The sequence below is a fragment of the Acanthopagrus latus genome, chromosome 1 (genome assembly GCF_904848185.1).
Source record: "Acanthopagrus latus isolate v.2019 chromosome 1, fAcaLat1.1, whole genome shotgun sequence".
Classification (NCBI taxonomy): Eukaryota; Metazoa; Chordata; class Actinopteri; order Spariformes; family Sparidae; genus Acanthopagrus; species Acanthopagrus latus.
The window spans coordinates 6,793,497-6,858,496 of NC_051039.1; the positions used below are offsets into that span (position 1 = coordinate 6,793,497).

At 44.1% G+C, this 65,000-nt stretch overlaps 6 protein-coding genes across 9 annotated transcripts in view; 3 read left to right on the top strand and 3 right to left on the bottom strand.

Annotated features, from left to right (window-relative positions):
• Positions 1-31,593: 31,593 nt before the first annotated feature.
• zgc:77849 (UPF0472 protein C16orf72 homolog) lies at positions 31,594-36,001 on the bottom strand. Its single transcript, XM_037104181.1, has 4 exons — positions 35,590-36,001; positions 33,898-33,978; positions 33,462-33,737; positions 31,594-33,358 (listed from the first exon to the last, which is right to left on the bottom strand). Exons 1-4 carry the CDS (start codon positions 35,783-35,785, stop codon positions 33,120-33,122), a joined length of 792 nt encoding a protein of 263 aa, XP_036960076.1. The 5' UTR covers positions 35,786-36,001; the 3' UTR covers positions 31,594-33,119.
• Positions 36,002-36,027: 26 nt separating this feature from the next.
• On the top strand, positions 36,028-45,023 carry abcg2b (ATP-binding cassette, sub-family G (WHITE), member 2b). 3 transcript variants are annotated; one of them, XM_037104157.1, is made up of 16 exons: positions 36,028-36,162; positions 37,064-37,215; positions 38,287-38,346; positions 38,440-38,557; positions 38,642-38,797; positions 39,068-39,225; positions 39,510-39,661; positions 39,935-40,027; positions 40,667-40,818; positions 41,101-41,252; positions 41,709-41,798; positions 42,370-42,494; positions 43,017-43,171; positions 43,291-43,380; positions 43,505-43,557; positions 43,697-45,023. In XM_037104157.1, the coding sequence occupies exons 2-16, from the start codon at positions 37,064-37,066 to the stop codon at positions 43,842-43,844; spliced, it is 1,854 nt and encodes a 617-aa protein (XP_036960052.1). In that variant the 5' UTR covers positions 36,028-36,162; the 3' UTR covers positions 43,845-45,023. The 3 variants fall into 3 exon arrangements, with proteins under 3 accessions (XP_036960052.1, XP_036960043.1, XP_036960062.1); XM_037104148.1 differs by lacking the exon at positions 36,028-36,162 and adding an exon at positions 36,234-36,441; XM_037104167.1 differs by lacking the exon at positions 36,028-36,162 and having other exon boundaries at positions 36,882-37,215; positions 40,670-40,818.
• Positions 45,024-45,801: 778 nt separating this feature from the next.
• Positions 45,802-46,865, bottom strand: LOC119025929. Its single transcript, XM_037109994.1, has one exon. It carries the CDS (start codon positions 46,863-46,865, stop codon positions 46,023-46,025), a length of 843 nt encoding a protein of 280 aa, XP_036965889.1. The 3' UTR covers positions 45,802-46,022.
• Positions 46,866-48,773: 1,908 nt separating this feature from the next.
• LOC119025236 (lipopolysaccharide-induced tumor necrosis factor-alpha factor homolog) lies at positions 48,774-50,098 on the bottom strand. The gene is made up of 4 exons (XM_037108622.1): positions 49,896-50,098; positions 49,553-49,684; positions 49,209-49,383; positions 48,774-49,127 (listed from the first exon to the last, which is right to left on the bottom strand). The coding sequence occupies exons 1-4, from the start codon at positions 49,954-49,956 to the stop codon at positions 49,010-49,012; spliced, it is 486 nt and encodes a 161-aa protein (XP_036964517.1). The 5' UTR covers positions 49,957-50,098; the 3' UTR covers positions 48,774-49,009.
• A 1,130-nt stretch (positions 50,099-51,228) lies between these two features.
• On the top strand, positions 51,229-58,966 carry arpc1a (actin related protein 2/3 complex, subunit 1A). 2 transcript variants are annotated; one of them, XM_037108602.1, is made up of 11 exons: positions 51,229-51,602; positions 52,309-52,402; positions 52,692-52,796; positions 53,703-53,925; positions 54,500-54,607; positions 54,766-54,869; positions 54,974-55,082; positions 56,286-56,361; positions 56,457-56,650; positions 57,921-58,011; positions 58,107-58,966. In XM_037108602.1, exons 2-11 carry the CDS (start codon positions 52,339-52,341, stop codon positions 58,143-58,145), a joined length of 1,113 nt encoding a protein of 370 aa, XP_036964497.1. In that variant the 5' UTR covers positions 51,229-51,602; positions 52,309-52,338; the 3' UTR covers positions 58,146-58,966. The 2 variants fall into 2 exon arrangements, with proteins under 2 accessions (XP_036964497.1, XP_036964505.1); XM_037108610.1 differs by lacking the exon at positions 51,229-51,602 and adding an exon at positions 51,881-52,012.
• Positions 58,967-60,432: 1,466 nt separating this feature from the next.
• The window catches only part of arpc1b (actin related protein 2/3 complex, subunit 1B), a 5,426-nt gene continuing 858 nt past the window's right edge, over positions 60,433-65,000 (top strand). The window contains exons 1-8 of the mRNA XM_037112199.1: positions 60,433-60,749; positions 61,355-61,497; positions 62,331-62,435; positions 62,950-63,172; positions 63,278-63,385; positions 64,075-64,308; positions 64,396-64,471; positions 64,854-65,000. The exon at positions 64,854-65,000 is cut by the window's right edge and continues 53 nt beyond it. Of these exons, the coding sequence (XP_036968094.1) occupies positions 61,434-61,497; positions 62,331-62,435; positions 62,950-63,172; positions 63,278-63,385; positions 64,075-64,308; positions 64,396-64,471; positions 64,854-65,000 (957 nt within the window). The 5' untranslated portion in view covers positions 60,433-60,749; positions 61,355-61,433. The remainder of the gene's footprint in view (positions 60,750-61,354; positions 61,498-62,330; positions 62,436-62,949; positions 63,173-63,277; positions 63,386-64,074; positions 64,309-64,395; positions 64,472-64,853) is intronic.

The following is a 65,000-nucleotide window of genomic DNA, read 5'->3' on the forward strand; positions in this document are numbered from 1 at the left end:
TTTCGTGTGTTTTTTGTTGCTTTCAGGACTGATATAAAGCCAAAAGAAGACGTTTTGTTCTGGGCGCCTGTAATCGAGGCGAAGCGGCTCCTTTCACAGCTCCGTTGGTGGACTTTGTGCCTTTTTTTTTTGTTTTTTTTTTTAGTAAATTTTGACAGATGATGTTTGATTGACGGCAGAGCCTCACACACAGTCTCTCTGTTTATCTGTGCCTCGGGAAAGAAGTTAGCATTTTTCACGTCCATCCTTCCCTCATCTCAAAAGGCTGTGAAGTTTTTTTGACCAGGTGTTTCAGGTTAAATACCTGAAATAAGAACTGTGGTTGCTAAAAGCTGAAGATCTTTAAACATTTTGTCCTAAGACATTAAATAAAATACCTCATGAATTTCAAAGTGTCTTTGGTAACAAGTGGCTAAATGAGCCCACAGAGGAGACATTAAAGTCATCACGCCGAGCACAGAGACTCGTCTACTCACCGGTCCGTCTTCACAGGTGGACTTAAATTGTGAATTATTCAAATTTAAACTTTACAACGTGTAGATTTAGCAATTATTAGTGTACAGTGTGAAGTTTTTGCAGTACAACGAAGTTCGTTTGTAGCCCAACATTCACTTTTTTTCTTCTGCAAACTGCTATTTTGCTTCAAAACTGATCAAAGTGGTCTTCATTTGTGAGGATTATCTAATTAAACTTACCACAGAGTTGATTTTCTTCAATAATCCACAGGCTAATAATCCCACAGGCTATTTGACGAGCAAACTGGGGCAATGCCTACAAAAGTATGTCATCCCTGCCGCCTTCTATCGTCAGAAGCACAATGTAAGTATTTTATGAAGTAGAACTGAATTAAGGGACAATATTAATTTCGTGTCATATCCTGGTGCCTACATTACCCACAATGCAACCACCTGACCACCGACAGATGGAGATTCATGTTCGTTATGCTAATAGCAGCTAATGTAGCCTTTAGCTGCTAGCAGGCTAAAGGTCTCATAAGATTGCGTCTCTCTACCAAACCAACAAAACAAAATAATCTGTCAGACTTGAGGAAAGTTTAGACAACTTCTTATCATACACAGTATATGATTGATAACTGTATGTTATGGTCAATAAATATTAATACAGGGTTTGAGACCAACTGAATCGTCCCTTGAAAGTCAGCTGAATCCATCAAAGATCAACAAAATACATTTGCTCCAAGGTAAGACGCTAACTACCATTAGCATTTCTTTTCCTCGTTTAATAAATGGCAAAAGCAGAAAAAAAAAGTTGTTTTGTCTAAGATAAATATTGGATAATGAAGGCTTAAGGGAGTCATGGCTAAATGTTAGCTGTAAATAAAACAATATATTGACTTTCACTGATGTGCAAGAATCTTTTTGATCCTGTATTTTTGTCCTGCACGCACATTGTTAAGATGTTCGTTGCCTGTCGATTTCATTGGGACCGCAGAGCTTCTCCTTCTTGCCAGTTGTACTCCTACAATCTGATTGGCCACCCCAGACGCCACACCAACATTTCTGCCACGTCATTGGCTTCCACCTCGTTCTGGGGCGGGTGTTGGCGTACGTCTGGTCTGTCCTGCGTTGCCTTCCAGGGTCGAGCTGTTTTCCTCGCACCAAAACAAAGTATGCCTTCCACAGATGATGTCAGATTCAGGTTCAACTCCTTCTTTCCTTCCTGCCCTGAAGTTGTAATGAGACAGTCATGTAAAGAGCGATTCTTCAGTCCCTCTGGTCCATTAAACTCTGTCCTGATGTAGCCACATAATGCATCAGTTACTATTTTCATATACTAAAAGTTCAATTCTCCCCTAAAGACACGAGAGATTAGGCCTGCCCTCATTTCCTGGTCTGTTTTGTATCACTACAGCTGGACTCTCTCGCCCTCTTCCCCCATTAATTATTATTTATTCAATATTATTTCTTTCTGCCGCCCTCCTCTCACAGTCGGCGAATTCAGGATTATGATTATTCAAGGTGCCACCTGTTTAATCCGGTTAAGAGATACATGAACACCTACACAGATTTAGAAGCAGGTCAGAGATTAGTTTCTATAATAAAGCTCAGGATCCTGATGGTACTAATACACATTTCTTTTTTTTTTGCTTTGTCCAAAAATCACATCCACACAAACTGCATAATGACTAATGTTACTTATTAGTCACTTTATTCTACTCTCCTCAGATTAAAAAAAGCCTGTAGATTGGTGTTTACTGGCTGTAAACATGGTCAGAAGCTGTTTTTTATTATTTATCCAAAATACAAACAGGTTAATTGTCATACTATGTGAGTATGTGGTATAATGTACGGTATACTGTTCAAGGTAGATTAGTTCTTCTGAATGTGTTTGTAGGATAACAGCACCCACAGTTTGCATAATGCATTTCTGTTTGGTGGTCTGATTGTTGACTTTTAATAATCTCAACCTTTGTAAACGAGCTGAGAAGTAAATCCTATTTATTCGACCCAATCTCCAGAATAAATGTCTCTGGTGCACTTTTCTGCGAACCACAGATATGTTGCAACTTTTTCATTTCTTTCTGTTCAGTTTTCAATGTATTGTTGTGACAGTGCTGTTCTTATGATATGTTTAGGTTAAGGTACAAAAACAAAAGGTTAAGGTTTGGAGATAATCTTGTTAAAAATACTCAGTTTCATCCCAACGTCTTGATAATAACATCCAAACGTTGATTTCCAGCAGTGATCTCTGGCTTGGCAGGACTTCCAGGATTTCCGCCTACTTCCAGTTAGAAAATCCTGAATCCGCTGCTCCTTCTTGAGACATGAGAGGTGCAGAGTTAGACGTTCCTGGAGGACTAAACACCCAAAGTCACACCAGATTCTGCTCTGACTGGCTGCTGTTTACTGACAGGAGGAGAACTCGGATCACTTTTAAACGTTCAAGATTAAAGAACTGGATTCAACCTCACTCCTGTTTTGCAGCAGTGATCCTTCCATTGTCGGGTGTTTACGTAACGTAACACTGACTGCTGACAGGAAATGTACTTCACTTCATGAACGAAACCTTACAGAGAGGACAGGAACCGGAGTCTCTGGTGAGTGCTGAGCTGACACGACATCTCAGTGGATGCACACAATCAGGATGTCGAGGAAACAGCATGTCTGGACCGTCACTCCTCTTACAGTCAGTACTTGGAGTCAGACTATCTCAACCTCCACCTCGCTCAGATTTAAACATCCCGTTGTTAATCTTTGCCTCGCGAGGGCTCAACCCATAATTCTCCGGAGCGAACCCTTTTCAGCCGGGCTAAACGGCTCCCATCACGGCTCTGATGGTGGACTTTCCGGCGGGCTGCAGTTAAACGCTGACGGGTGACGTTTGATTGACACGGCAGCCTCTGTCAGTCAGCTCAGTTTGAGCAACAAAGCCAACATGGCCTCCCTGGTAGAAAGCTATAAATCTCAAATAAGTACACAGTGGAGAGATGTCATGCATGACTGATGACAACGAGTCCCATCCTCACCTCCTGTCTCTCTCTTTCACACACACACACACACACACACATAAACACTCACATAAATTGTGCTGCCTGGCTATGTTTATGCTAATAGCCGCACGCTAATCAGGGTACTTCCAGGTGCAGAAATAGACGCAGAACATTTAGAGTAAATTTAGCTTTAATAACCTGGCTAATCACACCATTAATGTTACATCCGGGCCGATGCACACATACACAGTGCGTAGCGTCGCTGTTATTCTAACAGAGGGTTTCCACCTGACTGCGGCTCGCTGAGGGATGCTGGGAGGCAGGAACAAGGACTTGGACAAACTCTGTGCATCTCCAGCTCCCCGCTCCATGTATGAGAGTGTGTGAATGCGAGAGCCGCAGCCCTTCAGACTTCACGCCGTTTTGTTGTGTTTGTTTTATTTTGTCTCTTCTATAAATGATGAAGCTCCAGGCGGGTGAGAGAGAGAGAGGCACTCAGGCCTCCCCAGGGGGGAAGAGAGCTCGCCGCTGGGCATTGTCCCCCTCTGCATCACCCACCTCCCCCCTCCAACCGCACCGCCACATGACGGATAAACGAGGACAGCCTGCGAACATGTGTGGCTGGAATAAATGATATATGTGACGGCGTGTTGATCCAGAGGCTTCGTTGCTTTGTCTTTGTTTTTGGTGCATTTTTCTTTTTTGTATTCAGAGTATAGAGTTCGGCACCCATTAAAAGGTAATATATTAGTCATTACTCAGTGTACACGCTGGCATCAATTTTAAATCTTGTTGCTTTACTCATTAGGTCCTGGAAACAGTAATTCGTCAGGGCCCTGCCTCTAAATTACCAGCACCTGAATCTCCTCAAAGACTCCTGTTCCCAGCATTACCGACCCCGTGAGTGATCGCCGTGACCGTCAACAATAATGTTTCATGTTCTTGTCATCTGCCGGCAGAGTAAGAAAAAAAATCAGACGATGTGAGAACAATTTGCAGCCCGGTGAAGGTAAATCTCTCTGTCACTTCTCATCTGAGTCTGCCCGACGAGAGAAGATGAGGGCGAAAAGATTTAGTTTGGTTTATTTTACATTAAATTACCCTGGAGAACAGAAATGTCAGTCAAGTGCCGGACGTGTTTCCTTTGCAGTCCCTCGACGCAAAGATGAAGATGCCGGAGTCCTAATGACCCGGTGACGTGCTGCCAGCTGACCAACACAACAAATAACTTTCTCAGCATCGTTATGGAGAAAATGACTCCGGTGAGAAATCAGTAATAATTCAAATTAATAGAAATAAAGAAAACACACAGTATAGCTTAGTTGATGAGCTCATGCTTCAAAGTCTACATCACTGTTTTGACTCTGAAAACTGTTAATTTATCGATTACAAGTAAATAATGTATTCTTAATTATTTTGAAAAGATTGTACTGTAGTGACCTAACAAAATAATATAAACAGTCTGTTAGTAGCAGATGGAGTTACATTTTTCACACCAACATGAAAAACAAGAACTTAAAGTGCAGAAAAATGGGAAAATTAAACATCTGTAATGACGTGACAGCTGAGCAAAAATCCATCTGCTGATGTTTTGTCAGTGATCATGTGGTAATTTGTATGATTGGCAATTTAAACAATAAATATTCAACCTACAGGTGAATAAGGTCAATATTTTGATAAGTCGACGTCACCATGACACTTCCCAAGTCTATTAGTGAAGCGAGACAATTTGTTTTGCATCACAAGTTTTCTGAATTTTGATGTTTAAATGAGCAAATGAGCAACATGAACCACTTTGCATCCGTTTCTTAAAGTAGAAATCTGAACGTTGGATGAATCTTCAAACTGTGTTTGTCAGTCTGTTGACATGTTAGAGTCAAAGGTTTTTTACATTTTTTATCATTTATTAAATTACATCAACAGTTATTGTAAAAAAGAGATTTTCGCTATGTTAATAAACTAGGATATGAATGATATATAAACAAACCCCTCTGTGAAAACTGTTACAGTATAAACAGAAATAAAACTGTAAACTTTGTTGTACTGTTGTAGTGTTACTGACAGAGAGTTTGAGAGAAAAACTGAATTGTATAAAGAAACTTAATTAATGTCATGGTTTTGTTTTTTGATTCAGTGTCCCTGTTTTATTTTGTAAGGTTCGTCCTCGTGTGTCATGTTGTGTTACTTCCTGTCTCTCTCCTGTTTGGCCTGGTTAGTTTCACCCGTCCCTCATCAGCCTCCCGTGTATTTAAGTCGGCACCTTCCTCTCGTCTCTTTGTCAGGTGCTTTGTTTTGTTCCTGGTGTCTCTGGACGTGTTCCCTGAGCTTCTGGTTTGTACCTCTTTAGTTTTCTTGGTATTTTTTTTTTTTTTTTGGTTCTGTTGAGATTTGCCCCGGTCTGTTTTTGTCTGTTTTGTGATTTTGGACGACAGCTTCATAATTGAAGCTCTCTTTTTGTGTTCAACCTGCCTGCTGCCTTTTGTGCTTCTTGCAGTTGGCTCTTCACGTTTTGAGTCAAATGAGTCATTGTCTAATTTGCGTAAATGTCACTGACAGAAATCTGGTGGTGGAGTTCCAGGCGAGAAGTGACAGCTGTTGCAGACTGTGTTTCAACACTTGTATGCGTGACACCGCTGGATGTTTGTAAGGAGACCTCGATGCAGTCCGGCTGTGTACATGGCAACAAAACAGGTATTTTAAGCCAAAAACATGATGTTTTCCCAAACCTACCATGACCGGAAGTAAAGCTTTGTCACAAAACAAAACTGAACCAAAGTTGTGTCTTAAAAAATGTTAAAGTTTCAACAAACCAACATTCATTCTGCCGACTGGGTCGGCAGGACACGGAAATCAAAGACCTTCTCAGCATTAAGCAGCGTATGTAAAAGTTGTACGTCTAATTTTGATGGACTTGCAGTGAAACCCACGCGGCTCCTCACTGCACGTTTCCTTTAAGTTAAAATAATAAAACTGAGTTGGCAATTTGTTAAAGTACTCGTCAGTGTCGAACATGTTTTCCAGTTGAGTAAACCAACTCCTCAGCACTGTTGCCTGAGGCCATAATTCGTCTAGTTGTAACCACACAGATGTTTAAAAATTGAGTCATCTATGCAGTCGAGGTGAACCCCGCTGCTTTGACTTACTTTTCTCCGAGCGTGACATGAACAGGAAAAAGCCCGTAAGTCCACGATATAAGAAGAATCCTTGTACACACTTGTACTGAATTATGTTCACATCAGGGGTAAAAGCCAAACCGGAGACTCAACAGGAGGCGCAGAGCATGAAGTATTTCTCTATTCTTAAAAGGAGGCTTATCTCTGGGCCTGATGCATGTTCCCTACTGGCTCCATACGCTGGATATGAGTTCACGCTTCAATTCTTCCGACTGTGAAAACAATATGCACCCTTTGACATTTTCACCCAGTCTTTGTCATGCAGATATAAAAAGTACAACCTGACAGTTTAATGTTTTAGAGGTAAAGTCAACAGATTAAAGTTAATCTAAAGTCAACAGATTGTTTGATTTAATGTCACAGGCTGTATCAGAGGCTGCATCCTTCGCAGGACCCAGACTTTGCAGCCTTCGAAGGCCGTGTCAACCGTTGTCAAATGGGACATCTAGCCTTTCGAGCATTTCCTGGTTACTTCTCCAGATGTTTTTCCATTATGTCACCATTTCTGCCACCCAGGCCCGTGAAAGTGAAGATCTATGCAACACAAATTCGCGATTTTCTTTCTTTCTTTCTTCTTTTTCGGATGTGCAAAGAATCTTGGTATATGTGAGGCTGCGAAGGATTGTAGCCGTGCATCCTCCAAAAGGAGAGAAAAGAAGGAGCATTTGTGGGCTGCATTTGGAGGAGCCAATGAATTGGGACAGCCTTCACTTGGCGTAATTGGCCTTCAAATGCGGCCTTCCAAGGATGCAGCCTCTGAATTGGGACACAGCCTCTGTGTAGAGGACGGCACAGAGGTTGTGATGTGTCTCTGTCCGAGGTGCTGACTGAGGACGCGTCAGTAGCACGGGAGCTGTCCAAGGTGTTTGAAGAGCTTCATGCTGACTGTAATGTCTGCTGCCAGTGGGAAGTGCTCAGCTCGTGTCAGATCGCTCTTACTTCATCGCCGAGACGTCACTTGTGTCTGTGTGCTGGGATACGCAAACTGTGGGAGCCTTTACTCCTCGCTGAGACTTAGACCGCGGATGAAACATGATCCCGTTACGTGCGCGCTGATCTGTGCTGCTCCTGTGACATCTTTCTTTTGTCACAGTGTCGTTTTAGTCTAAGTTGTGCGCTGCCTGGTTTAGTTTATTATCTTCTTGGCAACAAATGAAAAAAAGGCTTGTAAAACTTCCTGACCCCTATCAATCCTCTCTCCGTCCTCCAGCCCTCGCCAGGGAGGCTGTTCATCAGGCGGTGGAGCAGGTTTGGCCGTTAATCACAGGGTTGGTGATTAAAGCGCAGGATCCTCCTGTCCACATGTCAGAGAAACTTCGACAAAGACTGAAACTCAAGTTGCTCTCTATGTGTGGGTGTAGGAAACAAGGTACAGCAGAGGGAACACACACGGTGTTGTTTTTTTACACTACAAGTAGTTTTGTGTTTTCATCTCTGCCAACTGGAGCTGGAGCAGATAAATACCTGTGACTACTGGACAAAAACCCACTAACACCTGCTAACAGTTGTATTTTGTCTTCAGTGAAAGAAGTTTGGCATTTATTCCCTGGTCTGATGACTCTCAAGATTCAAGATTCAAAAACTCTCTGCAGCAGTCGAGGGTGTTTTATCGTCTCTAGCTCCGATCGGCAGTGATGAAAACCCAAATCAATGACCGCACGAACCTCGTTTCTTTATTTTATTACGCTGCCATCGATGTATTTAAAGAGAAACGCTGCCAGAGCCGAAGGTTCTCAGGACCGGACCTCACGATACCTGTACAAAACCGCAACTTTATCAACTGATCTGGGTGAAACTGGGTCATATTTCATGGGGAAAATATTTACTGGGTTTACTTTTTGCTAAAGTAGCTGCTGACAAACATACTGACAACCAGCCACTTCTCAACGAACACGACGACGCAGGCCAGCCGGAGTACAGAGGTGATTAACGGAGCTCTCTGGTCGACAGATACTGTTAGCTTTGTTGCTAAAGTAAGCACTTACTGCTGCTGAATTAACTGGCTATCTCAGTGAGGTACCGTCATTGACTCAGCCCTGCAGGACCAGTCAATAAATCTTCCTCTGTACTGTATGTCCGGTCATCAAACCTCAGTCTTCTCAGAGGCTGTGTTATGTTCCACTCCGGCTGATGGGAATGTCATGAATTTTGTAGGTATTTTGTCATGAGCCCAGTATTAAAAAAAAAATACATCCTTGCCCTCGATGATCCATGAATCATCCTGTGGGTACCATGACTCTGTGTACAACATTTCCCAGCAATCCATCCATCCAACAGTTGTGGAGATATTTCACTATAAAAAAAACATGAGTAGCTACCTCATAGTTGCACTAAAAGAAAAGCCATCTAGTCTCCTACTCAGTCTCCTTTCCAGCCACTAACGCCTCCCTCACAAGTTCGTTGACTCAAGAGTTACAGACCACCCTCGTAATCCACATGAGATTCAAAGAAAGCGCGCGCGGCTCTCACGGGTCAGGTGCAACGTGACCGAGCTTTCAAGGCTCAGCGAGTCAAATCCTCTACAAGAAACGCAGAGTTTTGTTTGCTCATCTGCTGTCTAGGAACACAAATGCAGTGATTCGCTTGCAGGAGTGCTGTGTGACTTCATGCTGTACCAACAAAAAGAGGAACAAAGGAGCTATCTGAATAACTGCACCGCGGCGGTCCAGAGCACAGCGACGTTTCTTCGATCGTTGAATACATTTGCCCGGCGGTTGGCTAAAAGCGTAAAGAATCTGGTGACATGTGAGTTATGAGAGACCACATGGAGGAGTTGATTATGTTTGCCATTTGAGTTGACACCTGGCTCAGTGGGACACCTGTAGCTGTGAGGAAAATGAGGAACCCCCGGCAGCAGAGAGGCCGATGCAAATCAGGGACCTTTGAGCAGTCGAGGGGAGGCTGTGAAATGTCTGACCACATCAACTTCATCAAATGTGAGAGCGCTATTGACATCCTACATCTGACCTGTCATTAAAATGCCTGGCATTTACTTCCATTGACCGCAGCCAGTGGAGGCATTTACATAAACAGGGCCTTTGTCATTATCATTTTCAAGAGACGGCTGTAAAATGATGTTTAAAAGCTGCTTTGCGTGTTTTACAGATGCCTTAAAGTGTTTTTTATTATCACTGGGGAAGAAATACAGATTTAACAAAGACATTTCAAGCGATCCCTGTGTGGCCCCATCGCTCTGTGTTCAAATAAATGAAATAAAAACGCTTATTTTGTGGAATTTGTTCATTTTTATTAGAGCCAAAGTTAACTAAATTCAGCAGGCTTCATTTAACAGGTGTCATGAATGTCTGGGCTGTAACTCCTCTAATGTACCTAATCCAGTTTCCCACATCGTGAGTCTCTTTAGTCCTTGGCTTTAAACATTTCTATGCTCAGTAATAAGGTACAAGGCCAAGTCAATGTATCCTCTAACAATGACTTCTTTTCATACCGTCCTGGAACATGGTTTTGAGGACCTGCGCCCACTGGATGACTCAGGATTCACTGATCAGCAGGTCATTACGGTGCTTTGCCGCTCTTGCACTCTCTCTGTTCCTTCAGTGTGAGCGATCAAACAAAGCAGAACTGTCACTCGGGCCAAGATCAGGACACAAACTTGCTGCGTAATGTGAGATGTCCAGACTGTGCCTAACGGGCCTAACGGACGCCTGACAGCCAATCAGAGACACCTTCGCTAGGAAATAATTTACAGCACAATTTTGACACATCGTCTCGTCCTTGAATAAAACCGGCAGAAGATGTAACGCAACGCTTTGTTTACAGTATGCACATTTTCTTCACATCTGTGCTCTTTGTCACTCGCACGCACATGTTCGCCTCTTCTCACTCTCTTTATCGCTCTTCGTGGCCTTGGTGTGCAACAATACCCACAATGCAGTGCCCCACAAAGGCTCAGTGCCCACGGCAATGGGCAGAGCCAGCTGGACTCTGGAAGCATCATTTGTGTGTGCGTGTGTGTGTGTGTTCGTGTGTGTTCGTGCACGTCAGAGAGAGTGAGAGGATCCACTGCTGTCTACTGCTGATCTATTGGTCTTATCAAGAGTTGTTCAACCTCTCTCTCTCTCTCACACACACACACACACACACACACACACACAAAGAGCGACGTACAGCACACGCAGACAGCCATGCATGAAACATAGTTTGCATTAAATACTTGATGAGGTGTGTGAGGCTGTCAGGCGCCGCTCTGCAGCGCGGTGAGAGCAGTTGTCGCATCCAATGAACAATTTTGTCTCGTCTAACATCTCCTGAGCCTCGATTCCAGAATCCAGGTTCCAGCTCTGAGCGGCGAAGTCCCAACAACCCGCTTCTATACTGTACCGTGCACACACACACACACAGTACGGCCCACCGCGGCGCCAAATGTTCCATACTGTTTAAAACATGAATACATAGAATACAACGTAACCCCCTGACACTTGCTTCTTCTTCTATGGCTTTAATGTTACTCATCCCCCCTGTCTTACAGGATCTTACTGTACCTAAACAACTGACTGAGTCACAAACAAGAATAAACACAGCGCGTCATCGTTCCCAGACCAGCATGATCTTTGCAGCACACCAGCGTCAGGTATGCAACCTTCATCACACACCTGCTGTTTGGTCAGGTTTAGGAGGACATCTTGGTTCGGGTAAAAGATTCACATCACTAGATTTTCAGTTTCAGATGTTCCGATGTTACACAGCTTTAGGTTACATCATGTACGTGACGTAACTTAGGTAAGTTGATGAAGGTTCTCAGTCATCCAGGTCAAGGTATCTCTGAGTGCTGTATCGTAGACAACTGGACGTGTCTCAGGTTCTTGAAGACGTTTCACTTCTCATCCAAGAGGCTTCTTCAGTTCTAACTAAGTGAACGGGAGCTGACATCCTTACAGAGTCATTAGGGCCACTAGTGGGTTGTTGACCCAGCCGGCCTTCATGTGGGTTCTAGGGCCAGGTGAGCCCAGGTGTGAATGGTCGTTAAGTTGTCTGGGGAGGAAACTCAGTACTGCATCGCAGCTGGGTGATAAATAATGTCTCAGGTCTCTGTTCAAAGACAGCCGGGCCAGTTTGACATAGATGGATTATTTTACTCCTCTTTCAAACCATCCGTCTTCTCTGGCCAAGATGTTTACACACTGTTGTCTTCAGTGGAATGATTTTTCTCCTCCAGATGTAAGTGGACTGCAGAGTGTTGACCTGTGGAGTGTGTGCCATTCTATCCTGCGTTGTGTCGTTCGTTTAAGGAGGGTTTGTTTTGTCTCTCCGGTGTACAAACCTGTGCTGTCCTGGCTGCATTGAACTGCATCAACTACATCACTCTGTTTATGCTGGAATGTTTTGGAGAGCTTTCTGCCTCAGTGTGTTGGTAGGTTTAAAGTGAACCAGGATACGTACTGCCTATATTAGTAAGTTAAAATAACCTGTAGGTTAAGACAACTGGCTGTAAGTCCTGTGCTTGTCTGACGCGACCATCCATCCCACACCTCCTCCCAGGTTGACTGTCTCTGCCTTTATATTGTACTGATGACGGGCTGACTGTACTGCGCCTCTGTCTTAACACATTCCTTAGCTGGAAAAAGGTTAAAATTCAGTTTTTATTCACACACGGCTCCACATTACGATGTTTAATGTGTGAGAATGTGGGATGCCTTCAGAAATGGTTGAACACAGCTCCTCATGATCCAGCGCTGGGAGACTGTGTGGAAGGTGTTGTGGTTTCCAAAGTCAGCTTCTGTCTGATGTAAACAGTGGATAAGGCTGTGTGAAACACCTCACCATCGACCAGACATCAGCTCCATCACCAAAGGTCACATTATATTGATGCCGATATCTTAATGGACACATCACATGGGCTAAATGGGACCGGTGCCACCATGTTTGTCATTGTCAAGCTTATCTGACAGTAACTGAGGGGGGGCGGGACTCATGATGGGTCAAAACTTAACCAAATACCTTATTTACCCTTCTGCTCCAACTTCCTAACACAGCTGGGCTCTGCAGCTTTTAGCTAATGTTACCCAGGCAGGAGTAAATACTGTGTTGGCTTGATACTAATTTCACTGGCGGACGAATACACGATTGTCGACTCTCGGATTTAAGAGAGGCGACAGAGCTGATGTTCACGGCGATCAAGCAAATATCATGTGTCACCCAGAGGAACGCTTTGGCTCATTTTGGATGACGACGTCGTGTTGCAGAGGAACGGGCTGTGAGCAGGATTTCGCTGCACATGCAGTACTTGTGAGGCGAACAAAACGTCTTTGTGGGTCGGGGTAGCCTCATCGTTCGGATAATACACTGCTGCTCCGACTGTGTAAGCATCACTTCCTGTTTCATTTGATTCACTGAGCACCATATTAAATAATAAGATAATAGTAATAATAATCATCTAATGCATATTTAATTACACATATTTGAGGTCTACAAAAATAGACACACTGTACAAGTCACACACACACACACACACACATTGCAGGTCTCTGGAGCTGCACCTTCAGGCCACATTAGTTTGAGTGACTCAGAGGCAACTCTCCTGCTGTGTAATTGAACACTACTACTGTAGCCTACCCTCTCAGTTCACACACTTAAAAGACACACACACACACACACACACACACAGGGACACACTTACATGCGCCATGGTTACTGTTTTAAATCCGACGTTGTGATGACTTTTTGGAAGCAAAAGTGTGTGAAAGAGAAGCGAAGAAGGAATATTAAAGTGAGAAGAAAAACAGGGGAGACGAGCAAATGAGAGCACGGAGAGATGCAAGACAGAGGGGTACGAAAGAGCGAATAAAAGCAGGGGGGCCTTCTCTTTCCTTAAATACTCCTGCTGCGATGCTGCTCCGCTGATCAAACGGCGAGAGAAAAGAGGTGAGGGGGCGCGCGTAGGAGGAGGAGAGAGAAAGAAAGATATAGAGTGCAGAAGAAAAGAGACAGAGAAGCTGCAGAACAAGAGAGAGAATGAAGAGAAAGCAGGAAAAATCAGAGGGATGGTGAACGGTGGCAGCCGTCAAATTAGGACCGCAAGAGGCATGACGGCGCGGACAAAGGATTGACTTCTACAAGATATTAGTGCCCCCTCTGCCCTCCGGCTGTCCCACTCCTTCTTTCCGAACCTGTCAGGTTGTATTTCATCACGGAGAAGTTTGTCACGTACCTGTAACGGCAGCAGAAACACTGTCATCGGCCGACTGGCACTTCGCTGACGTCAGTGACAGCGATGACCGCCATTTTAGCGGTCCACAGCAGGAACACAGAGACGGAGACACTGCTTGAGAGTGTTCGGTACCTGCAGAGAGAGAGAGTGTGTGTGTGTGTGTGTGTGTGTGTGTGTGTGTGTGTGTGGGTGTGTTTGTGCATATGACAGCTCTTTAAAAAAAGCCTAATAGTGTGTGCTCCAGTGGACTCAGCGTCAGCATCCTAGCGCCTCCACACACACACACATACACACACACACACACACACACACACACACTGGCCTCAGGTTCAGGCTTTAACTTAAGCTGACAGTTGGACCGCACACTTGTCACTCACTAAAAGTAACATCAGGTGAGATGAAAACACACATTTTTAACATTTTGTCATGAAAGCAGATTTTTGGAACACGAGGAAGTGTGGCGCAGGTGTAACTCTTTTTTTAGTGTGTGTGTGTGGTAGCAAAGTGTACATAACTTATCATCAGTAATTAATGAATTAATAAATTCATGAGTCAGCATGAATTACCGCTTTCTTTTGCTCAGCTGAGTTCACTCTTCACACAGTGAGCTCAGCACCACAACAGTCTACGTGGTCCGAACTGTGAATCATTTTTGCTTCGACACGCAAAGTGTTCGCTGACCAGATATTTTAAAATTCATGAACTCTTCTCTCACCAAATGTGGCTGCAGTTTTTTTTGTGATCATTACTTTTATCCTTCCATCCATTTTTTTCCGTTTATCTGGGTTCGGGTCTCAGTGACAGGAGGCTGAGCAGGGTATCCCTGACCTCCCTCTCCCCCTGCGTTTCCTCCTGGGGGATCTGAGATATATAATTCCTCCGGTGAGTTCTGGATCTGCCCCTCGGGGTCTCATTCCAGTTGGACGTGCCCAGAAAACCTCAAAAGGAAGGCGCCCACGAGGCATCCTGATCAGATGCCTGAACCATCTAGTCTGGCTCCTTTTGATGAGAAGAAGCAGCGGCCCTACTCTGAGCTCCCTCCGGATGCCTGAGCTCCTCACGGTCTCTCTCAAGACAGAATTATACTCTCCGTGAGCATGCGAGAGACTCTTAGAGCCTAAGTGTTGTCAATTTTTGTCATCAGAGTGCGAAGGCGCAGGTGTGGACGAACCTTAACCCCCAGTTTGTTGTGACTGTGCCAACTGTTGCTAAGTTAATCTATGAAATATGTCTGTGCATGTGTGGCAGACGTCCAGACGGTGGTGAAAACAGAACTGCTACATGCCTGCAGCATGCGTCCATTTGTATCCGTGATCTCAGACTCTATCGGTCATAACGTAAAGCTTGTGACCAAAGGCAAGGGTAGAAATGTTTTAGTATTGTTTCTTATATGAAGCTCCTTTTTCAACTTTAAGGTCAATATTGTTTTTCGCTAACGGCAAAACAACAAATTATCCGTGCATTTGTATGAAACTAAGCTTTAGGAGCGTTCCACCTTAACTGTCCTCCAGGTTACGTCGCATTTGGAGATCGACACTTGTCGGCTGCCATGACAACTGGGAGCGGAACAAGCTACTGCTGATGTGAATTGTTCAAAAACTCTCTTTTTAGTAAACTCTGTGTACACAAACTATGTTCTCAATGCTGGTGTTCATGTGTAGAGACCCTGATGATACTACGAGCAAAGTTTCATGTTATGTCGAGCCTTCCTAGTGTTTTAAAAATAGAGATTTTGATGCTATCGTAACTTCTGTTGAAAATGAGTTTGACCTGAAAGTACAGTAAATCTTAAAAGTGCCTCTTTTGGCATAATTTTACACGATGGTTTGACTCATATACACTCACAAAAAAAAGCCTAGGTTGCATGTTGGCGAGAGTTTCACTTTAAGTCTACATCTCTATACTTTCTGACTTCTTGCCCTCTCTGTGGCGTTCAGTAGCCCCTCCAGCAAATTTGTTCCTACTGAAGTTGTAAATGTTTTTTAAAAAAACAGCTCATTAAAACAGAAAGCTCAGTAATTTCCGACGACCGACGGGCACTGTAGTTTCCAGCAGACATTACTCAAACTGGAGCAAATTGTGCGTTTTTTCTCATGAACAGTCTTCTTCTGCGGGTTACGACACAATTGTGGCGCGATGTGTGCAACAGCAGGATGACGTCCGCGGTGATAAATATGTGATGTGTTATGTGTGAGGAGGGGGCTTTGTGGTTTCAAGGTTTCCATGAGTGCACGTGTGCCCACAGACTACTAACTCTGATTGATATCATTTGACACACTGTAAATAAAATATAACAAAGTGAGACAACCAAGTGCTCTGACAGTAAGACGGCCGCAAAGCCTAAAAACTACAGCTGACGATGAAAAAATCTTTCTTCAGGTGCTTATTTGTGTCAAATATAGAATGGTGCTGTCACCACTAATGGAGAGAATAGTACATTTATTGAATAATTTATTCACTGTGATATACCACCAGTGACATTTTGGATTGTATTCAGATCAACGTCTGTCTGTCCAGAATTGGTAGCTGCCATTTGTCCGGAGGAGGAGGAGGAGGAGGAGGAGGAGGAGGAGGAGGAGGGAGTTTGGTCTAAACGGACATCACACCGCACTGGCAAGTAAAGATGGGAGATGGAGAGAGCACTGAACTGCTGAATATTTCATCCCCCTCTACCATTTTTGCAAAGTTAAGCATCCCCTGATGACAGAGAGGAGCGTAGGCCTGTGTGCCGGGGCAGCTCCCCGGACAGCCCCGGCCCAGTCTCACCCCTTGATGTTTGTATGGTGAACGTATTGAACCACCACGTCTGTGTTTATCGTGATGAAGGAACCCAGTCGCCCATGTAATGATGTTTATCACTGATTTGTTTTTAATAGAATTGTTTTTTTGTTTTTTTTAAATCAATGGAATCCAACAAGCTCATTTTCAGGTTCAGCAACCATGTGACTAAGTTAGCCTCGCCGACGTTTGTGCAGCCCCGACCGTGCTGCTGGAGGCTCGTTTGAAGACACAGTTTCTGGATACGAGGGGCGTGCGCTCAAAAAAAGAACCAACGTTTGGGTCCTAAAGCAACTAAACCCGCGTTATAATCAAACAAGACGAGAAATCTCACTCTATACGATATGTCATGACATTAAAGGGGAAAGTAAAAATGTACTTTTCAGCAGTGAAAGAAAAATCAGTCAGTCAGCACGTTCACATGCACAGCTTAGTCGGATTACAGCCACAGTTCGACTATGCTGCTCAATCAGACTACTGCAATTATCTGAGTATACATGCCGGTGAGAAAATCAAATTCCTGGCTGAAGCGTGTCACCCCGGTACGCTAAGTGGCGCTGAACCCATTTCAACTAGCGGTAATAAAGCCACCTCCGGCTGACCTCTTTACATCACCAGCAACAACAGACTCTGCCTCAGAGTTCGAGAAAGATGGCGTACGAAGAGCGCGACAAAGCTACCTGTTTGTACATTAAGTATAAGTTGCACATGATAATTACACAAACTAGACGCAAAAAGATGCTGCTGCCGCCGCTGTCCTTGTATTTCTGGCTCATGGCCCCGGGAAAAAAATCTCGAGCCTGCACAGAACGCAAAATCCAAATCCAATCTGATGGAACGTATACATACAGGAGTAACGTGACTGTCAACTGAACAATCTAGGTGTTTAAATCCGACTATGAGAAATCCGATCCGGTCCGATTTGAGTCAGACAAAGGTGTACACATGCATCTTAAAAATCCGATCAGAGTCGGACTAACCCAGTAATTCTGATTCTGATTTTCTGTATCATTACACACATCCAACAGAAATTACATTTGTCCAGAAAAAATACCAAATGTTGGAATAAACCAGCCTCGTTTGTGACGTTTCTCTGATGAGTGATATTTGATCTGAAGACTGTGTGTGTGTGTGTGTGTGTGTGTGTGTGTGTGTGTGTGTGTGAATTCAGGCTCTTGTCTCCATATTCTTTAATTTTCCAAAACCTCAAAACTAAATTAACTGATAATGAAAATCATTATTTGCAGCCCCTATTATCATATTATAGTGAGTTGTTTGGACAGCTATAATTTTTTTCTCCACTGCAGATCCAGAGAGTAGTTTGACAGGAGAAGGCGGAGGAGGAGTTGGGCAAGAGTGTGTGTGTGTGTGTGTGTGTTTGTGTGTGTGTGAGATGACTGAAAAAGAAGTGCTGTGGTCTCGGAGGAGATCCAGGCTGCTGTAATTGATGTACATGTCCGAATCAATCGCTGCACGGTTAAGTCAGACTGGAATAACAAATACGAGGACTTAAAATTCAACCAAATATGTGACTTGCAACCTCACAAGTAAGCGTGAAGCGACGCCGAGGGCTCGTTTGACCCGACAGGTTAATGGACGTACCAGTTGCTCGTGTTAGTTAATAATCCGACGTTAGATTTTTGTGCCAAGTACAACTCCACTCCCTAATTAGCATGGACCTCTCTTGAGCTCATACGTCATGAATTTATTCATACATTAATTCATGCTGAGTCTTGTACTTAATAATGCATGAATTACGGATAAGTCACGTACACTTGTATTAAAGTGGTACATCGCTTTACGCCACGTTTTCAGGAGAGCGTTAAAGTCAACGGAGAGCAGCCGTCCCTCTTTCACTGAAGTCTTTGGAAGGTTCGACGGGCTTTGAGGTCAGAAACATTAGCTATAAATAAGGAGATCATCGCTATAATGCTGCATTGTGAGACTCACTTACGTATTCTGAATTCATAATTCGGGCTGCGGCGCGGCACAAAAGCCTTTGTATAACCATTAGAGAAGAACCCCGCTGAGTAATTAAAGGTGGGCTCCCACCAACACGGCACGGAGCGCGGGTTTGTTTCAGAACTAATCTGAAAGCTTTTCAGCCCAGAACTGATTGTAAACAAGGTCATTAAATATGTATAAACTAGAGTCTGACAGATAGTAGATGTTTGATATATATATATATATATATATATATATATATATATATATATATATATATATATATATATATCAGCTGACATACACATTATTTTTGGAATGATCCTTTAAAATATGTTTGGCAAACACTTGTGACAATATGTCACTATGGAGGAAAGCTAAATAAATGTTATTGTCTAAGATGATCATCATGGAACTCAGGCATTTTATTCTGCGTTGTATTCTTCAGAAAACTTTTAATATCTGTGCATATCAGGCAGTTTCATCAATTTCCTGTTTTATTTTGTAGATTCATCCTCACTTGTCATCATTTCCTGTTCCCCTGTGCCTGATTTTCCATCCACACCTGTCTCACGTCAGCCTCATCAGCCCTGTTCCTTGTGGTTTTTTTCCCATCTTATCAGCTCCTTACCTGCTCTCTTGTTTCCCCCTCACCTGTGTTCCTCCGCCTCTCTCCACCTGCACCTCGTCCCCTCGTTATTTTAGTTTGTATTTAAGTCCAGTCATCAGCTCGGTCGCTCAAGAGACATCTGTTGTGTTTGCTTGTTCCGGCCTTCATCCTGTCTGTCCTTACGTTTGGGTCACCCTTTTTCTCCTCTCGGTGTGACAAAGCAACATATATGACTGTATTTTACTTTTGAAAGAAGAGTTACTGAGTTAGACAATCAGAAATCCCCATCATGTAGCTGTAAGGTTAATCTTCCATGCAGCCACCTATCCACTTTCTAGACATTCATCCTGGCCGGAGTTGCCTGCGTGACTTCCTCTGAGCAACTTCCCCTGAAAACTTCCTCCAGCTCCTTGCAGACGCTCCTGTGGGATTCCAGGGTTTAGGATTGATTTGATGCCAGGAGAGCGAATGCTGCTTTCTCTCCCCCGAGGGGTTAAAGGGCTGAAGGCTCATAGCTGTGACCCTGGCACCTCACGCTCCCGCAGCACCTCTGACAGGACCCCTGGGGGAAAACAGGGATAAGCCGTTATTAAATCCACAAAACACATTTACACGGGATTATCAAATTCCCTGAACTCGTCTGTTATCTGTGTGAGGGGAAAAAGCTGTTGGTCCACGGCTCTGTGGTCAGAACAGATTCAACATGGTGTCTCCTGAGTCAACATGAAAAGACATGAAAAGCTCTTCAGCTGTTTGGACAGGAGGGTTGTTTTTTTCCTGCATCCCCTTATTTTTAAACTTTCCAAAACCACCGCCGCATGCCGACAGCCACGGCTGCTTTCTGCAGTGATTATCCAGGTGTGCACAGGTATAAAAATAGGCAGCGCTCAAAGTGCTTCACAAACTAATGTCTCCACACTTCAATCACAGTTCACACTATTAGACATAATAAATCTGTAGTGTGAATAGACTGGATAACTGCCTTTTCAATCAATTCTGAAGAGGGTTTCACCAAGAAAAGGCTGCTGATCTGAAAAGAAGCTGAGCAGCTTCTCTCATGTGGTGGATGACTACGGCATCAGCCCTCTGCAGTGTAAAACCTCAATATAGTTGGACCTCAGGCTCCTTTTTCAAAACAGGGACCACCATCCACGTCTGACAGAGCGAAGAAAACACTCCTGAAATCAACTCCACGTTGAAAACAGCGTTGCCAGCTGTCCTATAATTATTGAATTTGTACAATAATTGTGCCCTCTGTACGATCTATGTGTCACAATGTGCTATAATTGAACCTTTTTGTGATGCTAAGTAGTTGGTTTGAGTCTGGTTAGCTTATGGATTCTGCATTTCACGTGAGCCCTGTTTCCAGCAGCATGATTTGCATGCACGGCTGTCGTTCTCTCTCAACACACGTTAAGCGACTCAAAGATGGAGCTTGAACTTTACGTTACATTGTGTTCGAAGTTACGACCTTAAAGCTGCCGCAAGCTTCGTAGTTTTAGCGAAATTCCTGTCCATCGTGTAGTTAGCAGTCCCCTCGCTCCTCTCTACATCACCACAATCTAACAACAATATAAAACTTACAGCAGCTTTAAGTGTTTTCATGCAGAACATGAACAAGCTTCCAGTTGTGCCGTGTTGTTATTTCATTGTGGAATAATTAGCAATCCAAACAGCTGTCAGATTGATGGACTTCACTTTGCATACATCATTGCTGAACTGCTTTAAAAACAAACCAAAACACGATGTGGGATGGAAGGCTGGCAGAATATGCAGTCTGTAAAATGACATAATAACAGCTATTTGTACAAAACATCCCCCTGTCCCCACTCGCCACTTAAATCAAGAGATCAAGCACAAAATCCACAGTCCTCATTCTTTGTAATATACACTGTAAACTTCAGCCATCTTGGACATCTTGAAATTTAGCAGTAACTTTTTGTCCTGTTGTGTCGTCCTTCTCTTCCACTGGGAGTCACAGTCTCTTCACAGCCATGGAGAGGATGAATGACAACAGTGACCAGTAACTCTACATAAAGGTATACGAGTAGGTATAGGTTTGAAAAATGAATAACTTATTCTTTAAGCACAACAGCGTGTCAGGATGAATCTCATCCTTCCCCCCCGCACCCTCCACTTCCCACAGGTGTAATTTCATAAGGAGGCAAGGAGACTTGTCACGCCTAATATTTCATATAAATCATTTATCCCACTCAATTAACTCTATGGAGTGTCCGTGACAATCTCACCTCTCCTCAAACGTGTGAGAGAGAGAGAAACAGACAGACAGACAGAGAGTCTGCAGCCACCAGTTCACACATGATGGTCGTTCACACGGCAGACTGGTACGTTCCTTACAGAGAGTTTCATCCCTACAGCGGCTGACAGATAACGGTGGATGCCAAGGACATTATATTAAAATTTGGACGCAGCGCTGGAGGTGGACTGCTGTGCGTTTCTAAAGCCCTTTTCAAACAGAGACACTGAATTGCCTCTGCAAAGAAGGCTCACCTTTACAGCGCCTTTGTTCGTTCACAGTGAGCCAGGCAGCACCGGCTTAAAGACGCTCTAATGCGTCATTTCATACAGCATGCCGCCGTTACAGAGCAAGAAGAGGCATGATGGTACTGTTAATCTAAACTCATTGGCTGTCTTGATGTGTTGTGATTGAGATCCTGACCCACCATGAATTTTGGAGAGTGACAACATCATGTTTTGTTGCCATAGTAAACAGCAGATCTTGTCCAGCTCTCAGTCAGGATGCTGTTCTCTGGGGGAAGTTTGGGTCAGGAGGGCTGACAGCCACTGGTTTTTTTTGCCAGAGACAGAAACTACAACAAAACAAGTTTTTTTGCTCTGAATTGCGTCACATAATCACATCCATCCTACTACAGGAGCCGCCTGGCTCTGCCGGTGGGGACAGATGCTGTTTTTCAAGCAGAAGTGTGAGAAGGAGTCGGTAGGACAGACAGGATGACAGACACCTTTTCATGTATGGATGTTGTATTTTTTCCTCCTATAAGATGCTGAAGACAAAACCTTACTGTTGTTAGGTCCTGTAACATTGCTTTATGGGTTGAGGTGTGGGATAGGCCGTTTTTAGATATCACAATGCAGAATTCTTACATATCATATCTGTAAAACGTAAAACATTTTACGCGGCACAACAGCGGGCAGCAGAGCCCATCATCAAGTTAGACCTGCTAGGCTTGCTTTGGCCAACAGAGGGGGGCTGCTGGCTGCTAGCCCTCTTCTTCTTCTGCTGACAACTGACTTGAGTAAATTTCAGGGAAAATTGCTGGTGAAAACTCGGCTACCAAGGGTCAAGTGAATCCACGGCATCACCACGAATGTCTTTTCAAGAAACCGGAAAGGAAAGGAAGGAGGAAGACTGGACAGGACGAGGATATTGTTGTGTTACACTGACAGCTGGTTTTCATTCCTGAAACATCATCATATGCTACCTTTTTTTTCTTCACTTGGCCTCTCTTTTAACTCTTTTTCTATTCTCTTATCAATTCCTGAGATAAATATCTGGCTCTGTAGCTGCTAAATGCTCGGGTATGTTTATCAGTTAGTTGCTAACAGTTTGTGTTTGCTGCAGGACATGTAGAGTACAGCTGAGGAGAGACGCCTGCTGCTGCAGGAAAAAAACACCCTGTAAAGTCGGCAGATTAGCAATGAGCTGAAAAGGCACATCAATACAAGAAACACGCTTTACATTGTCAGCGACGCATGGTTATGAGAAAAAGTATTGATTATATCTGCTTTAACAATTTTTCTTTACAACAGACAGCTCATTCAGTTTTCTTAAGGAATTCTTAAACGGTACAGGATGTATAGATCTGTTCTCTTTACACAGGTTGTGTGAAAAGACCAACATAAGTACGGAGCTGGAGTGATGACGAGGTCAGCCAAGCTTTAAACGGTCAGCCCGGCTCCGTCCAAAGCACAACGCACTGTACTGTATCTCACCTCTTTTAACCTGTGCACAATGGAAAAACGTTCCAAACTCCTCTGCGACTCTACAGAGAACAACAGCTTTGTCTTATCTCCTGTTTAATTAAGGAGATTTATTTTTCTTCATTGAGTGTGGCACGTATTCCCACATGTCCACTGCTGCCGCGTTAGTCAGAATTTCAATTAACATTCGCCTCAGTCCGAGTTCACCGTTAAGGTCAGTATGTCACGTTAAGTACCAGACGTAGAGTATAAGCAGTATATTACGCACATGAATAGTATCCCATTAAGAGCACAGTGCTCTCATCGCTGAAGAATATAATTGTAGTGGCTCGAGCATTTCCCCCTAGAAATCTCCTCCGATGCTGAAATGAAAATTATGCCCTTTCCCACTAACAAGCTTTCTTACTGACCTCCGCTGAGGACACTGACTCAGACTCTCTCGAATATTCAAGTTCTACCTCCCAAATTATATGTCTATCAGGTTTAGCGGTTCCTGAAAATCACCCTCCCGCCTTCAGACAGTAATCTTGCGCTGGGTTCCTCTACCTGCTGGGCACCGGCAGGTCACTGATCTGCCTCCTCATCCTGAGTCACCAAAAGGATTTCCGGGATATTTTTTTTTATTATTATTTTGTACTTCTCTGGTGTTATAAGGCTCCTCCTGCACTGGACCTTTTCTCAGATCAAACCTTAGTGTTGAATTCTCTTCATCTCATATAGGCTTAGAGTCTCAGCTGGACAGTCTCACTCAACATGTGGGATTTTTTATTTTTTTTTTCTGGCCACTTAGGGACAGCAGAGAAGGCCAAAAACACAGCTCATCCTAATACCCGAACGACTGAGTAGGTATTACTGTGGCTGTACGATTAGAGTTTGGTTAGGTTTAGGAAAACATCGTCGTTTGGGTTCAAATAATTAAGTTCGGTCCCAAACGTACATGACGTAGCTTCTTTTCGTCAGTGACTTGAAAGAACTCGCCGCTGACGTTTGGTTTCACGCTGTACTCTAACAGTATGAAAGTCCCGTACTTCCATCCACACAGACCTCCATTTAGTTCTTTAAACAACTTCCCTTCACTTCCTCCTTTGCTGTCATAATAATCACTACAACCACTAGATGTCACCTAATCACAAGGGTCATAATGGGTCATAATAAGCTTCCTTCAGAGCCGTCCGATATGATGATCACTTGCAAAAACACAACACTGAAATGTCAACAACGCATAAAGTTTCTGGCAAAAGAGGGAACAGAAAAAACTGCAGAAACTGAGCAACATTCAGGAGTCGGTGTGCTTCAGCTGAAGAGCTCGTCGGATGGTCCGACGTTTTCAAATCCAACAATCTAACCCACTTCACGCAGGGATAGGACGAGAGTTTGTGTAATTATGTTTGAGGTAAGATTGTGCAAACGTGTTTTGGCTTATGCCTGTTGGGTCTCTCCCTTCTCCATGAAAGCAGGACTTTCCTAAATTTGACATTTAAGTGCTTCCTCACTTTAGTGCATTCCGACATCTTTAGCTTCCAGCCATGTTGCTGGTGACCTGATGAATGTTAAAGCAGAAAATAGCCTTTTCCACCATGGCCACTGCTAGCAACTAGGCTACTGTCCAAAGCAACAAAAAAAAACAGGAAAATCTGACATTTAGACTTGGAAACCTTGATTTGAGTACTCGGAATAGGCCTCAGTAGGCAGTTTTGTTATGTACTGATGTAGCAGAAAGAATGCTTTTGGTTCTGAAGTGTCTCAAGTCCCAGTGGTGAAGGGGGGGAAACACATATCAGCGGGGGAACAGACTTTGACGCAACACCAGCGCTCTCCATCAAGCGAACACCTCACGCTCACTCTCCCTCTTCGCCTCCTTTGCCTTCTCCATCAACTGAGGTAACTTTAACTTTCCACAGTTATTACAGTGGTTTCACTGTTACCTGGGGAAAACAATCCCTCTACCTGTTTGGGTTGTGCAGTGGCAGACGTGCTTCTTGGCACGCCGATCAGAAAAAAATCAGATGAAACTACACGCGAACAAATTTCAAATGAAATCCAATATCCCATCCAGTATTTCTCCTGTGACTCCTGAGGAAAATGTTCGAGTGTTCAACAGCTTAATGCTCCAGTGTCTTCACCAATTAGTCCGCACATTTTGTTTGTTTGCTGTTCTGGTGCGTGTAGTGGTGTAAAGTAGGTTTTTAGAGCTGCAGGAAATGAGGTTGATGAGAGCAGTGAGAGCGAATAAAAACCAAAAAAAAAAAGAAAAAAGTTGTGGGTTTTAAAACCAAAACAATAAGCTGAAAGAGTCTAAAAGGCTGTAGAGCTGAGGAGGTTGGGTGGGGATGTTTTCTTAGTGTCACTGCTACAAGCAACACCTCTCACATTGCATGTAGCTGCTTTACATTTATCGATTACTTGATTGTTTTTTTTAAATCATTTCATCAATCAATGTAGAACAGAAAACTGTCCATCACTGGTTCTAAGAGCTGAAGAAACGTCTTCGAACGGCCAGCCTTTTTTTTTTTTTTTTGACCAACCCCTCAATCTACAGTGATATAAAACGACAGGTCCTGGCGGTCTCGGGGTTGGCGGCGCTGACCATTAGGCACAACGCCTTCAGTTTCCCATCTCTCTCCTCCCACATTTCCTGTCATCCGTCAGCTGTTGTCTATCCAGCATGGGGCGAAAAAAAACATGCCAAAAATGATTAAAGAAGACAATGACGTAAAACTAAGAGAAGTAGTAATTCCTCGCATATGACAAGCCAAAAATTAAGCAAGTTTTATTCTGATTTAAAACCACCGAGGACATTACAAAGTCACAAACTAAACAAAAAGACACCAGGCTTACCGTGCAGCTAAAAGCCTGTAAAAGACGTTTGTGCAGAATGGTGTTTTTGTCAAATTACTTCCATGATTAATCCATTAGCCAAATGTTGTCTATTTTCCACGAGCACTCACCAATCATCTGCACACTGCTCCATGCCCTTGACTCCCAGGAGAGAAAAAGAAAAAAAGCACAACAAGGTGATGGTTTAAAACTACTGGGGCTGAGAGCAACATTTTCTGTTTTGCAGGCTCACTTTTTCAGGCTAATAGCGAGGCGAGTCCGGTGAGGGCCCCGAGTTTGAGCGATCGACCCACAGAGGTACTGTACGGGTCGGACGGCTGTCGAAGGCTAATGGCTCACAGAGTCACACCGGGTAAAGCCTGCTGAAAAATTCAAAATGTACCAAAACGAAATATCACTTCAAGCGCGGAATATTGTAAAAAGTGGAGCTGTGCTGAAGAGAGGGCAAGTGGGACTGTGAGTGTGTGTGTGAGGGCACGAGCGTAGGTGTGTATGAGTGAGTGAACACGTAGAGGAGCTGATCCTATCAGACTCTTGTCAGGTCCTGTTGGGTTTTTCTATATAAACCTGTGAGCAAGGAGACTTGTGCTGCACTTACACTTTTTTTTTTTTGCCTCCCCTTCCTGTCTATATGTCTCTCGCTCACACACACACACACACACACACACACACACACACACACACACTCTCTCTCTCTCTCTCTGTCAGTCTCTTCCTGTTTTTCTTCTGTCTTTCTACCTTTCCCCCCTTTTCTCACATCATTAGTCTCTCCATGTCTCTCCTTGCTCTCTCCCAGGAGCTCACTGAGGATTTAGGCCTCCTCTCCTCCTAGACTCACCTACATCCTTTCATCCTGTTCCCTCCTCTCATCCTCCTCCTCCTCCTCCTCCTCACTCCCCTCTCCCTCCTTTTCTTCTCGCTTCTCTCTCTCTCCCCCCCCCTCCTCCTTGCTTAACCTGCTTCCTGAGCCCAAAAAATAAACCCACACAAGCAAACACACACACACACACACACACACTGACACATTACACACTGTGCACACGCATACAGAATCAAGCCCAAACCCATCTGCAGCCAGCAGCACAACATCTAATCCTCATGCTTGGGGAGGAGGGGGACCTCGCAATCATTCCTGCTCCCTTTCTGCCCCACCATTCATTTTTTTTCTTTTTCTCTTCTTCAATCATTTTTTTCTTCCCCTCCATCCTCTAACGCACGCCCCAGCATCCAACTGGTAGGTGTTTGCTCGTGAAGGATGGGACCGCTTCATCTCTTTTTTTTCTTTTTTTTTTTGCTTGTCTAGTCGAGTGGTTGTCACTCATGTGCCTTTACGGGGACGCTCGCAGACCGACGCTCGAACCACGAAAGCCAATTTCACTCATCGGCACCCTTTCTGATAAAGAAAATAAAAAAAAGAAAAAAGTGAAATAAGCTGGTGTAGTGTTTGGTTGGGGTGAAAACCTGACGCCTGTAAGCCGGGCTCGGCACATGACTGAGAGACACTGGTCTTCAGGTGCGCTGGACGCTGCTGCCGCCCTGTGGCCGCACGACTGAACCGCAACCCCCCTCTGCTGTAATGACCGTTTGATTTCTGGAGGAGTTGCATCACGACCCCCCCTCACACACACACACACACACACACACACACACACACACACACACACACCATCATCACCACCACCACCACCACCTCTACCTCCCCTCTCCATCCTCCATCCACCCTCCACCAGCACCAGCACCAGCACCACAACCCCTCCTCTCTGGGTTGGATAAATATTGCTGGAAGATATATAACGTGTTGCTATGGTGATCAGCTCGTGGGGTTTTTTTTTTTCATGGCATTTGTGGAAGACAGGGACATGCTGGTGCGCAGGGAGCTCTGAAGATCTGGTGTGTGTGTGTGTGTGTGTGTGTGTGTGTGTGTGTGTGTGTGTGTGTGTGTGTGTCTAAGCATGTTTATGTTTGTGAGGAGAGAAGGGAGGAGGAGGAGAGGAGGGGATGGAGGGATGGGGGGGGCGCGTTTTGAAGAAGAGGAACATTCACAAAAACACAGCAGAACCAAAAATAGGAGACAATCCCTCAGACCCTGGTGTTTTTCAATGCACGCCACGCGCCGCTCACCTACCGTAGCCTATGTGCACAAAACTAAGAGCCCCTGACTAGCAGCCGTCTCCGGGGAGTGTTTAACCTCTCTTCTCCCTCCCCACCTCCACCACCACCTCCTCCTCCTCCTCTCCTCCTCCTCCCTCCATCCGTCTCCTCCACCACCACCTCTCCATCTCCCTGCGCTCCGGCTGCTCCATCTCTCTGGGGACGCGTTCTCAGTCTGCCTGATTGGCTTCTGTTTATGTGCATGTGCTAATGTGTTAATGTGGCTCTGTGTGTGTGTGTGTGTGAGTGTATAAGCATGCTGTCCTCTATCAATTAACGCAACCTGGCGCGGCAATTAACACTAACCATTGTGTGTGCGCCGCGTACGTCGGCGCGCGTCCGCACATGCACACGGGGGACAACTAGTGCATCATTGACCGCCAGCTGTCTGCCACTGAAGTCTCCCTAATGGTCAAGCCCACACAGACACACAATTGCTGTGACGAAACGGACGTTTGGTGTGTGTGTGTGTGTGTGTGTGTGTGTGTGTGTGTGTGTGTGTGTGTGTGTCCGTAATGGTTCACAAAACACACCACCAAGTCTCTCTTTCAGACCAGACGGCATCCGAGGAGACACCTTTTATGTGTGTGCTGTGTGTTTATGAGTGTGTGTGTGTGAGAGAGAGAGAGAGTTAGTTAGTTGATGGCAGCGCAGCCCAGATGGCCATCTTCGAGGGGTTTTCTGGAACATTCAGACACTTGTTGCTTCTCGTCATGTCTCTCTCTCTCTCTCTCTCTCTCCTCACACACACACACACACACACACACACACACACACACACACACAGTGCTTCTTTTTGAAGTGTGAAACAGCTTGCGGTCAGCTCTGCTCCTCTTCTATGGTTCCATCAAATCGCAGCCTTTAGAGCCTTCAGATACATGATGAAACAAAAACAACCGTGCAGTGTTAGCAGAGGGAAGGGAAGAAAAAAAGAAAGGGGAAAAAAAAAAGGAAGGAGAAAAAAAAGCAGATATTCTCGCTGGATGTGACAGTACAGTTCTTTATCTTCCTCTGTGGTGATGGACCAGTGCAGTCAGGAGATCAAATGGTTGGCGTTCACTTGAGGGGAGGGGAGCCCGGAAAAAAAAAAGTTCAGGCAAAGAGTAGCTACTGTTGACCCGGTAGCTCTTCCTCCCGCACATCAAAAGACTGTGGCAACCTCCTTTACAGTCTTTATGTGCGGTGGATCTTCTGCAGTGATTTAGAGGAGGTAGACAGCAGTGCTTAGCTTCCAGGAGCTGTGGTGTGTGTGTTTGAGTGTGTGTGTGTGTGTGTGTGTGTATGTGTGTGTGTGTGTGTGTGTGTGTGTGTGTGTGTGCTTTCACTGAGGTCAAACCGGCTGTCAGATTAGAGAGAGACGTGGAACCAAACGCCTGCAACTACTTCTGCCGTGCGAGGGGGAAACACCGTTTTTCGCTTATTTTAGTGACTGGATGAAAGTTAATTGGGGGCGAGGAGGGGTCAGGAAAGGGAACGGGTGTTATAATTTATTTTTTTTTTCTTCTAGCTGAAGGGAAGGTTGTCATAATTTATTTTTTTTTTTCTTGCAAAGAGCAGGAGAGGGTCTTCATTTTTTTTTTTCTCATCCAGGATTTATATTTCATTTCTATGCACCACGCTCACTTCATTTGTCAGCCCACTTCTCAATTTCACGTCTGCTGTACACAACGGTGAATTATTACTCCATTAAGTCAGTGAGGTCTAAAGTTTTGTGTAACATTTTAAAATTCGTTGTACTTTGCCTCTTTTTTTCTTTTTTTTTTGTAATATTTAGCTGTCACATTATTTTGAGGTACTGAGGAGAGTCTTGTAAAGCCGTCCCCTCCCCATCCGAGTCATTTTGCTACAGTCCCTTAATAAATCATACATTTTGCTTTTCATCAAAGACCATAAAACCAGAGAGAAACAGGACGTCTCATACATCTACACAGACTGCACCATGTTATACATTTGTTATTTTAGGGAAAAGAAAAGAAAGACAGATTGGGATCAGACAGACAAGCTGCTTGGGGTTTTTGGTTTTGGTTTTTTGTTTTTTTTTGTGCACTTCCTCAACTCCAAGGATGAGTTTTGCAAAATCTGTATTGTCAGACTCGTGACTGCTAAATAAAGGACAGTGAAAGTGATGGCGTTGCTGCTGTGCACCGTTAACGACAAGTGTCATCAGAGGTGGGATGAGCACACGTCACCTCAATTTGAACACTTCCGCCAGAGAAGCCCAAAACCTGGCAACGCAGTTACAAGAGAACTGCTCAAATTAATCACCTTTCTGCAGAGTGATCCTGGAGGCTCTCTGGACCAAATTTGGTAAAGATTGGATGAAATTCGTAGGAGTTAGTAAAAAGAAGTGTGAGAATATCTGTGTAGGTGGAAATGGTTGTGGCCTATTTGGACAGAGAGGTGTGGAAAGAGAAAAATGGTTTTGCTTCGAGGTCTCGTGGTTCGATGTTTTTTTTTTTTCTTTTTGGTGCCACACTTATGCAAAACCCCCTCCTGGTCTGATCTCCAGCAAATTATATTAAAGTCTGATTGTTGTTGACATATCCTTCTCAGCAGAGGTCATGAGCCTTTAAAGCTGTCTGATATCCTCGCCACAGCAGGTCTGTCCTTATCATATGAACTGTTTTTAGCTTTAAAAGGTGTCGCTGCCTGGGTGAAGTACATAACTACCTCTAATTACTCATCAGTGTGACAACAACTGCTCACTAATGCAATGAGTCATCTCAGATGACATCTGAAATGCTACAATCTGAATAATTTTGTCATAATGGCTGGTACGTCTTAGTTTTCTTCACTGTCTGTGAGCGCTTCTCTTTGACCCCTCCGATATTCTGTTTCCTGATTTTGCACTTGAGCAAAACTCCCCGTGAAGAAATAATCCTTTGAATGATCTGTTTGGAAGTGAAACTCTAGCCGGGAGAGGTTTACAGCTAACTGTTCAAAGATCATAAATATGGTTTGAATGTTCAGTATTTCTAATTCATTAATTAACATGCCAGTGCAGGTTGCTGTCAGTGTTTTTTAGCATCACAGGGTTTCTTTTGAGATGTGAGAGGGAAAGCAGGACAAAGTAGTCTGTGTCGCCCCCATGTGTTGACAGACTGAACTGCGCAATGGCCTCAAAGTTTGTTGACATCCTTCTCTCGCTGAACTCTGCTGCACAGGAAAATAACAAAGTTAGAAATAGAGCGACTCTGGTCGTTCCTTGATGGTTGGAGCCGTGGTGATTGATGGCAGAGTGACTGCACGTCTCGCTCCTTCATGCTTGAGATGATTAATAGCATGTTAACCGAGCCAGCTCTGAAATTGATAATATAGCTGAAAGTCTTTTTTTTTCCACTTCACTGCACCCTTTATCCTTCCTTTCTTGTAGCTCACCCGCGGCAATTCATAGAAATACTACGTTTGAGAGTCAAGATTACCCGGCACTGAAATAAGACCACGGCAAGCAGGTGAAGCAAAAGAGTGCAGAAAACATCAAACACAGCCGGGAGGGAAAACGCTGAGACATCTTGGGTAAACGCTTGTATTTTCTTTAATGTCAGAATTGTACATGGACATCCCGATGGATTTGCACTTCTTTTTACAATATGTACCACATATAACAGCACCTACATGTTATTTACACACACTACACAAGATTGTATCACAAAGCAGTGTGAAATTTGCAAAACAAGAGCCCCACAGCCTCGCTGAACCATCACGCCCATCATTGAGTTGGCTAAACAAAATAAAATATCACAGCCTCCCTTCTCCATCAGACACCCCCCCCCCCTTGTCATTTAAGGTTTAAAGCTGAAATCATAAGTGTTGTGACTCTTTCAGTACAAGAGACGAAAAGATGACAATGCAACACTTTATGTTTTTGTCAACGGGGCAAATGTAAACATTAATTAGGTAAATGCAAGCTTTGAAACACTGTGACTGCTTTTTCAGCAAAGAATGCAAGAACCTGTACTCAGCCAGTCATGATGCTGAGAGGGAAACAGTGCGAATGGATTAATTGTAAACACGACAATACTATGGGTTACACGTGTTTCGGCAAATTAACAATGCAGGGTAAGGTTACTTAGGCAAAGAAAATCTTTGTCGAAAATACAACTTCCTTTACCATCTTTTATTACCTCACCGCTACTCACAGTGTCGACATGTGACATCTGTGGACACTGACAGACCTGCTTTGTGATAAAACCCTGGTTTAGGCTGCAAGGAGCAACTAAGGAAAACATAGGATGAATTTAAGTAAAACAGGAAATAACTTGTTCAAGTGGGTGCTGGATTTGCCAGAACCCTGCATCCACATCCACAAACACACACATTCACACACACACACACACACCCATTCACTCACTCACCGTTGCACAAAAACCAGAGATACTGTAGCAGCTTTCTCAAAGGCAAAGACAAGTACAACACAGTAAGTGGCAGTTCTGCTGTCAGAAACGCAAACACACAAAGCAGCAGCAGAATGAGAAACACACGCTGACAAGCTTTTTGAGTCAAGCCACACGGCAGGGAGGTGGTTCAAACTCCTGAAGAGTGCAGGTTTCAGTCCAGTCTGGTTTGGCCAGCACTCCACAGAGGAGGAGGGGGGAAAGTACGCTCGACAGTGAGGGAAGGAGAACTGCAAACAGTAAGCAACAGCCCGACTCGTCTGATTAGCGGATGTGAAGCACGAAGGCGCCCAGCCAAATAAACAAAGTCTAAACGCAACATTCTGCAATATAATGATTTCGAGTGTCACGTGTGCTCACTTAGGTATCAGATCTACTGAGGGCAACTAAACAGGAACGAATATTTCTCTGGAAAAACAACAGAACACTTCTCTGGAGCGGATAAGTGAGACAACAGAGGGGGACGAAAGAAAAATAAAGGGGGAGAAATGTGTCAAGTTGGTAATAGTTAAGTTCTTTTATTTGTAGCATTGCAACTAAGATGAAAAGGAGGAAGATTTCAATGGTTGGCCAAGGCATCAGTCCTCATCAGCTGTCCAGTCGGCCACCGAGGAGAGGACAGAGGAGGGATTAGTGGCGTAGGAAAAGTTCAGAGCATCCTGTTACGTTTATGAGTAGGCGAGTCTGTGATGACATCACTACAGGGGGCGGGGCCTCGTTTACGGTTGGCTGTGGAATCCAAGTGAAGTGCCATCTCCTCCGCGATGAAGGTGTTGAGGTCCACGTCGTGAAGACCATTCCTGCGACGACTGAGGGACTGGGCAGGGTGAGTCGGGGAACCAGGAGGACCAGAACGCACAGAAATGCTTGCCATGGCACCACTAAGGCCTGGAGTGAAAAAGGGGAAAATGTTAGGACATGTTCACTTGAATAAAATCTAACATCTTACACAATGCAACACCTTGCTGCTGAATATGGCATTTTGACTTACCGTGCAGCGCTATGGCCTCCCTGAAAGGCTGCAGGTCAGTCTCCACTGAGCTGCCGGTCTCTGGGGCTGATGGCCGGCTCGCGGACACCATGGCAACTCTGGGTGGGGCACGAGCTGTCCGTGGAGGTGGTACTTTGCCACACAGGAAGCTGATGAGGTCCTCGCGCCTGATAGTTCTTCTGCGTTTCTTAACCCATGCAATCACATCCTTATTCCTACGCTGGTAACCCAAGTGGATGCCCAGGTCATGGCTCCGCTGGTGAGCCTCCATACTCTCTGAAAACAAAAAAAAAGGACAAATGTTTTATTTTTAGAAAATCTGGACACAACCAAAGTTCATCTGCAACAACCTCATTTACAAACAGACATACTAAACAAAACCTAAACGGAGAGTCAATCACAAGATGAGCAATAGTCAATGAGGCGTAATACTTGCCTTTGTACAGGTTAGTTACAGCTGTGGCAGCATTCTGGAAGGGCACCCAGAGAGAAAGTCCCTGCTGCTGACATACTCGATCTGAAAATCAAATTTAAGAAGTTAGTCGGGTTCTGATGATAAGATTACAATGTCATTGTTGCTGCAAAATCCCACACTCCCCTTCCCCGGCTCGTATTTCTTCACAGCAGTTGGAAATGGGCTTTCGTGCGTAGAGAAAAATAACTGGCGGGTGGCGTTATTAGAGGCAATCACTTTCAAACTCCTTTCACAGCTTCACAGCATCAAATATAATTGAAGTGGTCTGTATGAGTACAGTAACGCCACAGAACAGAGATGTGAGAAGAAAAAAGAAAAGGCAGCTTAAACAAAGAATCAGTAACTCCAGCTAACGTTCCCAATAACATAAAAGTACAAGTACAAAGGCTCAGGGCCTCACCAGCGCTTCACCACCAATCATCCTCACACACATTTGATTATACCGCAAATCCTTACATCTAATCTACAGAAGCTGGCCATATGGTTTCCCGTCCATATGGCCTCCTCGACTGATGTTGAATTTTGCTTTGCAAGGATGCAGCTGTGGGCACAGTCTGAACACACAGTGGAGGCAGCCTTAGTGCAGGATTTCTAAACCAATTGAGAAATAATGACTGTGCTTGTGAAGTAGTTGCAAAATTAAGGACAGCTTTAATGGGAACCATGAACTATCTGGCAAAACAACGAACAAAGCCATCTTAAGCAAAGTGTTTCTCCCAATAAATGACTTACTGATCTTCATTAACCAACCACGGTGCCACTATTTAAAACAACTGACTTATTAAAACGGGGCCCAGGCTTATTTCCAGTTTGGTTGTGTGCTAATAGCAAATGCTGACAGGCGTAGATTTTACTTCTATACTTTTTTTTTAATCCTTTCGCCATTTTGTCATGGACAATTGCAACAATGCAGTGAACAGCAGAAGGCCCCCCTGTCTCTGTGTAGCAACAAAACATATTTAAAGGTTACTTATGACAAGCTAAAACACCACTGCGACGTTCAAGTATCAACGCGTTTGACCGTCAACAAACGAGTTGTTTTCAGTCGGCAAACTCCTCCCTGTGTATCGCCATTTTGACGAGCTAGGTAACTGTTAACGGTGGACAAAAACATTTTTTTTAGTGTGAGCCATGTTGTGTGCAAGCAGGGGATAATAAATGTGGTGGAAGGAGTAAAAAGAAACACACGCCGCCGGGTCAGCCAGCGCTGTGTGGGCCAGCTGGCCCGGCCACTGATCAATCCGTTTAGCCCCGGAGGACCTCTGACAACTCAGGCCACTGGGCCAGATTCAGCTCTGTTGTCCCACATACTGACACTGTGACCGGCTGTTAGCTGCTGCTAGCGTTGTCAGCAGGATCACGTTAGCTCTTTCGTGGCTAACTAGCTACAAAACAGGGTCACGATATCGAGGAGAGATCTACCGATCTGATGCACGATTTGAAAAAAATACACATTTTGGTGTCTTCCTACACGACCGTTGACACACACACACCGCTGTGAGGGCAAAGCTAACCTAGCCAAGCTAACCTAGCCAGTGCCCTTTGTGTCTCTCTCCGCCCAGTGATAACGTTAGCTAGCAGGATTAGCTTTCGTTAGCATCGGCTAGGACAGCTAGCTAGCTTAACTTCAACTTCGGTGTCGGTGGTACGAACCTTTGTAGAGCTGTGCTACCGCGGTAGCGGAGTTCTGAAAGAGGTGCCACAGTTGCTGCTGACTTTGTTCCGTCTCCTCCTCGGTTGGATCACGCTGTTCGGCCTCTGCTAAGCACTGCCGTTCCCACTTGGAGAACCAGTGTTCGGGGCCGTGCTCCTGGATCTCCGCTTCTCTCTCCTCCTTCCTCTCCTCCATAGCTAACCTTAGGCGTTAGCTATTAGCTTTTAAGCTAGACTTCGTGTGAAATGGTGGATTGTTTGGTTTCCCGAGATACTTCGCTGCCTTTCCCTTGTATTCTATACGAGAAATACGTTCCGCGACCCTTAAACTCTATAGAAAAGGAGAAGACACAATTCCCGTTAGAGCCGCATTGTGAACATTTTGAATTCCGCCCACACGCCCAGTGTAAAGCACACCAAACTAAAGAACGCGATGACAACACCTTGGAATTTCTGGAACTGGCCACTCCCATTTTCGCGATATGCTGAAAGCCGGTTGGCTGCGATGACTTTCTAGGCGGTTCTCGGTGCTGAACACGAAGCGTGATTGGACGACGGCAAAGCGAGAGAAAGGTCAGAGAAAAACAACGTTGATCCCGCCCAGGAGGCTCCAGCGCATTCTGTCCAGCAGGGGGCAGCCGCGCCACGGACACACGAACCACTACTACATGGTGTCAGGACCCAGAGTCACTCTGCAGGCTGTCTGTGCAGCGAACTCCTAGTCGATGGCTAGTTATCCTATAGTTACCCAAAGTTAGCTGACCTTCATAATAAAATAGAATAGATTATAGTACTATCCTTTATTGTTACTATACACATGTACAGTTAAACTGGGATTGGCTTTCCCCTCAGGTCAGTACAAATAGATAGTGCAAAAGTATATGTAAAGTATATGGTAAAAATTATACACATATATACAGAAAAATAGTGCAATAGTGCAATGCAAATTCTGCTCGTGGTTAAAAAATGGATCTGAAATAACAAGAATGTGCAGATAATACAAGATAATTTCTAGAACAAAAATAAGGACAATAGAGCAACAAAAAGTTAAGTTAAAATACAGAGGTAGAAATTGTAAATGCCAACAGGGGTACAGACGGACAGGTACTGAGAGTAGACGAATGGATGGATCCCACCTGCTCTGTGTAAACACTGTCATCTGTCATCATGCACTATCATCACATAGCTCGTGCTGCTCATCGGATGCAGTTATTGCTGCAGTTGAGACTTTGTGGGTAGAAGGTCAATGTCACACTATCTTCAAGGGCAAACACTATTTTACAGCTAAGCACTGAAGAAGTCCAAAGATCATACAAGTTAATTACAGATAGCGTGATTGCTGATTACACGGTCGCTCACCTGTCTCTCCCTGTCAGATCACACGCGTCTCACACTGTACCTGTGGGTCTCTTCTCGCTTCACTCTCAGACTTAAACTTTCTATCGTCTCACTGATCACTCTGCTTCCTCTGAAGATGTCTAAGACGGAGCAGGTTGGTCTCGACGTCGAGGAGTATTTCCAGGAGCGAGGGCCGACTGTCACCTTCAGCAACTTGCGCTATAGTGTTCAGGAGAGGAGGCTCTGCCGCAAGAGAGGTCCTGAAAAGTACATCCTCAAAGATGTGAGGTAGGATATGATACTCAACTATACCATTATATCCAGTTGTCAATATTACTTTTAGTTGTGTTTTTTGTTTCAATGAGAAGCTGAGAAGTAATAAGAACACCTGGAAAACAGAGTCAAAGGCGTTCTGACGGCAAACTCATCCTGAACCAGAGGGACAGCATTTGCAGTATGAATAACTATTTTTTCATCACAGTGTTAGCTGAGCTTTTGGCAAGTTTGTCCAACAAACAGGAGAATAAGTCAAGTCTGAAGGCACCAAATTTTTAATATAACAAGTCAAATTTCATTTCAGCACTACTTTTTTCTGTGCGGCGGTACTTCATGTTGCACAGTTACTGTCACAATACAGAAATTAGGACATTTTAGGTCAAATTAGGTCCTCAAGACTTTTGTTTTCCAAAGATCAAGAGTAGTGAAATATTATCTAAACCTGGATTGCCATACATGCATGCTATGGTCACGCTTGAGTAGAAATATTATTTAAATATTAGACAAAAAAATGACTTAATTGAAGCTGAAGTAGACAATTCTAGAGAAAGACGCTTTGGGTTGGCCGGCATCACATTATGAAACACAAAGCGTCAGTATTTGATGACCCGGGAATGAGGCTCAATAATCAACTGTCTTTCGCTACAAGTGTCCTCTTCAGCTTTAGTATAATTATGTCAACATTCAAATATAACCTGCAATGATTTACACCATGTACATAACTTGTGTGTTTTATCACTTAAAACATATAATATGTAATGTTTCCATATTAAAATGTCAAAAATTGATTTCATGTTTTTGTATATTTTGTTGAGTTATGCAGAGAAAAATCCATAACTTTAATCAAGTTTTTATTTGGTCGCCTGTTGTTAAAACGTCCGCTTAGATATCAGATGATGAAGAGTCACCGAGTCTTATCTTTCTTATCTTGTCTCACTACACAACATCAGTTAACTACGTCTTTTGCTTTTATTGGTTTGATTGAGAGAGTCCTAGCATCAGAAACGTCTGACTCTACTGTAGTGTGCATTCACAGCGTCCTCTGGAACTAGACTGAATTCATGTTCTGATTGGTTGTTGCAGTGGCATCATGAGGCCTGGGATGAACGCCATCATGGGCGCCACTGGAAGCGGTAAAACATCGTAAGTAACTTGTCCACGTCCATGCAAACACAGAGGCACGGTCTGCAGCCCCGGCCACATCAGTATCGTTCACGTTATTTCTCTTCCTGCCAGCCTCCTGGACGTCATCGCTGGCAGAAAAGACCCCGCGGGACTGCAGCACGGAAAAGTCCTGGTGGATGGCAGAGCCGTCACGTCTGAGCTCAGGCTCAGCTCTGCCTATGTGGTTCAGGTACACAAAATACAAACATGCACACACGTCCTTTGACAGTATTATACTCCCTGCGCCTAAGTAGAGTACCCTGTATGCTTCCAGGACGATATCCTGATGGGCACTCTGTCTGTGAGGGAGAATCTTCTGTTCAGTGCCAACCTGCGTCTCAACCCCAAGCATCACTCCTCGGCAGATAAAAACAGCAGAGTCAACACCATCATACAGGACCTGGGCCTTACCGACTGCGCAGACACTAAGGTACGCTGGTCAAACACCGGCTGCATATCACTGACTTTACAGCAGTATCTGATGTCTAGTGTGTTAGATTTAATGGTGTCTATGGGTGAGGTTGAAGATTGCAAACAACCAGACCTCCCCTCGACTCATCCTTCCTCACGGTGGCCACTAAAAATGACTGAATTTGACACTTGTAGCCTTTAAAGTGGGCCCAAAACATGTTCCAGTTTTCACCCTTGCTGTTAGCTGAGCACAAGTGTTTTTTGTGTATTCATCTGTGTGTGTGTGCAGATAGGGACGGAGTTTCTGCGTGGCGTGTCCGGAGGGGAGAGGAAGAGGTGCAGCATCGGGATGGAGCTCATCACCTCTCCTTCTCTGCTGTTTCTGGACGAACCCACCACCGGTCTGGACTCAAACACGGCGAACTGCATCGTCAGTCTGCTGCACAAGTAAAAACACGATTGCTAATTAATCTCACATTAGGGGAACACGTATTCACACAACACGAGATGCAAATGGCAACTGAAGCATACAAAGCCGCTGAAGACGGAGGGTTCAAACTGTGGGCAAAGCACTGTTCGCTGTCAGCTTTAATTAACATTAGCTTAGCTTAGAGCAGCCATTAATAATGCCCCATAAATCAGCAGCATCTTCACCATCTACTGCTGTCTTTGTGTTTTTTTTTTTTTCTGGAACAATGTGGATGTTAACAAACGTGCTTCTGTGTGCCCAGGCTGTCCAGAAGAGGTAAGACTGTGATCTTCTCCATCCACCAGCCACGCTACTCCATCTTCAGGCAGTTTGACCATCTGACCCTGATGCACAAAGGGGAGGTGGTGTACGCAGGAGCGGCACACCATGCGCTCGAGTACTTCACAAACCTCGGTATGTGTGTGTGTTTCCTATAAGAAGTTCAGGACTTTGACTTGGAATGTGTTTTATAATATAAAGTGATGAATCCTTATTGAGAAAATGGAAAGATGAAGTCCTGATGCTTGACAGACATCTACCTTAATGTAGCAGCTGTTCTGTAGTTTGATATATATATATATATAATATTATACCAGCTACTATTAATAACTTTACCTTCATGGAGGCCCTTTTTAAAATGTTGTTGTTTGGATTTCTTTGCATTTGTGTGCGTCTATTTTTACACAGGCTACCAAATTGAGCCCTTCGACAACCCTGCTGATTTCTTCATGGACATCACTAATGGAGAGGCCAAATTGACATTAGAAGCTCCCACTCCAGGTACGCCTACACAGAAGATCAGAGTATATCACACCAACATAGGCTTTAAGCACGGTTTTAGGTGATTTGTTAGTTTTTATATATCTGCAGAGGAAATGTGTCGTCTTCCACAGAGTAGAGTTCCATGTTTCTACGGAAGCCCTGAGCGGACAAACAAATAACTGAATCTAAACGGGGCCTTTCCCATTTCCGATGTTTTTACCAATCTATCACGAGACAAGTGTTGTTGAGCTCAGTCCATTAAACGCGTCACACTGGACCTTAAAACCTTTACTCTGCTTTTTAGCTCCTTAATTAAGATGCAGTGCTTTATTAAGGGAGCTTGAGACAAAGTGATGAACTCATGTCTGTCCAATAAGTAACGAGGGTAGAGTGGGCAGGCCATTAGCTTAGCTTAGCACAACACCTGGAGGGAGGATTGTTGTGAATGTTCCCTGGAGATCGTTACTAATGACAATAATGGGAAGTCATTAAAGAAACAGCACAGCATTTTTCTCACCATGTCAAACTTTTGTATTCTTGCCAGACTTTTTTTTCTCAAGAGTTACTGACTGTTAGAACAAGTTTATTATTATTATTATTATACGGTTCTTATCTCTGAAAAGGTGATGTAAAATGGCGTCTGCATCTTTTCCACAGTAGAAAGTAAAAGCACATTGGCGACCATGTACTACCAGTCCCATCTGCACAAGAAGGTGCTGGAGGAGCTGGAACATGTGGACCAAAGCGTCGCTGAAGGGGCTGAGGGTCAAGACAAGCCGGCAGAGTACGCCACATCTTTCCTCTATCAGGTCGGCCAACCCCATCATTCAAAAAGTGGTTTCTTATGATAAAATAAATATATAAATAAAATAGGTTATCTTTTATTTGAAATTAAATGCTCAGTTTTTCTTGGTCAGTCTTAAATTAAGGTGAGTTTATGATGTTATGTCGCAGCCAGCTGTGGTGCCAGCCAGCTATAAACCCAGTGTACTTGGCTGCCTGCTGAATGAACTCTGTTCTTATCTGTCATCATACCTATAAAAAATATTTCCCTCTGTGTGTGTGTGTGTGTGTGTGTGTGTGTGAGACAGATGCGTGTGGTGTGCGGCAGGACAGTGCTGAACACTCTCAGGAACCCTCAGACCTCTTACGCCCAGATGGCTCTCAACATCTTTTTTGCCATTCTGGTGGGACTCATTTATTACCAAATGCCTCTCACGCTGACGGAGGGTTTACAGAACAGGTACCGTTCAGTTCACCCAACCTGCGGCGCTGCAGCCAGCCTAGATTCTCCTCAGTGTATCTGCTCTATTTTCACATCTGCACACTCTTATCTACTGTAAACGCGTCATCCTTCCTCAAGGCCATATTATGACAGGATTATGTAATGAATGAAGGAGTTATCAGTTTCAAGGTTTTCATATTACATTACTGCATGTGTGGTGAGACAATTCAGAATGGGTTGCGGGAGTAACGGGTTCGGCTTTCACGTCAAGAGTGGAAAAAAAGGTCAAAAACAAGATTTACTATTTTGAAAGAAGTCAAGTGATGAGGGTCGAATTCAGTTAGATTTACAGCAAATGAGTGAGACGAGAAGACTGTGATGACGTCATCATACTAGGGACAAAACTCAGGTCAGGGTGACATTTTCTGCATAACTCCCTCCCTCTCCCTCCCTCTCTCTCTCCCTGTGTGACAGGAGTGGAGCGTTCTTCTTCCTTATCATCAACATGGTGTTTGGGAATCTCTCCGCTGTCGAACTCTTTATCAACGAGAGGGCGATCTTCATGTGAGTGAAAGATAACGGTTTATCGGTGTGTGTTAAAGTGCACATGTATGCAAGAGAGTGCATGACTATGAAAATGATTGTCATCACATTTGCTTTTTTTAATGTGACATAACCGATAAGGCTGTCTCAACACTTTCGGTTCAATCTGTCTAATTGTTTCTATAAAAGCTTTGATACAACTAGGAAATAGGTCATATAATATCTGTTTTTTAACAAAGAAAAAAAACATGATTTCTTGTAACTGCTGAATACTTAGTAAACATTACTCTGGAGTGAATAGTGCATTGTTTGGGACTATTTTTAGCTGCAGAATAATACACATTTGGTGCTGTAGTGAGTTTAAAAACACACAAAAGACTAATCTGCAGTACATCAGGTCTTTGCTAAATAGATGACACTTGTTTGAACGATCAATAAATTGTTGTTATTGTGTTTTTTTCATGCAGTTTTGTTGACAAATAGAACATATTGAGGATTATAAGCTTGATATTTTAATACAACAGTGGCACAGACGTGACTATTTGTATTCATGTGTCTTAACAGTGTTTTTTTTTTTTCATGTCTGTTGCAGTCACGAGAACTCGAGCGGCTATTACCGAACATCTGTCTACTTCTTGTCGAAGATCTTTGGTGACCTCGTCCCCAACCGCATCATCCCCATCTTTGTATTTTCAGCCATCGCCTACTACATGATGGGTAATTCTCACACACAGAGGGACGTCAGTAAACGGACTATTTCAACTGAGCTGCTCCAGAGAATCTAGCGAGTGCCTTTTTCATCGAACAGTCCATAATCATCACAGTCATGCCTCCTTAGTTATTGTTGCCAGGTTGGACAAGCTTGACAATGAGGAACGTGGCGACGCCGGTGCCCACAATGTTTATTAGACAGATAGATTTAACAGGAAACTGGGACATTTGTGGAAGTTTATCTGGGTTCCAAGCTTTCTTATCTGTTATTGGAGCACAGAGTTATAGTGGGCGGGACTTGGGAGGGGTCAGTTCTTCCTCATAGGCTTGGATTTTTTGATAAATATAATCTTGACAGCGGGGAGCCTCTTAATTCCGGTCATGTGAGTCCTCCTATCATTGCATTTTCTGTCCATTTGACTTGACACCACCATGTTGTAAAATGGAACTCCAGATTTATATTAAGATGCTCTTTCTTGTTCCATGAATTTTCTGTCTTTCTTGTTAACTCGTCCGGCACTCTTTCAGGGTTGAAGCCCGCCTTCACAGCGTTCCTGTGTTTCGCCCTGACCATGTCTCTGGTCAGCCTGGCCGGAGTCGGTCTGGCCTTCCTCGTCTCGGCGAGTGTGTCTTCATTTGCCATGGCTAACATTCTCATCGCCCTGCCCTTTGTCTTCATGATGGTGAGACGCCGAGACACTCGCAGAATACACATGACCGAGATCATAATACTGCATGAAGTCTTGTGGCTATACTGTGTATTTCCAGGGCTGAACAGTTCCCTTTCTTCCTCTCATTCCAGGTCTTTGGTGGTTTTCTCGTTGATCTCAATGGCATGCTGAACTGGCTCTCCTGGCTGAAGTGGATCAGCATCTTCAGATATGGATTGAACGTAAGATATTAAAGCAGAGGGGCGGCGGCTGTGAGAACGAGATCACTGGGGTTGAATTTAATCTGTCTTTATCTGCAGCGAGGTAATGGTTCATGGTCTCATGGCCTCTTTGTCTCTCTCTCAGGCTGCATACATCAACGAGCTGACGGGACAGCTCTTCTCCGGCAACAACACTGTGTGAGTGTGATAACGGAGCCACTCCTTCAACACAATGACCCTCACATACACACACACACACACACACACACACACACACACACACACACACACACACACACACACACACACCACTGAGCCTCTCTTGTCTGTGCTGCAGTATCCCAGGGGAGGTGTTCCTGCAGTCCCAGGACATCGACTACTCCACGTGGGGCTTCTGGCAGAACCAGGTGGCTCTGCTGGGAATCATAATGGTCTGCATGATCCTGGCCTACATACAGCTGCGACGAGTAAACCGCTGGAAATGATGCCCGGGGCCATCTGTTCATGTGTCTTTATCTTATTTATTTAACAAGCAAAAAAAACCAAAACAAACAACCACAATAATTCAAAGTTGCTCTGTCCTATTCTACACGTGTGCTTCCTAATGTGTTAACTTAAATTGTTATTTAGCATCACAATAGTTGTTGAACATTACACGTGGAATCTCTCTCTCACTCACTTACGTGGTCACACATAAACAAACACACACACACACACACACACACACACACACACACACACGTGTCGTAACATTTGACTCCCAGGCGGATAAGCTGCCGCTAAAGCACACTCGGTCTGTGCACGAGGGAAAGAAAGGCAACAGCCGAGCCAACGTCTAAATCCTCATAAAGCTACTTAGAGCGAGAGGGAGACAACAACAATAGTCGGCACATAAAGGTGTTTCCCTTTTTTTCCCACGGCGGAATGTACCTTTTTTGTTCTGATGAAATGCAATGTAAAGTATGGGTGTTAACTCAAGCTGAAATGTGATAAGAGAAAAAGAAAGAGTCAAAGGTGACGTAAAAGCTTTCAAAAATGTTCTCCCAACAATTTTATTTTACTCACCTTAAGGAAAATCATCTGACACCATTCTGTCTGACAGTAACACGTACACTATATCCTATTGACTGGAGAATTATTATGTTTATATCGAGTGAAATATTCAAGACTCTTGTAGCTGCAGTATGTTTTGTGTATCATTTTACACAAATCCCCCTCCCCAGTCATGATATTTAAATCTTTGGAAATTAAATTAAAGTTTTATGAAGGCTGACAATCTCAAGACTCAAAGCCATCCAAAGACCCAGATTGAGTCTGTTAGAGGTGCTCTTTGTACAGGGAAACATATAGGTGTAAAAAAAATCACAAGAGAAACTTAAAGGCACCATCAAAGCTATTAGAAAGCCTTCGTTGTCACAGCTTCATGCCAAAAAGCAAAGTTTATTTTTATGCTGAGGCAATGAAGGCATTTTAATAGTTCAGTGCTTTAGAATTTGTCATATGATTTAATGAAGTTTGTTGCCTTTAAACATGTGCTCCTGTAACCTTCACACTGTATTCACGAAGCTCTGTTTTGAATGATGTTGCGTAGCACAAGTTTGAAATTATTGTCACAAGTTTTATCGGTGGCCAATTTTAGAATTGTAATAAAGTGTTATTTTTGACTTGCTATTCATATTGTTTATATAAACATGCGGCTGCAGGAGTCCCGCCCACTGTCTAATCCTGCACTCTCACCTCGCCCTGCAGCACAGTAATGTAATCAGTTTAACCACTCTGCACTCATTGGACGCTCATAAAATAGTGAAACTACAGATCAGCAAAAAAAAAAAAAGAATCTTATCAACATGCGGTTTCACAGGTCGCTGTCCCAGACACCCCGTTCAGTTTACCTCATGAGTCAAATAAGTAACTCAAAATGTTCTGCCGGTCACCCAAGAAGTTGCATGTATGTATGTAGTATAGTTTGTCAAAGATAGGGTTCAACGCCAAATCGAAAATATATAGCCTATTTTTGTAGTTACGTCACAGCTGAAAACAATTACGCAACTGTCAAGGTCAGTTTTATTAATGTGTTGGTTTCATATTTGTAAAACTTTCCTCAAGCTGAGGACAGGGACGTGAAAATCTGTGTTGTCATCACAATTCAAAGTCTACTGGGCTGCATAACCAGGAAGCAAACAAGGAAGTTATAACACTTTTTTGGCGTTGACCCCAAGAGCAATCCACACTGGGGAAAAAGTACCATCTTGTTCCACTGTAGTCACGAGAAGCAGACAATATCTCAGTAACTCACACCAAAACACTTTAGATGGATGACTAGCACTACAGAAAAAATTATGTATTTTTCATTTTGGGCCGAACCCCCCTCCGTGATGTTTTATTTCCCCTCTGACTTGGAGAAGAAGTAGAAGAAGAAGTTTAGCCGCACTTGCCAAAATTCTCATAAAGAGTTCACCATTGTGGCAGTGGATGAACACCTGAGCCGTACAGCAATGCAGTTTTCCTACTGATCCTAGAAACAAACACAAGAGAAACACGGCGCAGCAGTAACGCGAGCACATCCTCAAACAGCAGCTAGCCGACACAGAGACAGAAAACTTCAGTTCGCGCTCAGGTTGGAAGGTGACGCCTCAGCCGAGCGGCACTTCTTATTCTGCTCCTCAGAAAGTTTTCACGCCGCTTGCGCTCTTCCTCAGGCTGTTTCCCACAGTCACTGGTGTGTTCTCCAGCCCACGCAGCCACTCTGTGCACTTCAGCACCACGCGCTCATCCACACCAAAGTCCTCCTCTTCCTCATACTCCACATCATCGTACTTGTGTTGCTCGTTCAGCAGCGAGATCTTCATTATGGAGCTTATGTCTCCGAGTTCAGCCTCGCTGCTGTTTATAGCAGCGACTCTGCCGCCGTTTGAACTGCTGTGTCTCTGCGTTGCTGTTTGATGCCTTTTCGAGACGTTTTCCCTCCTGCGTCTGGACTCTGAGGTGCCTCCAGAAACACCGCCTCTGCTTCCGGCGTTTCTGGACGCCGAGCGTTGGCGTCTCTCGCTGTTCCTCCGCTGCAGCAGCAGAACAGCCTCGGGTGTGAGAGTCAGCGTGAAGCGGGCCTCCTCCTCGTGCCTGGAACTCGTCTTCACCTCTGGTTCGCTCCTCACAGAGCTCTGCCGCTCGCGTTTGTGCTGCTCTGCCTTAGACAGAGACTCACCCGAGCTGGAGGCGGGGAAGCTGTCCGTTTGTGATGAGGGCAACATTCTGTCCCTTCTCTTAACGTGCAGCTCGGCCCCCGACACTCCTTTGGTGGTTGGCAGATGACTCCTGGGTTGGCTTTTCTTGCCCAGCTGCTTGAGGTTCAAAGCCAGTCGCTCCTTCACAGAGCTGCCTTTGTCGTCTCTTTGGGCCTTCGTCTTGGTCGCAGTCGTCGTGGACGAACTGTTGCTGATGGGTCTCTCCTTCCCGGTCAGACCTGATACAGAGCGTGCGATCGACACAGGCGGGATGAACGGCATCTTGGCAACACACAGGACCAAATAGGAGAGGTGCTCGGTTTTGCGTTTGAAGCGCTGGAAGAAGAAAGAAGAGGACACTAAGGCGGAAACTGACCGACCGAGGAGATGCCTTGATGCATCCTTGGCCATGCAGGGGTCAACAGCGTTGTTGTTGTTCTCAGCATCCACCAGTGCTCCGTCTACCCTGAAACCGCAGACGGCCTGACAGCGTCTTATACCTGAGCAGCAGGAGGGCGTGGCATGACATGTATGACCTGAGGAGGAGGGGAATGAAGGGTTTTGCTGCAACTCAAATGCTCATTACTCCGCAGCTCAAAGATCTAAAATAAACCCACACTTCTAATCCTGCGGTGTCATCAGCGACGGCACGTTTACTACACACACATGCAGGCCTAATCCACACCGGCTCGCTTAACGACCGCGGGGGAAGTGAAAGGGCAACCAGCATCTGTGGCGATGGTAACATCTGTGAAATCCAAGTCTGACTGCATTCACGACCTTCAGTGTGGTGCTTTGACTAATCAATAAGTAAATAAATAATCGACACATGGTCCACTCACTAGCTTTTCGCTACAGCATCTCAGCAGATGGACAAAGCATCAGTCAATCATGGAAGCTAAAGTTTGGATAAAAAGCCTTTGGGTCATTGTTTCTTGTTCAGAAAAAGATTAAAATAACTAAATAATATAAGTGTAGAAGATCGCCGGTTCGCGTCCCGGTTGGGACGCCTGGGATCTTTCTGTGTGGAGTTTGTATGTTCTCCCTGTGCAAGCGTGGGTTTTCACCGGGTACTCCGGCTTCCTCCCACAGTCCAAAAACATACTGAGGTTAATTGATCATTCTAAAATTGTCCGTAGGTGTGAATGAGAGTGTGTGAGAGTGTTCGTCTCTATGTGTGGCCCTGCGATGGACTGGCGACCTGTCCAGGGTGTCCCCTGCCTTCGCCCTAAGTCAGCTGGGATAGGCTCCAGCCCCCCCCGCGACCCTGCAGAGGATTAAGCGGCGTACATAGAATATGTACAGATGATGGATGGATGGATGGATATAAGTGTATTGAGCTAATTAAAAAAATGACGATGTTGTCCAGACACAGGAAATAAGGAATCGTCTAGTATGCAACAAGCCAAGCCATTACTACTTGCACATTTTCTGGACCCGATGAAAAACAGACTCAATAGAAAAATCACACTAACACTGAAAATACTGTAGTCAGAACACAACAAATATCGAGCTATGACATAAAACCACTGAGTGTTATTTCACAGACAGCCTATGCAGTGAATGTTAATGTTAAAAAGAAGTTTCAAGAAAATGTAAACCGACATTTTCAGGAAAATCTAAAATCCAAATATGTTGAAAGTATTTTTTTTTATGAAAGACCAAAGAAAAAACTGCACAGTCAAAATTTCAGCAAGTATTCAGGTGTGTGCATCTTCATCCTCAGGGTTTATTGTATGTTGAAGACAAATTACAACTCAATGAGTGAAAAATGAGCAACTGGTGGATCTTAAAATGTGAAGACAAAGAGTCAGTCAGCCAAACTTCAAATATGTAGAACGAAGAAAGTCTTCAGACTACAGCTATAGGATTTTGTAAGGAGCCATGAATGTAATAGAAGTTTTTTTTTAACCAAGAAAATCCTTAACATGACCTGGGTGACCATGACCTAGTACAGAGTGACCCCTACTTCAGGCTGCATCTGAGACTCTGCCTGTAAAAGTTGTGGATGGTCGAACACAACAGATTCTCCCTCTGAGATACCCTTCGCTTCATGGCCACTGTAGGTCATGAAATGTCAGATTATTAGTTTGGAACAAAATAAACAAATCAATCTACTCATATCCAAGCTTTGCATTTGTTCCCGTTGCGTGCTCTTCTTTCATAAGACAGGGACAGTGAGACCGAAACTGCCACAACAAACATTTATTTGATATGATTTTGTTACAAAACAGGATTAAAATACAGTAAAAATTCTCTGTATTCCATACGACTAGAGCCAACATGTCTTCTCCTTATATATTATACATCAACATCTATATATTTTAAGTTATCCAGACCAACTCTGAGATGGTAATGCATTTTACTGCAAGAGCCAGTTTACAGTTCTGCTGGTGATTAATCTGTTGGTGGTTCAAGGTGTGTGTTTATTCGCAGCACGTCTTCCTGTGTATGTGGAGGACCCGGTGACAGCGAGGACAAGAGTGATGGGCGTCCTTGAAATGTTTCATAATGAACGGAATCAGGCAGCATCCCAGCAGCAACCTGCGAGACGGAAATGACACATCAGTCTTTGACATTTTTTAAATACGATAGACGTTGAAGTTTTAGCCATTTGAATCTCACCCGCATAACACAAACACAAAACACATGAGCCACGCGTAAGCCCCGACTCTGTGGGTGACCTGCGTGGTGACCTGAGCCTGACAGGCCGGGCATGATGTCAGAGCTGGAGAGCGATACAGCTGCGTTTCATAGCTCACAAACTTCAGCCTGGGAGTGGGCGGAGGGGGCGCAGACACTGGGGGAGAGGACAGGGGAGGATGAACAGGAAGGCTTAATTCAAAATCTGACATCACAGTAGTGTTACAATTCACACCGTTAACTAACAGATGAAAAAAGAAAAGGTGATATTCAGGCTCACAGGTCGATGTGTTCAAAATGGAGGCAGATGTTCAGTGAGCACGTACCTGACACAGGCGATGGAACTTGGGTGGAGCAGCCGACTCCGGGAGAGAAGGAGAAGGAAGGAGGAGGTGGTAGAGGGCTGAAAGTTGAGTGAACATGGTAGATCCTCACATCTCGTCCTGTTTGACTTTCATCTGGAGAGGCAACACACACACACACACACACACACACACACACACACACACACACACACACACACACACACACACACACACACACACACACACACACACACACACACACACACACACACACACACACACACACACACACACACACACACACGTTTCTTTTAACTGTGAACACCGGCTCTGTGAACTCAGCAGGTTTGAGAGGGGACTTTACCTGGTAGGAAGTTCAGCGGAGGTGTAGGAAACGCCTCACCCTCTTTTGGTGTTGACTCCATTTGATTTTTTTTTCTTCTTTTTTTTTGATGCACCACACAACAACTGAGTGAGAACCTGAGTATGTTTTGATGTTTGCAGCCAGCAGCAGGTTGTCTGTAGGTCCACCAGGTGCGACCGTGGGACGCTAATTGAAACCGTCTCTGATTGGTCAATTGCCCACAAATCACAGGCAGGATGATCTTTTTGAAATGTGGCAGCAGTCATTTAAAGGTTATTTTTGAAAAGAAAAACTGCCCTAACTTCCTAATGTTTGCTGTGAAAATAATAGAGATTGTGTGTATGTAATTTTGAGGCATTTTCATTGACATCTTTGGAAAAGTTAACACGATGACAAAAAAACACTTATTTGCCGTTTTTGCAGTACCAGCAAATGATATACAGTTTAAAGGGCAACTCCACCAATTTCTCATTAAATTGACTTTACAGATCTTTGGGAGATTGACTGGATATACAAAAGAAGAAGTGTGAAGTATTGTGGAAGCTGCATGTAATCTGTTAAATTGCCTCCAGTGATGTCAAGGTGGACAGTGGATAACGTAGGCACCAGGTTTGTCCGGTGACAGAAGCAGTCCACTGATCTAGCGTTGCACTCCTGTAACACTGTCGGGCTGGACAGCTTGTACATAACTGATCAGAATCGATACAGCAGAACCAGAGATACCGCCTTATTTCTGGCGCCTGACATTGCCCACAATGCAATTTGGCTTCTGAGTCACATGTCTGGAGGCAATTTATCAGATCATGTGCAGCTTCCCCTGGAGCCATGAAATGTGTTACTTGACATTAGACTTTAAAATACGTTTTTTTTTTTTTCTGTAAAAACACTTTAATGTGGATAATTGATGGAGTTACCCTTTAAGCTGATGAGCCAGAGGAGCTTGGTCCCTAGGGCATAGTAGAACTGGGCACCACTAATCCCCTGTTCATCCCGCCATCTGTGCATTATGTACAATATTCCAACGATGAAAATGACAACATTTCTAAATGTTCTGTCATCAGCTTTTTGCACCATGTAGGCACTTTATCAGTATTTTAAAAACAGATTTCGACACAAGGGGAGAAGATCAGATAGTGGTTCATATTTCCTTGTTTGCAAACAAAATTCAAATCAGTCAAATGACCATGACCAACTGTTGCGTTCAGGCGCACCTGGGAAACTAAAGCAGTGGCCCGCTTGCCAGAGTTATTGCTTAATTTCTTCGTCTCATTTCGAACAAAAAGACCTACTATACTTAAGACAGTTTTCTACAAGCTATGCACTAGATGGTAGTATTTTCAAACCGGTTAGACCACTTTGAATATTTTCTATTTGAGCCACTAGAGGAGCTCTTTCGTGCTCGTCGTACTTGGGATGTGACACTTGGCTGTGAACGACGATTTTCAGTTGAATGTAACAGCTAGCGTGATGATGCTAAGCTAGCTGTCAGCCAGGCATCCACGGGTTTTGCTGCCGACTTAGCTACCGGATGCTCCCGGTCGTATCCTACTGGCCGTCTTGACATTCCCTCAACATTCCTGGACGAATTCGTGTCGACTGACCAGAGTCCGCGAATTCAGGTCCATTCCTGATCTAACCTTTTCCCCGCTAGCGTAACTTAGCTCGCCGGCTAACGAGAGTGCACACTCGGAGAACCGGACCGACGAGGTAGGTTAGCATGACGGCTAGCGGAATGTACGGCTAATGCTGTGTTCATCATTGGGAGTAAAGGCATCTCCTCTGAGGAAAAACCGGGGTCTGGTGTGGAAAAGGGAGGCCTTTAGGGTAAACGTGTGAATAGCAATGCGTCTTTATATTTTTCAAAATGACCAGCCTTGTCTGCCAGGCCTGTCTTACACCGGTGAACAGTTAGCGTTAGCTAGCAGTTCAATTAACCTGCTAGTAGCGTCGGTGTCATTTGCTATAGATAACGATTTACCGAGAGAGGCAACTACTAACCCGGTCGTGGTAATTCTACAGTCACTAGCTAGTCAAGCCAGCTTCACGCCATTAAAGTGAATATACGATGTCAAAAGGAATCGAGACTGTGGCGAAATATGCTGGCTAACGTTAGCTTGGTAATATTTTAGCTTGTTTTAACAGTCCTACAATGTTTTGAATGATTTGGCTTCGCTGTTGTATCCAAGCTAACACAGCTAGCTATCCGCTGGAATTCGGATATATATCCTATTGAATTAAACAGTCAACAGGCTGGACCTCTCAAGAAGTAACCAGTCCTTTTTTTTATACATATACATCGGCTGTCATTAGTGGAGTTGTAAAGCCCGAAAGAGGCAAAGTTCACTCCGGCTTCTTTCTCATGGCTTGTTTGTCGTTAGTTGCTGAACTAAAGTTGTACTGTGTGACTTCGCAGAGTTCCACTTAAGGACCACACCCAGACAAGATGTCCCTTCATCAGTTTCTGTTGGAACCCATCACCTGCCACGCGTGGAACCGTGATAGGACACGTAAGGCTCAAATGTTTTCCTCCTTCATTTGAATACCACCGTCAGCTCGCACACTTTAACAAATCAGATGACAACTTGGGTTATTGTTTTCAAATAAGGCCTTCTGAAAACAATGGGTATATTGTATATTCATGTGATCACGAATCTTCAGCCACTAAAATGTTATTGTCCCACTGGTTTTGTTGAGCTTGGTGTCTGAATCCTACCTGAAACTGGTCCAGCTTGTTTGTTATCTGTACTTCCATCCAGTCAACCCGCTGCTTTGTTTTCTTTTGTTTTTCCTTTGCAGAAATTGCCATCAGTCCTAATAACCACGAAGTCCATATCTACAAGAAGAGTGGCAACCAGTGGGTTAAGACCCACGAGCTGAAGGAGCACAATGGACACATAACAGGTATCTTCTTATTAATGACAGTTATGATATCATATAAACAGTACAAGTCTCTTTCTTTACGTTCTTGCTTTGTCAGAGTGGGTGGCAGTGATGCACCTGAACACTTGCTGCCACCCACCACAAAACAGACAAATACATTGAATGTAATTGTTCTCAGTTAGAATGACAGATTTTCTCTCCACCTCCCTACACTTGCATTTGGACTGTTATTCATTATCCATAAGAGGCATTAACAAGACAAAACATATAGTGAACAAAATTAAAGATGAATTTGACAGAGGTGATTATTTTTTCTACATTTCTGCATATATTGCAATGATGTTGTTTACATATAATCTGCTGCTGTCAGACTCTTCAACCAGCACTGCTCCCAGCAGCATACATCTGCATACAATTTTTATATATATATCTTTTTTTTTTATAAATACCCATATTTTTTTGTAATGTTTTTATGCTAAATATGATCATATGTATATAGGAGTTTGTTCTGTCTATTCTATTTCTTACCTCTCTAATTATTTTGTTTAGTTTTCACCATATTTGTTGTTGCTGCTGTCCTTTTGCTGCTGTGGCAAAGAAATTTCCCCATTTTGTGGGACAGTAAAGGTATACTGATTCTGATTAGGCTCTGATAATCATTTGGTGATCATCTTATATCATCACAGACTTCCTTTAAACATTTTAAACTAATGCTTTTTTGGAAGATAATGAGATATCTCACTCCTCGTCTACAAATTTCCCATGAGTGACCCACAAACATGTGTCTGGAATGGTCTTAAACCAGAGCTAACACAATGATCCATCTTCATAAACGGCTTATTCAGCTCTAGAGTGTGACATCATAATTCATTTAATGATTACTGCACGAGTGAGTCAGCACTACAGTCTCTCTTTGTTGTGTTGCAGGTATTGACTGGGCTCCCAAAAGTGACCGCATAGTGACATGTGGAGCAGACCGTAATGCCTACGTGTGGTCCCAGAAGGAGGGGGTATGGAAGCCCACACTGGTCATCCTCAGGATCAACAGAGCCGCCACCTTCGTCAAGTGGTCCCCACTGGAGAACAAGTTTGCAGTTGGAAGTGGTGCTCGACTCATCTCTGTCTGCTACTTTGAGTCTGAGAACGACTGGTGAGACTGTTTGTACAATCATGACGCTTCTGCAAATGTGTCTGGTAAAACTTGAGAGTACTGATAAGTTATTTTTCACTTGAATAAATGGTGTCATGTCACCTTTTTAAGAGCAATCAGATCAGAGTATATTGATATTAATTCATGTCTCTCTGTAAAAGTCACATTAACCACTGATTTATTACTCTGGAACACAGCAACATCTGAAAAGGGATGTGAGGCACTTTGTCTGCAACTGTTTGTTGTCACTTGGTTTGAAACCATAATACTATGTTTCAAAATGACTGATAAAAATCCACCCAGTCCACTCACTTAGCTGTGCATATCTGTTCAATTATTATTTTTTCCTGTGGGTAATAAGTTCTTCTATCAAACCAAGGCAACATTCTTCACCTTTTTATTTTTGTTTCGATCACCTGGATGAATTGTGTTAATTTGGGAGCAATTAGTAAATCAAACAAACTCTCAAATTGTTACCATCTCCCATTTTAAACATAACATTGGTATGTAATAGTATTTATCCTTTTTTTCACATTTTATATTGGATATTTCTGCACTTTTTCAAATGCTTCAGGTGGGTGAGCAAGCACATCAAGAAGCCAATCCGCTCGACCATCCTCAGCCTGGACTGGCATCCTAACAACATCCTGCTGGCTGCTGGATCCTGTGACTTCAAATGCAGGTGAGTGTTGTCAGCAGTGAACAATGATGATCGACAGTCAAGATTGAAATGATTAAAAGCCTCCCAAGCTCGTCTCTCCCTCTTATGCTTTCTGTTCTGTTTTAATTTTTTTTTCTTTTTGCTTTTCCTCTCCCGACCTCTCCCTCTGCGTCCTCCAGGGTGTTCTCAGCCTACATTAAGGAGGTGGAAGAGAAACCAGGTCCCACACCCTGGGGCAGCAAGATGCCATTTGGGGCTGTGCTAGCAGAATTTGGAGGAGCGGGTCTGTATCTGTGTCTTTGTATGTGAGAGTAAAAACCCTCTGAACTGCAGTAACCCTTTGAACTAAACCAAATCTGCCTTTTTATGCTCTTTTGTGTCTGTTAGGTGGAGGGGGTTGGGTGCACTCTGTCTCCTTCTCGGCCTCCGGTAACCGTCTGGCCTGGGTCAGCCATGACAGTACTGTCACTGTGGTGGACAGCTCAAAGACTGCCAGGTACAATCATTTCTGCACATGGAGGAATCTTGTTTATGGTTGTAACAAGCAGGTTTTGCAGATGAAATGTTCCCTGAGGCGTTTTCCTGTAAGCAAATAGAGTCAATAGTGTGTCTCATTGCAGTCTAGCAAAAGTATTGAGCGCATTTTCTTTGTAAAGCCAATTTTTGAAGTTTTCTAAATTCTCTGCCTTTAACATCTTTGTTTACCAGCATGCAGTTTTACTCTACACTGGCCTTAATTGGCACATGGCTTTATTCCTTGGCACGTTCCCACCGTCTGTAGATCGGTTAATTAGTGTAGAACAATTGGCAGAAATGTGGATCATGCTGCGAACGGGCGTGTGCTTCCTCATGTGTGACAGACATAAACAAAACAGGGGGCGACTCATAAAAACTGGCTTTTCATGCTACAGAATATCTGGAAAGAACTCAGTTGAGCATTTGGTGAAGGATTTAAAAAAAAAAAAAAAAAAATGGAAACATAAGTCAGATATTAAAAAGTTCCTATACTACAAATTAAGGATACGTTGGCATGTTAATATTGCAATCACTCGCTGTGATTAGACTGCCAGTTTCAGCGATTGCTGTGAAAATTTCTGTTACAAATACAAGAGGAAGAGGGTGGCTTAGAGCTGGTATGTTTTTGTTTTAATTCAACTAAAATTAGAAAAAGAGACACATTTTTTATCCTCTCAACCAAACAGGGAGACGGGATAGAGCGAATAAACAGATGAGTAAAGATAAGAAAGCCCACTGCATCCCAAACGGCTTAATAATGTCCAAAACACGAGTAACCCCTTTCATAAAATTAAAATGTTGAAAAAGCAATCCATCATATTAAAACTATTTTCACTGCATGAGAATGCATTTCAGTGTGTTCTCTGTTACCAGACACTGCAGACAATCCGTGATTTGTAATCTGATCATCTTCTCACATTGGTGATAAAGTGTGAAACCAGGTGAAACAGATCCGAGGCTCCAGTTACATAATGACACACTGCGGTCAACAAATTGTTGCCGACATGAATTGAGTGGGCGGTCTTTGAGACAAGTTCTGACAGGAAACCTGCCACACAGCTGTAATCCAAGCACAGTTACTTTTTTTGAATTTGTTTGTATTATAATGCCTGTTTATTTAAAGTACAATAAAATCAGATTAATGTCAAGATCATAATTAATTGGTGTGTGTTTGCGTGTTCAGTCCTTCACAGCTGAAGACGGAGTTCCTTCCTCTCCTCAGTGTCATTTTTGTTTCAGAGAACAGTCTAGTAGCTGCGGTAAGAACACAACAAACACACTGTGACATATTTCAGCTCACAGATATACATTTAAGTAAGGAATGCTATTTTAAATCTATTGTCTGCGTCTTCAGGGCCACGACTGTTGCCCCATGCTGTTCCGTTGCGACGATGGTGGAACGCTGACATTTGTGTCAAAGCTCGACCTCCCCAAGCAGAGCATCCAGAGGAACATCTCTGCCATGGAGCGTTTCAGGAACATGGACAAGCGAGCCACCACCGAGGACCGCAACACTGCCCTGGACACGCTCCACCAGAACAGCATCACGTGAGTCACACTGCAAGAGACACTATCCCTGTGCTTTATACTTTGTGTCCAGAGAGGGTTTTTCAGCAATAACAAACAAAAAAGGAATGAATCTACTTTGTGGTCACTTTGGCAGCTGCTCTGAGAGGTGTTTGTAATGTTATCTTACATCTCTTTGCATAATGCATTACAATTCATGAGCACTTCAGCCTTCAGCCTCCAACCCACAGCCTTTGAAAATGACCGTTAAGTTGAATCAAAGCATCTCTACAACAGTTTCAGTAAAACCTGAAGGTTTTCACTGCAGGACTGTTGAATTCAGCTGAATTAATTTTAGCTCGGTGCAGCTTGTAAACTGGCAGCTGATGGTACTTTAACCCCTAGAATAGAATATTGTGTTATGTAACAAAAGGATTGGCTGGAATGGATAATATCAGAAGCTCAGTGGAGCTGTGCGTACAGTGTATTTACTGTATTATTATTATTATTATTATTCCTTGTGTTCTGTAATTAAGAAAAATAAGATGAGGCTCTGCAAAGAATAAGTCAAATCTCAGCGTGTATCGGAGTACTTTTTATAAGCTATACAGCCTGTGTTTAAAAGACGATTTGCCTGTTTTATTTTAACTGTTATACATGTTATGAACGGTTTGGTTTAACAGTTCTCAACCTGCCTGTCAGTCACCTGTGGGCTCATTTGAATTTAAGCACTGAAGAGATCAGATCTGTCCAGCTTGGCATGATTTCAAATAAGGAACGATCCTGTATCGGTCAAAAGTTTAATCCGTGGCAGTTTTTCATTTGTTTTGTTTATTTGTTTGTCTTGGGGACTGTGTGTTTTAGCTCTTTCTTAAAGAATAGTTGAACCTTTTTGTAAACGAGTTAATTAGCTTTTTTGCCATGAGTTTGACAAAAAGTTTAATTTTTCCTTCATATCTGTATGGTGAATAAGAAGCTACAGGCAGCAGGTGGTTAGCTTAGCCCAAAGAGAAGAGCAAATAGCTATCCAAAGGTAATACAATAATACAATCTACCTACAAGCACTTCTAAAGCTCAATTTATTTCTCTCTTGTTTAATCCACGTAAAATCTGAAGTGTAAAAACAAAATATTGTGAGGTTCTCTTGGTTGGGCCTGCTGACGTTCTGCTCCACTAAGAAGCGTTTTATCCCAAATGTCTTTTCCATGCAGCATGAGAACATCATTACAGTCACACTGCAAGATTTCACTTTTATAACTTCTTCACCGCCTTTTAAAACTGTCTCTGTGTATCTACATGTCTTGTCATTTAGCCAAGTGTCTATCTACGAGGGAGACAAAAGGGATTGTCGCAAGTTCTGCACCACAGGCATCGATGGAGCAATGACCATTTGGGACTTCAAGGTAAACATACACAAACATAAACAATCGTCTCCGGAGGTTTGACTTTCCTCCCAGCTCTAACTCCCTTCTGTGTTTGTGTTTTTTTACCTCCTCAGAGTCTAGAAGCTTCTATCCAGGGTCTCCGCATCATGTGAAGAAAATCTTGTGAATGAAGGAAGAGACGCTGCGGCCTCACTTCTCCCCCGCCCTTCTCGCCCCACCTCCTCCTCCCTCTCCACCTCACCCCCTCCGCTCCTGCGACGCAGCCAGTAACATTACATAACTGACCACCTTATCGAGTGTCTGCTGAAGCACTGATCAGACCATAACACACTCTTGTGGGTGTGTGCAAACACTCACACCAACACACAAACACACACACACTAAAGTACTCACATACACTACACACACACACACACTGAGCTGACGTGTGACATCACTGTTGATTTTTTTTTTTGTTTGTTTGTTTTTAAATGAAGGTTAACCAGGTGTCAAAGTGGGAAGGTCCTCTGACACGTATTAAAACGTGAAGTGAAATGTGTGTTTTTATGTTCTCTAACCTCCTGTACCAAAAGTTGAACACTAAAAGGTGCATTTTATCCAAAAATCAGACTGTATTTCACCACAGATCAACCTCGACATGATCTCTGAACATCGATGTTTAGTAGATCGGAGGACGTGATGTTTTACTTCCTGGAGTGGAGTAAATGCACTCCAGCAGGTGAAGTCATTGTTTAGATTTGGACCCGGGTTATTGATATTCTTAGCTCATGTCGCCGGTCGGCTGTGGAGAGCTGTACAGGATCTGATGGTGGAGAAGGAAAGCAGCTGTCTAAGCTCTGTGCAGAGTCACGGCTGGTCAGCGCTGGGCTCTGTAGCTACCACACTAAAACCACACAAGATGGAGGATTTCTATGTAACTGATCATGAGGTAGACATGAAATAAAGAAGAAATACATTTACAGTACACAAGTCACCCGACTGTTCTCTTCCTTTGTCTTTGCCGCTCACATACGATGGGTAAATAGCAGCTTGAGGAGGTGTGCTAGTTTTGTTTAGTGCTGTTTTTTTAATTTTTTTTTTTATTTGTGTGTGCTTAATAACAGTTTCTTAAGCAGGGTGTAGTTGGAGTATGTTGACTCCTGAAGGTGAGCTGTTGATCTCTAACAGTAGTATTTACAAGCGTCTAGCAAACTGACTCTATTCTTTTTATTTCAGACCTGTGGTCAGGGCTGTACACTCTACCTTTTACAAACCTCAGAAAAAAGATCAAGGAGTCAAAGAGAGGAGACTAAAATATTGCACTGAATACTCCTCTCTCCCTGCCAGCGGGGGATGAAGAAGGGGCACGGCAGGTTAACCAGGGGACGACTGCCCCCCCGCTCAGATCGCCTGCTGTTTAACTTCAACATTCAGAGTCTCTGCTAGGAAAGGTTTTGTCTCTGAAACCTGGCTGTGCTCTGAGGGCACTTAGAGTATCAACCCTGTGTTTTTTTGTTTTGTTTTTTCCATCGACCTAGTTGTGCATTTATTACAGAATGGCTTGAATTACACGGCCATGTAACTGGAGAAGAAAGCTTTCGAACTACAGTAGTGCTTCAGGTTTGTATCAATACGCCTCTGAACAGATGGAAAATTATTCTTCAAAATCAACATGCAGATGTTCAGCAGGTACAATGTTTACTATCTTTGCATAATTTCTTGGCTAACATTTGCTAAATGGCAGTAAACATAAAGTATAGCTGAGGATAATGTTGTTTGTTTGGCTCACAGCTTTTGGACGTTCCAAGAATTCTAATATTTGCATCATGAGGCCTCTGTTTGCTTATAAAAACAAGACAAAAAGATTAACATGTCTAACAGTTAGTCAAATTTGACATGGTCAAACTTTCTGGATGTCCATGACAAAGGTAGGAAAAAATAGATTAGATGCAATGAGGTGTTGTTGATGGAAGGCCTTCGATTTCAGTTTGATCGGAATAAAACAAATTATAGAAATATTGGCTGAAATCTTCCTCAAAACCTTAAATGAATGTCATTTCATGTAAAAACTGGATAAAACTTGAGCGCTACAACTCAAAATACACAAACAACTGTAGAAAACGTATTGTTTAGTCTGAGTCTGAAGTTTCTCCTGACGCCACCCTGTCCTCCCCTCTTCTGCACTTTACTTTTCTTCCCCTCCCCTTCTCCTAGTTCCTCTTTCTTTATGCAGAAACACGTCCCTCCCCCTTCTTTTCAGTGTCTTTCATGCTTTTCACGTTTTTTTCTTTCTTTGTGCCTCCCCCTTAGTTTCTACCTCCTCCTTCTTGCCGAACATTGTATTCACGCCCCTCCCTCACTTCCTTGTTTCACTTCAAGCAAAAAACCTCAAACTCTTCCCCCTTCTGTCTGTTAAAGATGAAAAGTTTGCTCCCCATTCTTGCACATTTTTCGAATCGTTCCGCCCGTGATCTTTTTGTGCCTTGATGCCGCGAGCTTCCTGCTTGTCTCCCCCTCTGAGCTTCACTCTGCCCTCCTCCACTTCCTCCCCCCCTCCTCTCTGACCTCTCCTCCCTCTCTTCAGCTCAGCGTCTCTCTTCCTGAGCTCACTCTGACGTTGGCGTTCGCGTTGACTGGCCAGAGTCCGCGAGCTGAACACCCTCATCTTTATTTGATCCGCCGCCTTCCTCTGTCTCTCCCCGTTCCTCTCTCCTTCCCCCTCTCTCTCTCTCCATCTCTGCAGCTACTCACCCATTCATTTCTGTCCGGCCCTGAGGGTAAGTAGCCTAGAAAATATTTAACAGTTGACTGAGTTTGCTTTGACATGTCAGCACTGACACACACACTTAGGAAGTGTAATGCATTTTCAGGAAGCAGCTGAAAGTGTGCAACAGGCACTCGAACCCACACACGCACTCAGAAACGTGGCTGTTATTATGTAAAATGAGTGCTTGTGAAATAACCGCCTGTGATTGGGGATGTTGGTCTTTATTTCCTGGGTGTGTGTCTTCGAGCTGTAGAGTTTGTTTGAGGCGTGTGTGTGTGTGTGTGTGTCTTCGAGCTGTAGAGTTTGTTTGAGGCGTGTGTGTGTGTGTGTGCTACCCCTTGACCTGCATCATTCCTCTCATGCCTCTGAAAGTCTGGATTTCATTAGCACAACCTGAGTGAGATAAGCCGAGAGTGTTTCTCTGTGCAGATGGTTATAAATCAGCTGGTGGTGTGTTTTTCTCCTCAGAGTACCTCAGATAGTCTGGACCGAGTCTGATAAGACACTTCTGTAAATTTAATTATAGTTTGTGTCGTTATCTGTCTTTTCTTTCCCCCTTTTTCTTCTTCTTTGTAACACAAATCTTGCAACTTCTGGGTTGTTTTTTTTTTACAGACTTGTTATCAACTGTCAGCCCACCAGCTTCTGGTTCCTCACACCACTTCCTGGTCTTGTTCCTCACGTCTGATTGGCCATGGCGTACCATAGCTTCCTGCTGGAACCAATTAGCTGCCACGCCTGGAATAAAGATCGCACCCGTGAGTCTGGCCGCCGTCTCTCGATTGGTCACTCGAGGCCTCTCGCCTCATCTCCGAAACTGCACACTCACATCATGGAACATCTTGCTTCATGTGGAGTCTGCGCCAAAGAACAAACAGTGTAGCGGGCGGAGGTTTGTGATTGGCTCCCAGGTGGGAGAAGGTATTTCCTGTTTCCTGTTACAGTGAGGGTGGCGTCTGGGGGCCTTACTGAGAGGCTCTTGTGCTCCGTTAGCTTCGGGGAAACTAATGCCATATTTGGCTGTTTTGATCAGGCCCTTCGGTTTCTGGGCAAAGCGGATGTAAGACTCAGCCGTGGTCGAGTCGCAGAGTCACACAGTCGTAGTTTCACTCAACTTACAAGCCGAACACTTTTTTTTGTTGGCTCAGCTCGCAGGCTGAAGGCTGACAAAAAAACCAAAACGCACACTGAAGCACCCACACTGCTGCTCTGAGACAAACACTGCGTCTGACTCATCTGCTGACTAAAACATGTACAGGGTTTGCTACATTGAGGGAAGGAAGGTCGCAGTTCTTGCACATTGTCTATTTAAAGATACAGTGTGTGTGTGTGTGTGTGTGTGTGTGCACGCTGCCTGCAGGCACACACATACTGTATTTCTGTGTTTCTCTAGTTTTTCTCAGTTCTCCTGCACCCAGTCAGCTGCTCTGTGCTCCACTGCGCCGATCACTTCCTTCATGAACTTCTCCTGTCGATCACTCTGTGCTCTTTCCTCACATGAATGAACTTCCTGTTTTTGAACGTGAGTGATTTGAGCTGCTCTCTCGGCTGATGCGCGGTGTACTTAAATGTCTTTTTTGATGTGCCTCAGAGATCGCCCTGTGCCCCAACAACCACGAGGTCCACATCTTCAAGAAAGACGGCGCCAAGTGGAGCAAGATCCACGAGCTGAAGGAGCACAACGGGCAGGTGACAGGTGAGAGAGTCAGACACTCACACAGGTGGATTTATGGTGATGCACTTCCTGTTGCTAAATAGATACACGTCCTTTAAAATCCCAGAGGTACCTAATAAACAGGAACTGGAAACGGCTAGCCCGGCTCAGTCCAACGGTAATAAAGTCCAACAACCAGGATATCTAACATGTTTTGTTTTATCTGCACAAAACCAAATGACTCATTTTAGCATTTCCCTCTGTTTCCAAGCTAAAGGAACGACAGCACGTCCACATTATCTCTCCAACAGCTTTTATTTTGGAGGGGTGCACTTCCAGTTTTCGATGACAGTTAGCTCTCCTTGCTTTCGAATCTGAATGAACTTACTTCAGATCTCTTGGGACAAAAGTGATAAATGAACTGTCATGTAAAGAGTTGTATTAATCGTCACAAACATATTTAAAACATTTTTGCAGTGTTCCTTTTAATATATAATCATGAACGTATATTGTTTCAGAGCTTCACTGAGAATCAATGAGTGTCCCTCTGTCGCAGGTATCGACTGGGCTCCAGACAGCAACCGTATCGTGACCTGTGGAGCGGACCGTAACGCCTACGTGTGGACCCTCAAGGAGGGCACATGGAAGCCCACCCTGGTCATCCTCAGGATCAACCGCGCCGCTCGCTGTGTGAGGTGGTCGCCACGGGAGAACAAGTTCGCTGTCGGCAGCGGCTCACGCCTCATCTCCATCTGCTACTTCGAGCAGGAAAACGACTGGTGAGGTTTTTGGAGGAAATCTTCCTGCCTTTAATTTATACAGAAGAACATTTAATATCAGATTTTTTTTTAATTTTCTTATCAAGTATGACTTTTTACCCACAGGTGGGTGTGTAAACACATCAAGAAGCCAATCCGCTCCACCATCCTCAGTCTGGACTGGCATCCCAACAACGTCCTGCTGGCTGCTGGATCCTGTGACTTCAAATGCAGGTACACAGATGTGTTACTTCATTTGTGAGAGCATTTTAATGACTACACTTAACACCTACAACCTGCTGGGACTTCTGTCTACTCTGTGCATGTGGCACCAATTTATTTTTGTATGTGGGACAACTGTTAAGGAAGGAAAATGTTGCTACTTTTGATCGAATCAATAAACTCAAATTCACTCAGTTGAAGTCTTGTAGACAACAAAACACTTGTGGAGCCTCACAGAAAGACGGCGACCTCGGGGACTCTGGAGACTTGGATTACGCTGTCGCCATTTTGTTTGTTAATGTCTTTAAAACAAGTCCCCAGCTACTTTAATTGTTAACGGATTTCTGTAACACTGTTTTGCTGTGAAGCTCCAGAAATGTTTGGTGTACTGTGAAACTTCACCCAACTTTCCGTCTGCTTGAGAAAAGAAAGATGAGAAAATGACTGAATTTTAATTTTTGGGTGAACTTTTCCTTCGACCCTTCTGAAGCTGTTATCCTACACAACACTGTCATCCCTTCATGCACACTGAGCTGATGTTCACAAACAGGAACATAAGAAGTGCGCAACATGAAGACAGCACGTGATGAATTATGAATAGAAATTCACGCGGCTCTCCCAGTTCATAAATCGGCCATTGTTTCCAGCCTCTTTGACTCGTCCTTGTGTCTTCTTCTCACCCTGACCCCTCTCGCCCACAGGGTCTTCTCAGCCTACATAAAGGAGGTGGAGGAGAAGCCCGGCCCGACTCCCTGGGGCAGCAAGATGCCGTTCGGGGAGATGCTGTTTGAGTCCGGAGGAACCGGAGCAGCTCAGGCCACGGGTGGCGGCGGCGGATGGGTGCACAGCGTGTGCTTCTCGCACTCCGGCAACCGCCTGGCCTGGACCTCCCATGACTCCACTGTGTCCGTCGCAGAGGGAGGCAAGAGTGGCACGTAAGAGAGGGCTGGGCAGCGTACCTGTGTGTGTCTGTGTGTGTGTGTGTGTGTGTGCGCACTCTGACCTTTGTTGTGACTCCGCAGGGTGAACAGTCTGAGCTCTGAGACTCTCCCTCTGCTGTGTGTCACCTTCATCACTGAGAACAGCTTAGTGGCAGCTGTGAGTATCTGACATCTGTCCAATATGTTCTGTTTGTGTGTCTAGTTGTTAATTAACCTGATTAGTTTTTCTTCCTCACTTCAACATGATGGAAACCAACATTAATAATCATATTCCAGGACACTAATGGCAATATCAGATACAGCAATATATGTATATCATCTCTCCCTTTAAAGCCACCATGTGCGTAACTTTAACTTTTTACCGTTTGCACCTCCTGGTGGTCGTCGTACATAAAGCTATTGGGACAGATTGGGACGATCAGAAGCCAGCAAAATAATTTGAAAGATAACAACCACAGTCATAGGTGACAATCAAACCTCATGTCACCGGACTGATGTTATCTCTGTATACGGTGTCTCACACGTTTGTGATCCTCCAGGGCCACGACTGTTACCCGGTGCTGTTCGTGTACGATGGCGCCAAAGGCAGCTTGACGTTTGGCGGCAAGCTGGACGTTCCCAAGCAGGCGGCCCAGAAGGGCATCAGTGCCAGGGAGCGCTTCCAGAACCTGGACCGTCGGGCCTCA

Excerpts from the sequence above, each read along its gene's own strand:
- abcg2b (XM_037104157.1), top strand. The coding sequence starts at position 37,064 with ATGTCTAAGACGGAGCAGGTTGGTCTCGACGTCGAGGAGTATTTCCAG. Across the intron at positions 39,226-39,509 it reads ATCGTCAGTCTGCTGCACAA|GCTGTCCAGAAGAGGTAAGA; the intron begins GTAAAAACACGA and ends CTGTGTGCCCAG. Across the intron at positions 43,558-43,696 it reads TTCTCCGGCAACAACACTGT|TATCCCAGGGGAGGTGTTCC; the intron begins GTGAGTGTGATA and ends TCTGTGCTGCAG.
- LOC119025236 (XM_037108622.1), bottom strand. The coding sequence starts at position 49,956 with ATGGAGTCAACACCAAAAGAGGGTGAGGCGTTTCCTACACCTCCGCTG. Across the intron at positions 49,685-49,895 it reads TCCGCTGAACTTCCTACCAG|ATGAAAGTCAAACAGGACGA; the intron begins GTAAAGTCCCCT and ends TTGCCTCTCCAG. Across the intron at positions 49,128-49,208 it reads TTTGTGTTTGTGTTATGCGG|GTTGCTGCTGGGATGCTGCC; the intron begins GTGAGATTCAAA and ends TCCGTCTCGCAG.
- LOC119025929 (XM_037109994.1), bottom strand. The coding sequence starts at position 46,865 with ATGCCGTTCATCCCGCCTGTGTCGATCGCACGCTCTGTATCAGGTCTG.
- zgc:77849 (XM_037104181.1), bottom strand. The coding sequence starts at position 35,785 with ATGGAGGAGAGGAAGGAGGAGAGAGAAGCGGAGATCCAGGAGCACGGC. Across the intron at positions 33,738-33,897 it reads TGTAACTAACCTGTACAAAG|AGAGTATGGAGGCTCACCAG; the intron begins GCAAGTATTACG and ends TTTTGTTTTCAG. Across the intron at positions 33,359-33,461 it reads GGAGGCCATAGCGCTGCACG|GCCTTAGTGGTGCCATGGCA; the intron begins GTAAGTCAAAAT and ends TTTTCACTCCAG.
- arpc1a (XM_037108602.1), top strand. The coding sequence starts at position 52,339 with ATGTCCCTTCATCAGTTTCTGTTGGAACCCATCACCTGCCACGCGTGG. Across the intron at positions 56,651-57,920 it reads CTCCACCAGAACAGCATCAC|CCAAGTGTCTATCTACGAGG; the intron begins GTGAGTCACACT and ends CTTGTCATTTAG. Across the intron at positions 58,012-58,106 it reads TGACCATTTGGGACTTCAAG|AGTCTAGAAGCTTCTATCCA; the intron begins GTAAACATACAC and ends TTACCTCCTCAG.